Here is a 71,397-nt window from a genome sequence, read left to right on the forward strand (position 1 = left end):
GGAACTTTGGAGGCTTTAAAACAAGTTGTTGGGTCATGGCTAAAGAGCTTTCTATTGAATGAATGACTGAATCTTGAGCATCTGGATGTGAGTGACCACAACCTAGCAGATCTGAACCCAGATGCCTTGAGGAACCTGGACCACCTGGACATTCTGAACCTCGCCGGGAACAAACGGAGCACCCTCACGCCAACGGCCTCCCCCCACAACCAGAAGCTCTCACATCTGTTTCTACAGGAAAATCATTTCCGGGAGCTTCCGCCGTCCCTCCTGTCGGGTCTACAGAACCTTTAGATGCTTCTTATCAACTAGAAACAACTACAGAACTCAAGAACTGCAGAGCTGGATCCAATACTTACTGGCAGTCACATTTCTCTTAGAAAACACTTTTTAGCATCACTACCTAATTGTCTTAAATGTCAGGAAGGAGAAGGGACTGATATGCGACATTAATATTTCAAGATACAAAACAAAACAAACACATGCTACTATTATCTTACCATGTTCCTGCAGCATTGTATGCCACCGTTTCCACTGTGTTTCATTTTTTTTCTGTTTTCCTGCTGGACTTAGTCTTATATTGATTAAAATGTATTTCCATATTGTCACCCATTTAACGTAAATACAGGAGACCATAGTTCTCCACTATTGTTGCCGTTTGTTAGCTTAGCTTCTAAAGTGTTCCTTTTGATTTGGTACATCCAATGTTGTAGCTTTGCCTGTTAACCCATCAGATCCAACAAATGCATCAGATTCACGTACATGTAATTTATGAATAATCCAGTTTTTGTTCTCATTTACAAGCAGGAAGCGATGAACAATACATGCTTTAGCTTTTTAGCCGAGCAACTCAGACGACTTTTGCGCCATTTCCACTACATTGTACTTACTCACCTTTACTACTTTAATTAATATTGACATATTTACCAAGTAGCTGGTAAGCAATTATTCACATATTCTGAGGAATGTGCGTCATGTAAAAAAAACTAGTGCCGTAAATGATGTGATGTAAGAAAGAACAAACATGAACACCTGGTCTGCAATCTATATTGAATACAGAGCAGTGTATCAACCGCTAAAGTGTGTATGAAGAAACTTGTTTCATAATCCTTACAAGAATAATTTTGAGGAAATTTAACAAGTGTGTTTATCTGTCATTGCTAACTATCAATTCTTTCCATGCTGCGAGAGGGAGGGAGCGGTTTCGTATGCCATGCTAGCATTAGCCATATCGTTCAGTCGGTATGTCAATTGTGACTTGATCAGAAAAGACTCGTTTTTTTTTTTTTAAATCTTTTACTCAAATCTTTAAGTCAGTATCTGTGAGTGACATCACCGAGCGACTCTTCAGAGACTGAGGACCAGAACAAGTGATGGTCTCGGGGAGGAAGGCCTTTTTCTGGTTGTTCTTGAGCCACCCCAAGAGGTACTCTATTTTTCCATTGCACACCCACGGGTTGGCGGTCAGGTCCAGCCCTTCGTCCTCCAGAGCATTCAGATGGTCGAGCAGTCCTGAGGGGATGCTGTTAAGCTGGTTGTCGTCCAGACTGAGATGTTTGAGCTGAGTGAGCTCCTGAAAAATGTTCTGGGGAACGTGGTTGAGTCTGTTCTTAGAGAGGAACAAGTAAGTGAGGTTCCTGGTGCTACTGAGTAAAGAAGCATCCAGACTGTCCAGCTTGTTGTTGCGCAGATTCAGGCGATCGAGTTTGGTGAGCGGATCCAGAGACTTTGCCGAGATCTTCTCCAGATGGTTGTGGGAGAGGTCGAGGTTCTCCAGGTGTGGCATCTTGTGGAGAAAATCCGCAGGGACGTTTGTCAAACGATTCCCAGAGACGTCCAACCAGGTCAGGTTCGAGTTATCGGGAAGCCACGCGGCATCGGGTTTTTCAATCAGGTTGTTCTTGAGCACCAGGATTTGAAGCGTGGCGTGGCTGAAGACATCCACAGGCAAGTGGCTCAGCTGGTTGCCCGTGAGGTCCAAAGTGGTGAGGAGAGGCACGCCCCTGAGGAGGTGCGAGGAGAGGTTCTTTAAATGGTTGCTGAACAGGTGGAGCTCCTTCAGTTGGGGAACTGCGTTGAGATCCTGCTCAGAGATTGACGTGATGTTGGTGAACTGGATGGTGAGGGTGCTGGTGTTCTTGGGAAGACCTTCGGCGGGGAACGCCACCAAAGGAACCTCATTGCAGACCACCTCCGCTCTATTCGGGTAGCATTTGCAACGCGCCGGGCAGGCTGAAGTAACACGGCCAAAATAGGCCAAGAAGAAGACAGCTGCACCACACACCTTCATTACTACAAGAAGAAATACAAGGAACTAGTTCAATAACTTTTACACCGCCTAAAGGAGTATATCAAAAACTTTAGACTGTGTTTTACATTGGAGGACTCTCACAGGACACCACCGAAGAAAAATGCTACACAGCGTATACAGCGAAACAATAAAGATCTTGTCTCAATTTATTTGAAATATGGGCCCGCAAAGATGCACACAAAACTGGAACGTGTTACTGTAAAAATTACCCTTCAAGCAAAATGGGAATACTGTGCATATTTTATATTTCAACACTAAAATCTTCAACCAAAACACGTAAATCCGTCAGACGAAAGTCCGCTTGGTTAATGCTAACATGCTAAGCTAAGTTATTTATTGTAAAAACGACGCATCAAGCAAAAGAGGACTACTGTGCGAATTTTATATTTCAACACTAAAATGTTCAACCAAATCACGGAAATCCGTCAGACGAAAGTCCGGTAGGTTAATGCTAAAATGCTAAGTGAAATGTCAAACATTTGCTGGTGGAAATTAGCGTGGATGTTTTAAACTTTCAAACAACGGCCGGCATGTTACGCCACAACATAAAATTACACTGATGAAGCGCAACGCTAAATTCGTAATTTCCCACATAGTGCAAAGACACTAAAACAACGATTGCATAAAAAAAAAAAAATCTGTTAATTGCAAAATAGCGGTTTTGGCAACAGGTGCACAGGTTAATTGTACCGTCTGCCATCTAGTGGATGGTTTCTTTCGGCTTATCCCTATCGGGGTCGCCACAGGGTGTCATCTCAGATGAACGCACATATGTTTGGCACAATTTTTACGCCGGATGCCCTTGCTGACGCAACCCTTCTCAGGGAGTGGAAGCCCCAATGGGATATGAACCCACAACCCCTGGTTTACCAAACCCGTGCTCTAACCACTGAGCTACGGGGCCTCCGCATCTGCCATCTAGTGGAGGGGCATTTAATTGTTCTCCTTTTTCACTCCACCTCAAATACATAAGACACTGAAGATGGATAAATATATCTACTTTATGTCTAGTAATAAAATAATTTCAGATCAATTACATGAAAATTGGATCATTTCCCATGGGGCTTATCCTAATCTTCACAGCACAGTCATTAGCAATCACTGTCCTAATGTGCTGATTAAAAAAAAAAAAAAAAAGTCGAGTACAACTTACTGTTGTGCTGATGCTTGTGGATGAGCGTCGTCCGGGCTGCGGCATGTGCGGAACCACTGAGTCATTCTGGGAGCTCATTCCCAATATAATCATTACTTATTATGCAAACAAGACACTCGCTCCGCAGTCAAGGACGGACAGTTGCGGCTGACCACGTGACTTGGACACACGAAAAAAAAAAAAAAAAGAAAAAAAGAGGACAGGAACATCGCTAATTACATTTGATAATTTGGTTCGTGGAGATTTATGCAATGCAGTAGGGGTTCGTAAGTCTGCCTTACAGTTGATGGGTTCTGGGTTTGAACCTTTGAAGCATTTTCTTTGGGGAAATTAGTTTTGAAATCGTGAGAAGTTCCACTTTAACTCTATTACTGAGAAAGTGTCTGCGAGCTCAGATTAGACGTTTGGTAGTCATTTAACCAGAACTTGGAGTCATTCCCACACCGATCGCGAACGTACTCGACGTGCGGCACGAAGTACACATTTTTTAGCAGATGGGCAACATGATGAGCTATTACATTATGTATGATGAGTGCCAGTTGGCTTTAGGCGCTTCTGAAAGATTAATGTAAGCCCAGTCATTGCACCAGAACCTCAGAGGGAGATGAAACTATTCTGGTCCGGCGGTGGCCGGAAAAATGCCAGGTGTGAGGGATGGAACTTGTGAAAGATCGGACTTTGTACAGATTCTTTATCTTGTTTTTTTGTTTCCTTACAAAGTCTCCAGTGATATTTTTGTTGAATTTTTTTTTTGTATGATTATCAAACAGTCATCTCCACTTTTATTCTGGTACTCCAGCTTTGTCCCACGTCCCCAAAACATGCACATTATTTGAAGACATAATTAGCTGTGAGTGTGAATGTTTTATTTTATTGTCTTATTTTAATTTTATTTATTTATTTATTTATTTAAATATGCCATGCAATTGACGGGAACCAGTCTTGGGTGTCTCTCTCGCCCAAAGTCTGCCGGGATAGACTCCGACCCACCCGCCGCCCAAATGAGGAAAAGTATTATAGAAAATGGATGGATGGGTAATTTTATTTGAACGTTGGATAAAATATTGTTTGCGTTTCCATTTGATAAGACAACAGTCTAACGTGACAAAACTTGTGACCCAAAGACAACGTGCAATTTTGTTCTGTAAACTATTTCTGGACAGGCCTGTGCTAATGTGTAATACTATACGCTTATTAAAAAACAAAACAAAATACAACCCACGTGCTAAACCCTCTAAGATGACACACAAAAAGTCCTCTTAACTTTATATATATATATATATACACAATGCTCAGACAACTTGCACATCAAACACAAAAGTGAAAGTCCATTTTTTTTTGGGGGGGGGGTTCCTAGTTTTCGATCTGACAACTTGGAATCATTAAAAAGATTGCACTATTGTTCCTGTTGTTAAAAAAAAGTTCAGAATAAAAGTTTTCTGCTCTCCTGAAAAGTAACGCGTCGGCGGGCCGCTGTCAATCAGCTGCGGGGAAGATTCCCGTTGCTGAGCCGGGGTTAACTGGAGATGGAAACAGAGAAAATAATAATTAAAAACGCACAGACACAAATAGACAGACACATGCTGCAACTGTTAAAAATAGCACACCCACACAATATCCACACACACAAAAAACCCTAAAATACATATGAAATGCTGTTTACGTAAACTACAGTGAAGAAAGTAAGTATTTGAACACCCTGCTATATTGCAAATTCTCCCACTTAGAAATCACGGAGGGGTCTGAAATTTTCATTGTAGGTGCATGTCCAGAAAAATCCAGAAATCACAATGTATGAAGGTTCCTCTGCTTAAACCAGCACATGTCAAGGCCCGTCTTAAGTTTGCCGAAGACTATTTGGATGATACAGAGGAGTCATGGGGGAAAGTTTTGTGGTCAGATAAGACCAAAATGGAACTTTTATGTCATAATTCCACTAACCGTGTTAGGGGGAAAACAAATGACGAGTTCCATCCCAAGAACACCATCCCTACTGTGAAGTATGGGGGTGGTAGCATCACGCTTTGGGGGTGTTTTTCTGCACATGGGACAGGACGACTGGAGCCATGTATTGTGAGATTTTGGGGCACAACCTCTTTCCCTCTGTCAGAGCAGTGAAGATGGGTCGTGGCTGGGTCTTTCAACATAACAATGACCCCAAGCACACAGCCAGGAAAACCAAGGAGTGGCTACGTAAGAAGCATATCAAGGTTCTGGCGTGGCCTAGCCAGTCTCCAGACTTAAACCCAATAGAAAGTCTTCGGAGGAAACTGAAACTCTGTGTTTCTCAGCAACAGCCCAGAAACCTGTCTGATCTAGAGAAGATCTGCGTGGAGGAGTGGGCCTAAATCACTCCTGCAGTGTGTGGAACCCTGGTGAACAACTACAGGAAACGTCTGACCTCTGTAATTGCAAACAAAGGCAACTGTACCGGTGTTCAAATACTTATTTGCAGCTGTATCACACAAAAAAAAAAAAATCATACATTGTGATTTCTGGATATTTCTTTTTAGATTATCTCTCTCACAGTGGATATGCACATATGATGAAAATTTCAGGTCCCTCCATGATTTCTAAGTGGGAGAACTTGCAATATAGCAGGGTGTTCAAATACTTATTTTCTTCACTGCAAATGATCAGGAAAGACTGTGAGTTTTCAAAATGCTGCTAGTAATTCCTCCACTGCAATACATGACTTTCCATAAATAATGAGTCCGTCACATAGACAAATATGACGCCTCTGTAGTTCCCTTGTAGTTCCCCTTCCCTCGTCTAAAAAGACGCCACTATGTAGCACTGATTGATTTGAATGTTATTCATCACAATACACAGCAGAAGATGCTCAAATTAAAAAAGGCCCATAGATGAGAGAAGGGATTCTCAAAGAAAGGATTATAAAAAAAAATACTGAGTTAAATGCTATGAACATTTAAAACTAAACTACAAACATATCAAAATGGAACCCGTTGCTATGCACACAGGGTCCTTAAACATTATAAAATCCGGAACTGTGCTTTTTGTTTTTCAGGACACCAAGCTGTGGAACTTTTCTCACTCCACTGCAACTGTTAGAAAACATGAGAGCGGGCTTCCGGTCGAGGCGCAACCACGCATGCAAGAGACCGAGTTACCCTCTTGCCCCCCTTTGTCACTTCTTTCAGAAGAACATATCATCATCATCACTGTCGGTGTCGTCCAACGACCACCTCCAGTCTTTCAGGTCAAAATCAAGCAGTCTGAAAAGTAAGTAGGACGGTTCAACTGAAGGCCATTAGCCAATAAGAAGTCAGCGGGCAGTACAGGGCTTGTGAGTGGAACCGGTAGGGTCACTGGTGTCAAACTCAAGGCCCGGGGGCCAGATCCGGCCCGCCACATTATTTTATGTGGCCCGCGAAGGCAAATCATGTGATTCCATGATTCTTCTTGAAATCTGTACTGCGATTTTGAAATTTTCATATTCATTCAAGATAGTCCAAGAATTTTTGTGTTACCAAACAACAATACCACAAAGCCCGGGACAAAAATGAGTTTGACACGCCTGGGTTAGGGGAGTTCATTGGCGAAACTGCGTGCGAGCTGGCGGGGTGCGCATGGTAGTTCTGCTACTTACAGTCTCCCAAGGATGGGAGACGTTAGAATGGCTGGGTGAAGAGGTCAGTGGAGGATGATGCGTAGCATGGGGCCGCTGCTGAGGGGTGAGAGCTAGTTAGCGTGGGGCTAACGGCGGGAATCAACACGGAGACAGCTGACGGACGGTGTGGTTGCCAATCGGCTTTATAAATGACCTAATATTAAAGGTCAAGTGTCATGAAACGGATGATTTTTAGTATGTTATTAATGAAAAAACCGGCAGCCGGTATGGACCCATCCGGTTTTTCCCACCACAAAACATGATTTTGACATATATGGCTTTTTGTAATTCGCGCCATGAAAATCCTCTCAAGGGATTTGTTTTTGACAAGAAGCAGGAAGTCACGTGGAAGGAAGCATGTGCGCTGTCCGCATATCATCTAAATATGGGTCGAAACAATACGGTAAAATTGCCCCGGACACTTCACTCGATTGTGAGATGGTCTCTTCTTCGAAAAGAGCTTCCGTGTCAGAAGGGGCGCGTTCGTCTCCCACAGTAGGGGCCACGTCATGTTTTCAATGGCGAATGTCCGGGGGTGACGTCACGGACAGGAAGATGCAGCCAATATGGCGACCACTTGGATGTGTCGAATGAGACTTCCGCAACTTTGCACATGGATGACGCGCTCTCCGCTCACATTTATTTTCTCGCATGGACACTGAAGTGAATAATGTTACATGTATTTTTCCATTTCAATATCTATTTTAGAATGTTTATAGGGATGACACTGACCTTTAAATACCAGCGTAACGGAGTAGAGTAACATAAATAAAGATAGATATAAACGAATGTCCTCAGCTTACGACCGGGTTCTGTTCCTATGGTGGCGACATAAGCGGAACTTGTACGCAAATTTACACCAGCGCAGTTGCAAGACAGAAGTTACATCAGAGTGACTGTAAATATTTGTATGAAAAAGTATGGAATGTAAAAAGGCACAAATTGTTAACAAAAACATTACGTTAAATTTCCCATTGAGGGATTCTCACGCCACTGCAGAAACTAGTTCATTGGTCACCATTAGTAACCTCAAAAAGTAGGTCGCAAACCGAGGAGCCCCTGTCGGGTGATAACAGTCGATAATAATAAATGAATGAAGACAATATGGATCATAATATTGTTGGTATCCTCACCTGCCCTTCCCGGAGTGCTGCTGATGTCTGCCGGACACTCTTATGGCCCCGCGGTGCGGAGAAATCTGCGGCGAGCCCTTAGGAGACAAGCGCGGCGAACCACGTGGGGAGGACCGCGCCGGTGCATCGGGTAGGTGGGCCGGGTTTGCGGGCTTCCTGGGGATGCGCTTGAGGAGGTGGCTGACCCATCGCTGCTGCTCCTCTCGGCTGCCGGTCAGCAGAAGCAGCTCTTTGGCGGTGGACGCGTCAAAGTTCACTGTTCGGGAACAAGAAATAGAATATTATATAGCCATAAAAATGAACAAAATGAAGCGGTTTAAAGTTGCATACTGACCCCTGCAGGGCACGATGACGTCCTCCTTCCTGTCCAGGTGGTCCTTGTGGCACTTGGTGTGGCAGCGGCGGCACTCCAGGGCCGGCGGCGGCTTGAACACGTGCCACAGCGGCCGGGTGCACGCCTCGCAACTGGAGGGGAAGTGATAGAGGGTGAGGATGAATTCGTGGCCCTTGTGGCTGATGTGGGAGGGGCGCTCGCCGAAGGGGGTGGTCTCCATGACGACCTCCTGATCACGTTTGCTCTCGCCCTCGTTGGCGTACAGGATCTGAAAGGACAAAGAGATTCTTTTTGTGTGTTTGAAACATTTCTGCGAAAATTATGCTGTCGAATGACAAGGTCGTACAAATAGTTTCCATCTTATATTGCCAGCAAATTATATTACATGACAATAATATTTAGGTAAAAAAAGAACAATGGCATTTTCATTTATTGCAGCAAGGAATAATCATTTGAAATAGTTTTAAGATGCAGTTGTGCTCACAGAACAAAAAAAAACAAAAAAAAAAAAAATCAAAAGATGCATATCTTTGAACATGGCTGTATTTTAGCGTGGTTATATTTTACTGTCCGCCATGCTGCTCCACCATTGTTGTTTTGGTTATGACGTTTTCAAAAACTTCCACTTTGGGATTCACTATTATTCCACATTATGATTTTGCATTTGAGTTAAAAAAAAAAAAAAAACCTTTGAATGACTCCACGCAAACAGCTTTCAGCCATACTGAATCAGAGAGGTGAGGCATATATATATATATATATATATATATATATATATATAAAAAGAAAAAGGAGGGAAAGCAAAAAAAAATGTTTTATTCATATTGTATTGTTACCTTACCTGAAATATCCGGGGAATTTCTACTGCTTCTGCGCGGTACACATCAGTCTGAGTGACAGGTCGGACATGAAAGAGCTTGCTGTGGCGGACAATAAGAGAAAAATGTTGAAATAACGGCAAAAAAAATTAATAAAATAACTGTAGTTGGAAATTCTACACTGAATCTGACCTCATTCTTGCAGCTGATGTTCAAACTTTACTTAAAGTTTATTTATCAGCATCCAAAGCAAAAAAAAAAAAAAAATGTTGTGCTTTTGAATGTTCTTTGTTGTTTTGTCAGGCAGCTGAGGGCAAATGTTGCAACCAGGATGTACGCACATGTTCTGGTCATTTTCAAACAATGCCTTTCAAGGATTCTATTCTCCATCTCTGAGCAAGAACTTTATTATGTTGCATGCCGTCATATATCATCTTCCCAATATTGGATTCATAGTCTAAATGGGATGCTTGAGGTACTGTACATGTTGTCATTGGTGATGTCCTGTTTTTCTATCTGCTCTATTTCGTAATCTAGGGGCAGTAAAATTATCTATGTAAGCAGACAGACTCACTCTATGTCCAGGATCATGAAAGGGTTGGCCTGTTCTCGGTCCTGCTCGCTGTTGTAGAACAGAATCTTTTTGCTGCTAACCACTACAAACTGATGAAGGGAAAGAGAAACAAGGGTAAATGTTTTTTTGTTCGAAAGAAAATAATCACACAAAAAGAAATTGCAGTACTTGAATTAGCCCAAGTTACCTTTTTGTCCCAGCCAAACCGTTTTGTGTGCTTGGTAGGAAGTGAAAGCCAGCCCTCTAGTCTAGAATCTAAAACAACAACAAAGAGCCTCGTTCAACATTTTATTGGGTATTTATCTTGCACATAAACTCATTATTGTGCTCAAAACCTATTACAAAGTGTGTGCCAAGACCTTTGTACATATACTGTACTTAACAAAACGTGCTCTGTTTTTGAAGGGGAAAACATTTGAACAAAACAGGTCCAGAGTCAAGCTGTGAGTTTGCATCAGTGGACATCAAGCGGATTAAGACGCAGTAGAATCAGAGTAAACAGAGGAGGGGGATTAGCTGGCATCATGCTGAGCTGAATCATGAAGAAGAAAAGATTTTTTGGGAAAATGTATAGAGCTCGCGCACGTGACGTCACCATTTTCACGGCACCATACTGCCGGTCAAAAAGAACTGCTCGACAGTGTGGGGGACATTGAACTGGAGCAGAATATTCACAATGCCCGAGACTTGTTGTGATGTTGGTTGTTGCAACAGACGAGACATATTCAAAGACGTCATTCAATTGAATACCAGCTGAAAAGACGCTAAAATATCGATGGATTTCGGCAATTAAATGTAATGGATGGTGCCCAACCAAATACACACGACTGTGTAGTGATCACTTCACTTTAGGTAGGAATTATTATTCTCAATTCCCAAATTCCCAAGAAGTATTTATAATGCCAATTTGGCTCAATTGAGAACAGTGCGTTTAAAAAAAAAAAGACAGGGAGTCATCTCCAACGTACACGGAAGCATGTTGCGGCCACACGTTAAACTTTGATAAACCTCTCCCCAACAGACTTTTTTTTTTTTTTAAATATGCATTATTCTCAAATGAGTCCATTGCGTATTTAAAAAAAAAAACAAAAAACAGTGATGCTTACGTAGGTTAACGTGTGGCTGTAACACGCCATCGTTGTACGGGGGCTGAAGCCTATCCCAGCGGTTTATCTTCTTTTTTTAAATACGCATTGGACTCATTTGAGAACAATGTATATTTAAAAAAAAACGTTTGTCACGGAGAAGTTTACCAAAGTTTTTACGTACGGAGGAGCCGACTCGCTCTTTTTTTTCCCCAAATCAAAGTTAATTTATCTCTGAAATCATTTATTTAAGGATTGGTATTTGTATTGAAAAAAATCTGAGTGGCTCCATCGCTATGTAGGATTTATTCCTTATTGAGAACAGATCCAGCAACGAAGTATTTGCATGCGTCCTGACTTTTCTACGCCTTCAAACTCTTCCGTGTAAATCTCGACGTCTTACTCACCAGATCCTTGTGTAGATCCAGTTGTCCAAGACAAGCGGAAGCGAATTATTAGTCCAATTTTTCATCGACGAAAACATCAACTTCAGCATTAAATACGGGCCCTCTATGCCGAGTTTATCTAATTTTTCCACGTACCTTCGTTTATTATCACCTTCTAAATGTTTAACAGTATCGGACAAGACTATGGTCGTTGTGTTCTAAGACGTATTTTTGTGTTGTCTCCAACTGACCTAGCATTAAAGAATGCTTTGCTAGACTGTCAATATGGCCAGTCACGTGACTTCGGTGACGTAGGTGCACGAGTTCTATGTCAATGACAAGTAACGGCGTTAATGCACAAGCCCTTCTTTAGTTGAACCACCGTGCAGGGTTCACCTCCGAGGTCAGCCTCAGGCTCTTGGCAGGTCAGAGCCGGGCGGGGTCGAGCCCCCTCCTCGCTTTCTTCTTTATCTTCATCCTCAGAGTCCGAATCAAAGAGAGAGCGGGCCGAACAGAGGTCGGGCCGGGTGTCTACGCGCACCGATTTGTGTGTGCGCTGGTAGGTGAAGGACATTGATTCGGAGGTGTGTGAGTGAGTAATGCGCACTGCGCCCGAGGAGTTGAAGGAGCATAAAGAGGGAGGAGAAAGGTCAAACACAAAACAGGTGATGGTGCAGAATATTAAGTGACAAGAGAGGAAAGGGAAAAAAATTTCCAGAAGGGGCGAGCTACTTGCTCGTTGCGGCTAAAAGTGAAATGCTTGTGGAGACCTGGGTAGCCTTCGCCCGCGTCCAGGTCGTTGCCGCTGCTGATGCTGGTGGAGTCCAGAGAGTGAATGCTGAGGGAGGTGAGCTGGCACCGCAGTTGCTCGATATCGCTGTCCTTGCTGGCCAGTGTCATCTGAAGCTCCTGACGCACTTGGTTCTCTTCTGCAATGAGCTGCACAAAAACACACAAACGGGCTCCCATGGTCATTATTATCTCAAGGCAACACTATATCTCGTTCTGAATCGGTTAATAAATTTGTAAATTTGTTCACGCACTTTTCAATCAATGCGGGGGTTGTATGGAAAGAGTAAATAACTATTCAGTCAAAACAGCTAAAGGCCAATTATTAGATGATGATATAAAAATATCCGATTATAATTAGCATTGAGTGGTTTTTCCTTTCCCGACCTGCTTGGAAAATGTACAGGCCAAATATTGTAAATGTTAAACGTCCAATATTCACGTTTGCAAATTGTATTGAATTTGGTCAACACAGACTTCTACGTGACTGTAGCGTGACCCGAAGTATGCTCCCTGCTTATGGTAGCCTCACGATTAGTTGCCGTTTCATGGACAGCTGTTTTTTCCCCGCCCCCGCTAAATCCCGCTTATTAAAAACTAAGTAAGTGTCTTTCGGCATGTCCCGTCATCTCAGATGAATGCTCATATTTGTTTTGGCAGAGTTTTTATGCCGGATGCCCTTCCTGACGCAACCCCTCTTGGGGAGTGGAGGCCCCAGTGAGATACGAACTCACAACCCCTGGCTTACCAAACCAATCTAACCAGTGAGCTATGGGGCCTCCTAAATCTTGCCTGTCAACTAACTCCAATTCAACTACTGTTTCTTCAAACAGGAGCATCTTTGCACTAAGGAAATTGAACAGCTCCCTCACAGCTAAAAATACAACACCTGAGAAACATTTGGACTGAACGGCGGCAAAAACTCTGGATATTTGAGTCATGATCTACTGGTATCTGAATCCTGATTTTTCTCCACCTATGAGGTTGCATATTCTGATGGTGGCGTGGGCGTACTCACCGCCTGCATTTCCGACAGCTCTCGCTGGTATTTGATGATGGTGCTGTTGAGTTTGTCCTTCTCGGACCTCAGCTCCAGCTGCAGCTTCCTGTTCTCCTTCTCCTTTCTGTGCACATCCGTGTCGATGCCGCGGTGGCCTCCTCTCGTGGGTTCCCTCCGGTTCATCACCTCAGCGAGCTTGTTTATGGCCTGCGTGATAAATATGGCATATATATTTTGTTGTCACGTTGGTGTGCGCAATGCGCCGGAAGCTCTACGTCTCTACGTCGGAATGTACCAGCAGGTTGTACAATTCGTAAAGAGATAGACTAGGTTTTACACTTGAATGGAAGGTTAGGGGAATTAAAATTCAGTGGGGAGTGTCAGGAGACACGGTGGCTCAGCTGGAAAGTGTTGGCACACTCACAGTTCTGAGGACCCGGGTTCAAACCCAGCCCGCCATGTGTGGAGTTTGCATGTTCTCCCCGTGCCTGCGTGAGTTTTCTCCGGGCACTCCGGTTTCCTCCCACATCCCAAAAACATGCGACATTAAGTGTGAATGTGAGCGCTGCTGGGCTTCAGCACTCCCCCCGACCCTTGTGATAATAAGCGGCTAAGAAAATGGAAGGATGGATGGATGGATGGATGGGTAGTGTCAGGAAGAAGTTTTGGAGTAATACCCGCACCTTCCCAAATTGGACAAACCAAAAAACACATGTGGCAAACATTTGGGCCTGGAAAGGATTATTTACAATGTACAATATTTATTTTTTTTTCCTTGTAGGAAATCACCCATTCATTAATTTTCTATACTGCTTATCCTCAATAGGGTCATGGGTGAGTACTTTGGTCAAGTAGCAGAGTACATCCTATATTAGCTTTTAGACGGTCCAAGGGCATACATTCGCTCACAAATAAGTCACACAGTTAACTCAACATGCATGTTTTTGGAACGTGGAAGAAACCCGGAGCACACGGACAAAACCCACACAAGCACAGGGCGAATCTGCAAACTCAGAGTCCGGATTTGAACGGCCAACCTCAAAACTGCCAGGCGAGTATACCAACTACTCATCACTATTTCACTCTTGTAAGAAATAAACTTTAAAAAGCCACACAAATACTGTAGACGTGGCACAGTGATACCTTGTTCACCAGCACTTGAACCCAAATATTTATAAAATGGGTTTTCGGTGTGTTTCTCATTTGTGAAAAGGCAATTACAAGCACTCACATTAAGTGAAGCTATATTGCTTCAGCCCTGAACTTTCACAGGATTTTAATAGCGCAAAATTTATTCGAGCTATGAACAGTGAATGGGGCCTGCTTTTGCTTTGAATAACAGTGAAGGGACTCACAAGCCTGCAGCCAAATATCTTTTTTTGGGGGGGCGACAAATGATAATGTCAGAGAAAGAAATTATTTGTGGAAAACATCCTTGAAAGTAAAAGTGAGAGTGTTAAAGCCTCGTGTCGGCGCCTTGATACACAGACACACGTACCTGTATTTTTAATGTCCTTTCAGTCTGCAACTGCTTTTCAAAGGCCACGATGAGAGAGCTCATGTTCTGTTCCTCATCCTTGGCTTCCTGGAGCTCTGCAAAAATAGCAGACGACGGCTGCGTGACGATTTATTCTAAGAATCCGTAGAAAAGCCCCGCTTTTCCCCGGAGGACTCACGTTGCTGCAGTTCTTTCATCTGGTTGTTGAGTTCCTCCTTCTCGCTGGCTAGGTTGGCCACATCCACGGTCAGAGTGCGATTGGACTCCTCCAGCTGTGAAGAAGACAACTTCACTAAAGTACTTATAACAAGTAAACTTTCATGCTTCTTGTCAGGAGAAATGTTTACTCGTGCCTTCTCAATTTAAAACGGAGGACAGCAAGCTGATGTGTGAAGGACTTTGGTCGACACTTGTCTTTTTAAACATGTTCCTTGAACACATTTGAATTTAATTAAGTATCAGTGGATTGTTTACATTCAGCAATGCTCGAATTGAACATTTAGCATAGCATGAGAAGGAATTTTTATGATTAAAGCACAATTATATTATCTGATTATAACCCAAAGAAAACACAAAGAATATTTTTGGTGGGAACTGACTGCCACCTCACCGAGCTGATGGTGGCCTCCTTCTCGTTGAGCTCCTGCTTGTGTTTCGCCATCATGTCTTTGATCTCCAGCTCCTTCATGATCTTCTCCTTCTCCAAATTAGAGAACTGCTCCTCGACTATGGAGCGGGCCAACTGCTCGGAGTCTGCCTTGGTCAGGCTGACTTCCAGCTGGGACGCCAGCGATTCCCTGTGGTCGGGAAAGGGGGCGGAAAGCCTTATTAAGTATAGTGTTGAAAATAAAATAAATAGATCAATGTCTAACATCAGTTCTTTCGGAAATAAGTACAGGAAAATGAATTATATATATTTTTTTAAAAAAAAGGTTTTGAAGATGCATTTCTGCTAATTCCCTTTTTCATATAGTAAAGTTGAAAAAAGAATGTACCGTAATTTCCGGCCCATAAGCCGCGACTTTTTTCCCCCACAGGTTTTGAACCCTGCAGTTTATACGGTGATGCGGCTAATTTGTGCGGTTTTTTTTCCTAACGGCCGCAAGGGGGCACTCGAGCAGAAAAGGCAAGAGTGAGACCGGTGGAATATATGTGCCGAGGAAGTGAGTTTTACCGGTCTGGCTCTATTAGCGCTGCACTAGTGTGTTACTGCACTGTCGCGATGATTTTTACCGGTATGTTTTTTTTTTTTTTAACCAGCCCTGCTCGCACGGCACGAGCGGTAAACTCTGTTTACAGTCTTTGTAAATATTTCGTTTTTCAATGTGGGTTTTAATGTGGCCACTTGCTGCTTTTACACAGCTGCGGCGTATGCATGTACCAAATGGTATTTCCTTTACAAATGTACTGGGTGAGGCTTATAACCAGGTGCGCTCTCTAGGCTGGGAATTATGGTATTTATGCATATTTGCAATTTTCTTCTTGCATATTCACAGACTTCCATTTTTCCCTGCAAAACTCACTATTCACTGCTTCTGAACTCTGGCCAAAGTGCTGTCTCATATAAAAGTAGTGGTATCAAGAAGCTCTCTTGAAGTGAGTTGAGGAGCTTCATGTTGTGCCTTGTTCCCATATTGTGGCATTTTTGTGCCAAGGAATTGTAATAAAGTGAGTTGAGGAGCTTCATGCAATTTAACACTTTTTAGGCGGTGCATGAATTTGTGGATTTTTTTGCTATTCGCGCCAACCCTACGTGAATATGCGAGTTTCTCAGCAGACAGAAAAAGATGCCCGACTCCAAATCTGCAACTACATGAATACGCGAGCAGCGAACACAATCTACATTTGGCCAGCAAAACTCTGACATTTTGTTTGTCATTACTTTAAAGCACCTAACTGTGATCATTTAATTTTTGATACCAAAAAGAGTAGTTGTCGCTATCGTTGCCATGGTGGGCCCACATCACCTATTTCGGCGCTCTGTAACTTTGATGGCCCACGCTGTGAGCACAAGATCCGTTTATCAAACCAGAGCGCTTAAGATTTGGATAGGACATTTATTGCACAAATCTATAGTGTAGAATGTGTGCTATAATTTAGACATGTTCTATTAACGGTGAGCACAAACATTTATTGGATTTACAAGTTCCCCTTGATGTACTGCAAGTTTACTGCAGTCCCTTTGTGTCCCCCCAGTGGCATAAAAGTCAATTACACAACAAGGGGAGCCCTGTAGCAAAAAACCTTGGTACTCCTTTAGTGCTGCTTGAATATTCATGCGGTGTGTTACTGTTCTGCCATTTAGCCCGCAGTTACCTGTCCTCCTGGTACTCTCCCAGACGTTGCTGAGCCTCTTTATACATGGTGTTTTTCTCATCGCACTCCTCCTTCAGCTCGCGGATCTGCGTCTTGTAAAGGGTCTAACACAGAGGCAGGATTTTCCCGTCATTTCATACCACAACATTCACACAGTTCGGGGGTCAATTAACAAAAGGAACGCTGACTTTCCGACATGCCGGACACTGCTGTGTGCAAAAAAAAAAAAAAAAAAAAAAAAAAAAAAAAAGCGCACTAAAAAAGGAAGGGAAGAATTTCTACCGTGAAATATTGCTCCGCCTCCAGCTGGTCCTTTAAATCTTTCAGCAGGCTTTCCGACTCCTGCTTCTCCCTGTAACAGCACCATGAATCTGTCATGCCCCCATGTATTCCTTTACATCAACAAGTGTGCTTTACATCAGCACTGGTGTGTGTTGAGCGGACCTGCGCAGCTCCTGGTTCTGTTTATCAAGGACCTGCTTAATCTCCAGCAGTTGGTTGAGCTCCTGTTTGAGCTGCTTTTCCGAGGTGTGCAGGACAGTCACCTGCTGTTTCTCCATCTTCAGGTCACTCTGGACAAGACTGCGCTTGTGGACCTCCTGCTCCACACGTAGGCTCAGGTTCTTTACCTGGACAAGCACAGTAAAGCTCATGTATGATAAATGAATTGATCTTGAGAATCGTGGGGTTCGTGCAGAATGGAATATTCGCATTAATAAGGCATTGCATTAAAACTAGTGATAGAGTGCTAATCCTACTCTCAAATAAATAATATAAAGCATGATCCCAAAACAATGCATAAATTCATTATTTTTACAGCATTACCCTTGAAAATAAGACTCATCTCCTCCACGACATACTAAGCTTGTTTCTCGGATGAGATGCATCATACATACATCCATACTTTGACACCAATTACTGTACTAATTTTTATTTAGACATGGCTTTGGCTGCATTTTAGAGCTATAAACAAAGAGCACAAAAAGTGCAAGGGATTTCTCTACTGGAAAGAAACCAGCAGCGCATCAAACCCGCTCCAACTTGTTTTTGCGTCGGTGTGGTACTGTTAATCATGACACAAAGTAAACTTGCCGTATTTTCCGCACCGCATTATAAGGTGCACCTTCAAAGAATGGCCTATTTCAAAACTTTTTTTCATATGTATGGCGCACCGAATTATAAGGTGCATACAATAGATGCGACAGTCGAGGCTGGGGTTACGTTATGCATCCATTGGATGGAGCTGCACTAAAGGCTCAATATTGATCCATATATAAGGCGCAACGTTAGCTTTTGAGAAAATTAAAGGCTTTTAGGTGCGCCTTATAGTGTAGAAAATACGGGAGTATAGTGGGGGGTAGTTTTGAACAACAACAATAATAACAAAACTTATTGTATGTTCGATACAATACAGTATATAAAGCTTGCCCTTAAGGTCCTTTTCGAAGCCAAATTTTTTTGTGGCTATGCCATCAAGAACATGAAATGAGGCAGGACAAAGTCAACCTGGCAATTTTCCACTTTAAGAGGTAGCATGAAAGCAAAAAGAAGGAGTAACAGGAGGGACAGAACCTGTGGGAAATTACCAAATTTGAAAAAAAAAATGTTGAGAATTTGTTGTGTATTTATTTGCTTGGTTTGTGTATTAAAGTAGCATTTTTGAGAAGGATTATGATTATCCAAATAATTATGCAAATTTATCCCAGCTATGGTGGTACACAATGGACTGTATGTTAGCACACTTGGCTATCTAGCTAGCAGACTATCATTAGTCAAAATTATAAGGTTTATTTGAACAATTTGGTTTGGCCAATTCTTTTTTTATTTTGTTTAAAGGCACTTTTTTATTTTTGAAAAGTATCTCTGTATTGCAGACTTTCCTCTGTCACGGACAGGTCGGGATAGGTTGCTTGATACGACGTGACGAGCTGGAAGTCACCAAACGCACCTCTTCAGAAACTTTCTCTTTTTGCGCGTACAGCTCATCCAATTTGTGCTGAGCCTGTTTGTAATCACAGTCCAGCATGGAATGATCTTTCTTCAGCTGCAGCAGCTTGGCCTCCACCTCCTGCTTGAGAACGCGCTCTTCCTGAAGGGTGTGCTCCATCTCTGCAACGCAAGGACAGAATGACAATTTGCGCAAAAAACACTGAAAGCAGGGAAAAGATTTTTGCTTCCTCTATTGTTCATCCCTTTTTTTTTTTTTGAGTTGTAACCATCCTTTCACTTACCCTTTAGGGCCGCAGATTTTGCCACCTCAATGGACTGGTAAATTTGGTTTTCATCTGCCAGCTTGGCCTTGGTAGCTTTGTGTTCGGCCTCCTCCTGCTCCAGACTCTGCTGGAGCGACTTCAACTTGAACGTCAGCTCGATCTCTTGGTTGCTCTTTTCCTAGTTGGTCAAAGAAGACTTTAATTGGCTAGAACTTCTTCGTATTCACATCATTTCTCGCACAGCCTCAAAATGAACTTAAAAAAACACTGGGAAACAACCTTCTCCAGGTTATTGATCCTCTCTTGAAGTTGGCTCTTTTCGGTCTGGATGATGGAGAGACATGACTTCACTTCCTTCACCTCCTCTTCCAGGCTAGTTGTATGTCCTGAGGTAGGTGAATAAAAGAGAATAGGTATACATAGTAAGCGCATAAATAGCCTTGTCCAAATCTCTCAGGCTGGGTATTACATTATTTACTACATGGAAAGCTACCTGACATCTGAAGCAGAGGCATGACATCATGTTCCAGAATACATCATATATTTTTCTCTTTTACCTATCTCCATCCATATGTGTACTTTTTTTTTTTTTTTAAACCAGGAGTGGAAAAAAATGAGGAATCATGCAAACAGGCCACACTTTGTTATTCAACGTCTCCAATGAACGTTAAAATCAAGTTTCCAAACGGCATCACGCATGAGGTCCTGGCGCCGCTTTGGCATCTGTGGCCCCTTTTGCTTTGGGCTTTTTGAAAAGATGTTTCCATGTATGACTTAAAAATTTCCAAAGACTTGCTCCAAATAATTAAGATCTTATTGCCTGTCATAGCTCGTGTTGGATGTAATTTTTATTACTGCAGCAGATGTGACCATAAAAAAAAAACCAACATTAAGTGATCCATTAAGTGGTTTGGTAATTTGATTAAGTTTGGCTTTATTAAAAATGGCATTCTATATCATTCATAATGGTAGTTTACTATGACTTGTGTGCACAAAGCCCAGACATGAACTCAAGGGCTCACTCACCCTGTAAGTCTGCGATTACATCCGTCTTGATGCAACGCTCCCTCCTCTCCGCCTCCAGCTCAGTCCGCAGTGTCGTCAGCTGCCTCTCCAGCTCCATCTTGGCCTCCTCCAGCTGCTTGCACTTCTCCTGCACCTCCCTGAGGCTCAACTCCAGGCTCTGGGCCTGTTTCTGCATCTCCGCCTGGCTCTTCTTTAACCTCGCGGCGGCCTCCAGTTCCGCCTGAAGCGTCTCGGCCGCCTCCTCAAGCTGCCGACGAGAAGGACACGACAAGAACAATTAACATAAATGATCGTAAATAATTCAAAATTAATTAGTAGAACTGACATAACCCCCTTTTAGTGATTTGTGATGTTTTTTTTTCTGTCTCCTTAAATATTCATTTTATTTTTTTTATACCAGTCTCAATAGAAAATGCTTATTCAGACATCACTTTTTCCTTACTTGTTTCTGCAACTGGATATTCTTCTCGTTGGATATTTGTGAATTGTGGTTCCTCTTCTTCAGATCTTCTAACTGGTCCCTCAGGTTGTTCACTGGGGTTTAACGAAAGAATTAGAAGATCGATCTCAGAGGGATAATCAAACAAAGTAGCTAGAAATGAGCAGCAGGAGACAGAGAATCAAGCTCGGTCACACTGAAATACAGCTGCGTACGTTCATTCTCCAAGCCTCGCTTCCTGTCCGTCTCAATATCGACTTTGCGCTGGTTCTCGGTACTCTGGTGCTGCAGCAGCGCTCGCTCGCGCTCGAGCTGCCTCAGCGAGGCCTCCACGCGCTGTCTGCTATTCATCTGACCAGATGGACGACGACGACAGACTCAGCACAAGACAGAACACCAGAAAACTGTTGCAGCAATGGCATCAATCCTCACCTCATTGTCTAATTCCTTGACCAACTTGTCTAAACGGTTGGAGGCATTTCTGCAGACAAAGAGCAATTTTAATTCCATAATTTGGAGTCCTCCATTATAATCTATGAAGTTCCACTACTACCTGAACTTGTGCTCCAGCTCGTCTTTTGCCTGCATTTCATGGTCCAGTTGCTCTTCCAGTTCATTCAATTTTTTCTGCAGTTGCTAACAAAACAGAGCAGAATATGATGCAATAAAACCACTTTGCCTCGATTAATTCAACTTCACAGCGCCCACATGTGAGGAAATGCTTACTTCTTTCTTGTTGTCAGAGCGCTGTTGCCTTTCTTCCAATTTTTCCTTTTCGTTCTCAGAATCTTCCTCCAGGCTGTTTTTCTTGGGCTTCAGCAGACTGAGAGAGAACAGAGGCAAACCTTTGCAACAGTTTGTCGATTTTGTATCAAAATAAAATAACCGGTATGTTTATGTCTTGGGACTTTGAGACTTTCACACTTCCGGATTGGTGTTGATGATCACGATTCCTGGAGATGTTTAATGGTTAGCGACAATATCTGGAGATCATTACGTGGCTTTTCAGGATGGTTTTTATGACAAACAAGGAATTTGAAGCCATTTTAACAAGGTGGAAACATGGTTTCCAGATACAAAAAGTAATGTTAGTTTGTATCTTCACTTCAATCTGCACATCCTTTTGACAAGGCATGCGACACTTATTTAAAAAAAAAAAAAGAAAAAAAAAGAAAGCAACCCCAAGTGTGACTGTAATACACACATTTATGCAGACTAACAACAACAACTGTGAGTAATAACACTCAAATGGCCTCAAACCAAAAATGGAGCTTGTGTTTCTTTTTTCTGTTTTTTTTTTTTTTTTTTTTTTTTTTTGCATGCTCTCTGAGAGTATGCAAGCTTTGGGAGCTCATGGTGAGAGGCAAGGGCAATTTTAGGCCGGCTGTCAGAACAAGGCAGCACAGTGTGAAGAGTGAACAGGCGTACAGTGTGTGAATTCTGGATGGCTCCATTTAAATGCAAAAAAAAAAAAAAAAAAGAAAAAAGGAGCAGCCATCGCTTATGTTTCCTGTGTTGGAGGCCGGCGCTGCTTTTTCTACACATGAGACTCATTTGAGTGGCGGAAACTATATTGAAAATGATATTACAAAAAAGGGCATAAGAAGCAGGTGCCACAATAAAAGAAAGAAATAAAACTTACTGGTCTTCCTTAAAGTAGGTGAAGCCGACAAATGGAAGCTGGTTGCCCACAAAGGCTTTGGGTGGTGGGAAGGTCTCAGCGGCCCCTTTATCATCCTCGATGTCGTCAAAGTTGCTGGTGTCTATGTCGCTGTTCAGTTCTGGGACGACGGGAGCCACAGCTGGAGGAAGACATTTAAACGCCTTGTAAGCTTTCAAAAGCCCCCTTCACAAGTGAGAAGGCTCTGGCACTGCCGCTCGTAGCAAAAAAAAAAAAAAAAAAAACAGCGAGACTTGGGTCAGGCTGGCGTGACCGCTGCTTCTTTTCACGCACAGTGCTCACTTTGTGCAGACTTTCACAAATAGACTAAACGGTGCAATTTTCTCAGGGACACGCACACACTTAAAAAAATAAAATTTGTCACAGGGTGACACAGAATGGTAAATTGGGGAAATAAAACAGCTACACTAAAGCTTTAAAGCTAATTATCGCCTGCATGTGGCGCACCTTATAAACTGAGACAAATGTCCAGAACTCAAGCAAAGCAATTAAGTGATACAAATAAAGTACTTGATCTGTACTTTTATATGGCACCACATCAAAGTTAAGGGATCTTCCTTGGGTCATGCCAAAAGAGCTTTTATTAATCGCTAAAGTGAATAGCTTGTCCCTGGGGCGATCACCCAGCAGTGAGCAAAATGTCATCCAAATTGTTTAATTTTTTATGAACAGTCCATTTTACGCATACAGTACAAAAACATCAGCTTCTTGGCAGAATCCAATGAAGTTTAATAACTATCATTAAATCAAGAATACGCGACATGTATTCACCCTGGCAAACGTAATTCATTTTCATGGTAACAAATGTGAAAGTAGAGAGCGGAGAAATGAAGCAAATCAAGATAAAAAAAAAAAAAAAAAGAAAAAGCCAAAAACTGGTGAGCTGGAAAGAGAAACGGGCCCTTGTGGCTCCGTTTCCCGGAATGCACCCTGATAGAGAGCGGCTAATGACAGACAGCACCGGCCGCGGTGACAGCGAGAGAGCGGGACCAAACCCCGCAACTGGGGCATCCATCCCTTCTCATTAGGCCCCGCCGCACGGCTGGCCCCACCCGCCCCTACCAAGAGGCATGTCCATCCGTTCGTCTGTGGTGACGACGTCGTAAGCTTGAACGTCCAAGGCGCACGACGCATATTTCTAAACTGGAGACTGCACCGTAACCTGCAGGTGTTGTTTGGTCCGTCTGTGTATGTCGTACACATGCGCAACAGTTGTGTTTTCACCTTCCAGACTTGCCAGATTCCGATCAGAACTCGTGCATTGCCCTAATGGAAGCCATGTGAACCTGCACTGTATTGAGACAAGGCTCCCAAAATACTGCCACAATGCTTCCTTCCATCTGTAGTGCAATTATCAACACTTCAAAACTGATGTTGGAGCGCTCTTAAATGTACTGTAATTGCTAATATAGATGTTAAAATTAGTATTTTTAAGGATGAATAGCATCGGGGCAAGAATCCATACACGCCCATTAAAATATAACATTTAATGTGTATGAAAATTGTCACTAGCTAAGCTAAGGTGATTCTCTTGAATAACAGAAAACCAAAGCTATAAAGTCCCCAAATGTTTATTTATTTTAATGGAGCGAATATATATACTGGACGCTTCTAAAAATGTGTGGGTTTCTAGGATTGTTATCTTTCTCTTGCTGTGATAAAATGCTAAAAGAAAACCATGCAATGTGTCATGTATTTATTTACCCAAAAGCTCTCACCCAAAGCTTGATAAAAGCCAGATAAAATGACATAATAATTGGCTCACACTTATCAGGCTGCTTTACAGGGTTTGGGGCCAAATAACAACAGCCTTTTGCTTTAATTTAGTTGAAATATCTCTCTGCTTTTAGTATTCCAATATAAAGTATATTTATAGGATATATTTGCTCTGTGTGGTTCCCGCTTGCAAGTCTTCTAGGTCGCCTGATGCAGGATGAACACATGGTGAGCATATGTGCCCAACATACAGGGCACGGAAATCCACAAGCAACTAATAACACCGAACTTTGAGTAGTCCACTGCCACCAAAATGATCAAAACAAGAAGCAAAGTAGAAACTAATAACCAGAAGGAAGCGTGGAGAAATCCAAAAAGACACTTACTCTCTCGGATGTTGTCAAAGGTCCACTGGTCGCTTTTGAAGAAAGGATGGCTTTTGATCTCCTCCACTCCGGTGCGGCCTAGACGAACCTCCCTGCGCACAGCGGGGGCGTGAAACAATCAGACTGAAAACACCTGCCACCATCAACCTCACCACCACAGTCCCTGTCGAGAGGACTGACCGCGAGGTGCGGACCGCAGAGACCGGCACCGACAACCACTTGACCGCTGGTGGACAAGAACAAAAACCTTCTGCGACCTCCCTAGATAATAACGGTCGACTAACTATAACGGACTAAAGTGTCCCCTTCCTTGCACCTCTTTGGAACTCCACCTTCACTTTCCTTCCACCCCCTTCCACACTGCTGGGTGCACAGGAAGAGGGGCGCGGCAGCTTGGCCTTGCCACGTGTGGGACATTCCAAACTCAGCCAAGAGGAAGAAACCCGAGGGGCGGGGAGCGCGAAAGGGAAAAGAACGGTTTAAAACCCACGCGAACATTAAAAGAAGCGTTATGGAAAAGGTTCTGTCAAAATGGAAGAAAGCGTGCTATCAAATCACAGCAGAGTGGTGATAACGGGGGAGTGGGGGAGGATTTTTTTTTTTTTTCACCTGAGAGAATAGCGAGTGAGAGAGTCAATAAACAGAGTGAAGTGAAGAAAAGTGAAAGGCTCCTCTGTACTGAGGTAGAAAGGGTCTTGTCTGAGCCCTCTCAGGTGGGGGGCAGGGCTACTAATGTAAATAGGAAGTTGTCTCTCCAACAGGGGAAAAGGCCCTTGTCGCATTTTCACTTTTACACTTTAACAGGTAGCTTTCTTCAGCATTTGAACAATTCAATTATTCACAGGGTCCGTACGGTTCAGGTGGTAAAACTGCCTTCCAGCAATTTCAGGATATATGTTCAAGCTTAGAGAGTTGAGAGTGCATTCAAATTATCAAATAAAACAAATTATACATTAATTAAATACACTAGGCTGCTCCAAATGGTTGGTTTTCAAACTGAGGGCGCGGCGTCATTGGGGGCACAGATTGTTTCAAAATCCACCCCCCCCAAATGGTTTCCAATTTTCAGCGCCATTATGTTACCCGCGAACACTTTTACAAGAAAAAGTAAAAATAAGTAAGTAATTTTCCTTCGACTTGTCCTGTTAGGGGGTCGCCACAGCGAAACGCTCATATCTGTTTGGCACAGGTTTTACGCCGGATGCCCTCCCTGACGTGGAGGCCCCGGTGGGATACGAACTCACGACCCCTGGTTTACCAAACCAATGCTCTAACCACTAACCTATGGGGCCTCTTTTTCCAAGAAAATCTCCAAAACGCTTGAAAAACACAGCTCTCCTCCACTATAGCACAAACCCTCTATATTGTTTTGTGCTTGATACAACAGCAACATGAAAACATTAAATACATTCAGCGAGATCACCCCATCCAATTTATTCCAAATTAGTTAGATGCTCATCACTAATATGGGGATAATACCATACTCAAAAAAAAAAATTCAGTGCTAAAATGATGCTGTACAAGCAATATTGTTAATCCTGCAGTGCTATAGCCTTTTTACATGTGACATTGCAGTATTTTATAGAAGGTACTATATTTCAGGGTTTTCTATAGCTTGCAAGAGATATTTCCTGCAGCACCTCAGTTTGACAGCAAGAACTATGGTATGTCAACAAGGCATTGGAGCGCAAACCTGTCAGTTAGAAAGGCACAGATGAGCTCTTTGGCCTCCTGGGACATCTCGACGTCATCCGGGAATTTGAGGGAATTCTTGTGGTTCATGATCTTTCCGTAGGTTCCCACAAGGGATTCAGCGTAGAAAGGTGTTTCACCTGCGTTGCAAAACATTTAAGATAAGAAAACCTTCATTTGTCCCACAGTGGGGGGAAATTGAAAAAAAAAAAAAAATCAATTGGACAGAACAAAAAATGATCTTTGTCAATCTAGACTCTCTTATGGAAGCGTACAAGATGAGTCTGAGTGTATTAGCATATTACATCCACAAGAGGTCACTCACCCACTAACAGCTCGTACATGACCACCCCGACAGACCACCAGTCGCACTCCTTCCCATAATGACCCATCCCTCCCTGAGACTGAAGCACCTCAGGGGAAATGTAGTCAGGTGTTCCTACAGCAGTGTCACAGCGCACCATGCCTGTCTTTGGACACACACACAAAAAAAAAAAAAAACCCAAGATCATACACAGTATGTATAAAAATCAACAATTTAGGAGTAAGGAGTTGCCATGGCAATGAGGGCATTAAAACATAATATTGTAATACTCACATTCACACATACGGACAATGTAGAATCCGTTCATCCATTTTTATACACTGCTTGCTCTCATTTTGGCAACTTAACAGGTGTTGGCTGCCTTTTACTGTTACAAACTAAACACTAGGTGGCGCAGTTTAGCTGTGGAAAAAAGGCTAAATCCTGAATCGCCTCATCATATTTACACACAAAACTTATTCACTAGTTTTGGAATCATAAATCAAGCGTAATGGGTTTCTCAACCATTGTTCACATCTGGTAATGCAAAAATGCTTATATCATCTCAACATTATCATTTATGATATGTGACAATTTGAAATGCTGCGACATATTTTCACAAGAATCACGGATTTTGACACCGGTGATTTGCCTCCGAGGGCCACATAACATTGTGTAGCGGGCCAGATCTGACCCCCCGGGCTTCGAGTTTGACACATGTGGCACAGATGCTAACTTACCGAGTCCATCTTCATGCACGTGCCAAAGTCGGCCAGTTTAAGGTGGCCGTGGCGGTCGAGCAGCAGGTTGTCGGGCTTGACGTCGCGGTGGATGAAGCCCATGGAGTGGATGGCGTCCAAGGCCAGCACCACCTCGGCCGTGTAGAAGCGAGCCCACTTCTCGGGGATGTCGTAGTTATAGAGGAGCGTGACCACGTCGCCGCCCGGCATGAACTCCATCACCATGTAGAGGTGGCGGTCATCTTGGAAGGCACAGCACAACTACAAAACACACACCAGTCACACACGAATGCACATTTATTTTTTTCAGTGAGCATAAATATTTCTTTCGTTACTGATCACTAGTAATAAAACAACCGTGTATTATTAAACTGTAAAAAAAATAAATAAGAATAAAGCAGCGCATGGTCACACCTGGATGACCCAGGGGCTGTTGGAGAAGGCCATGATGTGCCTCTCCTCCCAGAAGAATGCCGAGTCGGACCGCTTGATCATCTCGAACTTGTTCAGCTTCTTCATGGCATAAACCTTGCGAGAGGCCTTGTGTCGCACCTGCGGCACAGAAGTTGGCACAAGTACGACGTCAGCTCCGTGCGAGCGGGAAGATTGTCACAGTGTCACAATGTTTGGGATTATTGAAGAGACATAAGGCTGTAATTAAAGGCGCCCGCCTGGAGAAAGGCATGCCGGCACATGTTTTTAAACTCCAGCGAACCACGCCCCCTCCATCACTATGTTGTCCCACACACTGCTCCTGTCCAGACAGGTTTGTTCGACAGAACACCAAAGCGGAGCTTCTAGTGTCAAACATGATGCCTTGTGAGCTGGTGTGCTGCTAAAATAGTGTGGAATTGTGGTCGACAGTCAGCTGGATGTTCATTTAATCAATAGGGCTGAGCAATTAATAGTTATTAATAGATATTACAGGGATGAGAATGAGCAATTTGGAAAAAAACTGAAAATGTCTGCCTTGGGGGGATTTCAAATGTGGGTGGTTTATAAACATTTTTTATAAAGCAGTGTTAAATGGTGACCTCTGGTTACTTCTAAGAGTGTAAATACAGGGCAATCATAATATTTAGAAAACTTAAAATATGAGTCCAAACAATCAAAATAATTTTGCTAAACTTCCAGACATAAAAATGTAGACTGAGTGAAATTTACATCAAATGAGCTACTGCACTTACAAGTTATACTTCAGAATAGTACAGTCACAAGTAATTTGTTTATAGAGAGAGAGAGAGAGAGAGAGAGAGAGAGAGAGAGAGAGAGAGAGAGAGAGAGAGAGAGAGAGAGAGATAGAGAGAGAGAGAGCGAGAGAGAGAGAGAGAGAGAGAAGAGAGAGAGAGAGAGAGAGATGAGCGAGCTATCTATAGATCTCTCTATCTCTGATCTCGACTCTCTCTCGATCTCTCTCTCTCTCTCTCTCTCTCGCTGCTCTTCTATCTCTCTCCTCTCTCTCTCTCTCGTCTCTCTCAAAGAGATAGAGATCCTATGAAGAGGAGAGATAGAGAGCAGATCGATTTTTGTTTCTTTTTGCCGGAAACGTCCACTTTTTATATGTGTTCCGTTAGACATGTTGATACAGTTTTTGTTCCTACCTGCACGGTTGCACTTTTTTCAACCCCTGCCCATCTGAAATAGTTTTTTACCCCGTGGTTTTGATCAATTTCCCTGGCACGATCTTCATCTTTTCGCTCCAAGACTTTCGCCATACTGGCAAATGTGCAGACCGCATATGCGCATATACTGTATGTCCATAAGTTATAACTATGCCGTAGTAAACACAATGCTTAACCATGAAATGTTAACATCAGAGTGAAAATACTGACGAAATACCGCCAAAATGCTACCGGAAATCGGAATGTTGTCGTTATTATAAACACCAATTTCAATGCATACAGATAGCGATGCCGTTTTCCGCTATCACAGCCGACGAATTTCACGACGAGTGTTGCCGATAGATGCTGGCGACCGGTCTTGATCAGAGCCTCTCGACGGTTTTACACGTTTCACAAAAATGACAATTTTCAGCTGAAAAAACTCGAAATTCCGCGAATCCACAGAAAATTCTCATCCCTGATTTTATCACCGAACTGAGTTTCTTTTTACAGCTTCCGTTGTTGTTTTTTCCCCCCACATTATTTCTGTGCAAATTGATGCATATTATCATAATGACTGTAAATATCAAGTTGATTTGAATAATGTCATTGTTATGTGCTTTCCAAATCAGAATATTGTCATGTCGATTATTGTGGTTGTGGATTGTGGTGCAGTGCAGAGCTGTTTGTCATATTTTTTACTTTTCTCATGTGGCCGAATTCTGTGACCCAAATTTCTTTTTTAAGCCAAACCTGGTAAAAATCTGACCTCATGATGCACCTAAGTGCATCCCTACCTCACAAAAGCGGCAGGTGGCCATCCAAGCGGTAAAACGATTTCAAGAGCGGAATCTCACCAGCTGCACTTCTCCGTAAGCGCCTCTGCCGATCAACTTCACCTTCTCGAAGTCTTCGTGCTTGACCTGGAGCTCGCGCAGCTGGCTCACCGCCTTCTCATCTGCGCAGAGAAAGAGATATGATGTGTTGCCGCAGCAACACGCAGGTCAAACTTCAATCGAATAGAGTGAGGTGTTAACATCTAGATCAGGGACACGTGAGTCGGGTCGTCGTCGTATTTTATAGCAAAGTTCGTGTGCAACTCTCGCTGCTAATACAAAATTTTTGAAGAAAACCTCCGCGAGATTGTGTATTATTTGTATGTATTATTTTAACCATGTCTACCGATAGTTTAAATCAGGGGTGTCAAACTCATTTTTGTCGCGGGCCACATTTCACTTAGGGTTTCCCTCAGAGGGCCGTTATGACTGTGAAACCATAAAAATATTTAACTGCCTCATAATATTTTCACATGAAATTTATGAACTGATTTTGGAATCAGAAATTGAGAGTAATGGGTTTTTCAACTACTGCTGTTTGGTCACACAAGAATGTTTGGCATGTCTTAACGTTATCATTCATGATATGACAATTTGAAATTTTGGTATAGATTTGAACAAAAATCATGAAAGTTGATCCATATGATTTGCCTTTGTGGGCCACATGGGACCGATCTGGCCCCCCGGGCCTTGAGTTTGACACCGGTGGTTTAAGTCATCTTTGCTCTAAGGAAGTCAAAATACAAAGTTGTTTTGTGCCGCGAGAGATCATCAGTTGCGCTGCGGGAAAATATTCAGTTTCATTTAATTGCATGGAAAATTATTCACCGTACTACAAATGACATCAAATGTATTTTTGTTCATTAATCTGCTCCAATGTCATCTAGTCTTGGGAATTAAATGCTGTACTTTAGATAGCAGAAGGTAAATGATTAACCCGTCTGGTGCGTTTTTACCTTTTGGGGATTTTCTGTTTGGCTGTGTGCCAAGGAGTTTTGTTTTTTTTTTCCCCGATGTGTGATATGTACATTCTCTCCGTAAATATTGGGAAATACAGGTATATGCCATATACACATACTGTACATACAAGCTCATACAGAAGCACTTACATCGGTTGAGAAATGTTTCGATGTTCTTGTTCTTTCGCAGAGCAGGATAGTTCAAATCATGTGCCAAGGCATTTATGGAATCCTGGATGAAAAAGACAATGAAAATCAGCCAAGAGATCCCATAAATATGCAAAGTCAGGTGATGTAATTGGGCAAAATAACAAAACCACTACTTTTCCAACATATATATAGACATTCAAACATTTGCAAGTTGTTCATCCTGCCATCTGCCCATTTTTTTTAACATCACTTCATCTGTATCGAGTCAAAGCGTGACACCACGGCTAACTTTGGACAAAAGGCGGACTGGACGCTGGACTGGTTGCAAGTCAATTCCAAGACGATTATCACTGGCATCTGGTGGAAAAGGCATATCTCCAAAACTCTAACTTCCCAGAAAGCCCCAAAAATGGGATGTTCGTTGTGCCATTAAGACTGCATCATCACACAATTTGTAAAAATGACAATCACATGGAGACTGACTAATGAGATTGATTTGTTGGGATGAAGAAAAAAAGGAACTGACATATTATACCTGGGTTTTGGTCCGATGCCAGCGATATAAAGAAAGATGGACGAGCACCAACACTTCACATTGACAGTAAGCGAACCCACAAATGAACAACTACAGATGAGGTCCGGCAGTGACTAGGAAGCTATTTGATTCATAATTTTAGGTCCTGCTTGGACTTCTCAAAAACTTGGGGATCGGGACCCAAAGCAAATCCCAAGCCATTTTTGAATGGGTGAGTCAGAGACCATTTATTGAAGATTACACGCATGGTCTTAATTTTCTGCATCTGTAACGGCCAATAGAGACTTAGCATGGGTGACGAGGTGCGACAAGCCATTTCCTCCTTAAAACTCAGTCGTGGGTAGCGTCCCATTTTTGGGACATCATGATTTTCACGCATTATATCCTTCAGTATGTCAAAATGTTTAAGTGTTTTAATCTGAAACCATAATTTGTTATCAGGAGAGGATAACTCATTGGTCAAAATTAGCACGAAGTTATTTTTCCTTTCCTTCCTGACCCAACATGGCTGCCTCAAGTACACATGGAACGTTTTCCAAGAGAAGAAAGGGGGAAAGGTCAGTATGCAACCAAATTTGTCTTCAAAATGCTAATCCATCAGTATTATTAATGCGTAAGTGACATCTTTTTTGCCCTTTGTTTCATGCGTTAAACGAAAAAGAAGTGTTATTTCCTTAATTGTGGCCTGTTAGGAGACTTTTATCTCATTAAGGCAAAAAATTGCCACCCTGCCTATGAATGGGTTTTAGCAGTCCCTGGGTTTCTCGCACCGGTCATCAAGTTGATCCTTTTTGACCCTTTGGGGCCATCGTACTTTGGCATTCCTAACAACCCATCATGTTTGTTTGTGGCATCGACCACGTAAATCAAACATGAAACCTTAAAAGGAAGTTCAGACCTTGATGACCTGATAGCAGACTATGGCCACGACGGACAAATGCTCTTAAACCACGACTAAAATTCATCTAAGTTTGCACACACTCCAAAATACTGGACCGAATCCTGCAACCCTTGCCACAATATCTCACCAAACCGTTACAACTCGAGTCTCTCGAATAGTTTGGATGAAATGGTGTAAATCACAAAACGGCTGGTTTCATCTCAACACAGCAAGACAAACGAGTGGACAGGGGCCGCACGGGCTGAACGCCGCGGCCCCACTTGTGTCATCCGGGGAATCGGATTTCAGCATGGAATCAAAACGTCCCAACTCCGAGGTGTGTCTTGCCGGCCCGCACATGTGCCTGGGCGGGCAGGGGGAGATCCGGAACAATTCTGAAACTTTAAATAGCAGCGGTGAGGAGCAATCTCCCCCCCCCCACTGCAGATGGGGTGGAAATAGACCACCGGCTCACATTCTATTTATTGTGGGACAAACAGCTTATGGTTTCGGACTGACGTCGCCGTTACGCACGCATACGCGCACGCAGATACTGTACGCTGCAATAATGTTACCGAAATAGAAGGAACACACAAAGAAGATGTTTATCATACACAACAAGTACAGCGTGTCTTCAGTTAAGTCCTTTCTGATATTGTGGCATGCCTGCATAACTTTTTAAAACTTTCTTGGCCTTTTCGAATTATTCTAAAAGAAGGACCAGACCCAAAAGGCGGTCTTAAGAGCAACGATAACATGAGAACATGCGGCCGTGGCCCAAGTTTCATTCAGAGCGGTAGCCTCTGGCATCAACAAATCCGGTCTAACTTATGGACTAAAGTACATTTTTGGGGTTGTTTTTACATTTAAACACTCAACACTGGTTAGTTTTCTCCACATTTGGATGATGGGTTAAAAAAAATGTCCACGTCAAAGCATGAATCCTACAGGTTTCAAGACATGTCCAACACAAGATGGCAAAGGTAGTGGAGGTCAACGTTGAAGTTTAGGTCTTTGTCTAGTCATTGAGGCCTGCCACAGCTTTAAAAAAAAAAAAAAAAAAAAAAAAAATGCCCCCCCCATTGTTCTTACGGGGTGATAATACACTTATTATTTTTAATTTCTTTATTGAACCAGAGACAACACAGCGTCACGCAAGAAACAACATTATATGTACACTGTCAAATATTTTACTTGTAAGGCTCGACAATGACGACAGACATTTGAATCTGATAAATAGGAGGAATATTGTGGTTGTAACCGGTCACGTGACATAACATGGCATTTTTGATTGGCCGTTACACCCGCGACATTGCCTCACACTCGCAACGTTTCAGTCAGTTTGGGCCGCATTGCTATGTGGGCCTAATGCAAAAAAACCCATACAAACAAATTAATTAATTAATAAACAACCAAATAAATAAATAACCCCAAAAATAAATAAATGATGGGGGTAGGGGGATTTTTGCTCTGGGCCAAAACATCATTTTTTGAAAACATGTAGTTCTAAAGGACTTTATTTATTTATTTATTTTATCTTATGTATTTATTTCTAAATCCTAGGTGAGTAATTATTGGGCTGCTATTCCGTTCATATTGCTATCAGCGGACATAAAAGCAAACCCAATCAGGAAAAAAAAATAGATACAGTATTAGAAATAGTATAATACAATATTCAAATACAGGAGAACATCCAAAATTCAGACAAAATATTTGGGAAAAATACTCTTTAAAAGTGCAACAAAACTTAAAAGTTTAAACTGTTATCATGCATGAAGACACACAAAAATATTCAGCGACTTCAGCTCAGTGAGCAAAGAGAGGTGGTAGCGGTGTTTATTTTTGCTTTTGTTTTTTTAATCCCACGACGGGAGACTACCAGAAATGGCAAACAAGAGGTGTCGATGGTTACCGGAGAACTTGAAACGGAACTCATTGTAACACAAAAAGGTGTCTTGCTGTTAAGGTATCAGTTTCACAAAGGGTTTATACCGACGTAGCAACACCAACGATGCGCTGTCATGCTGCCCTCCGATGACAGAAATGCCGCAAATAAATCCCAGCAATAAAAAAAGTTTTGATTTAAAGAGCCTTTCAAGGGACCCGACGACGCTTAACAATAACTCAGTGGGTGTAAAAAAATGTTAAGTATGTCAGGAGTGCTATGACATCAGAGGAGTTGACAGCCGATAGCTGACGTGATAGAAGTTTCCGGTCGTGGTCAAACGGGGCTCCTTGTGAGGTTAAGTTTGGAGAAAGCATGGTAGGTTAACGTCTTAAGATGTTGCAGAGAAAGCTCCAGCTCACTTTTGGGAGTTGTGGAAGTTAAGTGGCAACGCAAAGTACACAAAGCGTCCAATGGAAGTCATTTGCGATCTACTGTATGCATTGGAAAAAAAAACAGGAGAGTATATATTTATTACCGAGTCGTAAATGTAATAAAGGGGGTAGGAGGTTAGTGTATATCTCTGCAAAAGGAGAATAGTTGTCACTTTTATTCTGTGTTGGATAACAAAAATGTATTAACACCAACAGTACTTAAAACACTGCCGGCAAAGTTATTTAATACATGTTTGAATGATGGTGACAGAGCTGGGAAATAACTTTTTGCTATTTTTGAAATTAAAACTCACTTTTTTATTTCCTTTTAATTCAATTATATTATGTTTCATTTTAGACATGTCGATAGTGAGCATTTGATGGGGATTCCTATTATTGTGAAAGAGCAAAGAACCTCCATCCATGCCCCTATGGGTAAAAAAATGATTTATGAACAATAAGTCTGCAACATAGACTGAAGTCATGTCTTCATTTTGAACCTTGACCATTCATTGTTCAACGATAAGCATTAAGCACACGAAAACTGCAAACACCGCAGTTGCGACACCTGCCGAACTTCACGAGAAATCAGTTTCCTTGCTTCCATTGGTGTTTGTTCTACAACAACATCAAAAGCATTCGCGTTTGTGAACAAACGGGAAGGGGGACGACGTGAGGTCACGGAGGGTTATCGCCATCTCAATTCCAGGACGTGACCTCACTCTTCCTGTGTGGGACGGCCCCCGGGGCAGTTTAGACGGCGTAGCGGACGTTACTGGGTCCATCTCGGTGGACGCTTAAAAGGAGCTCGGGTGGTAGTTATTCCAAGGAAAAACACGCATTACTTTCTCAAATTAGTGGTTTGGAAAAAACAATTCAGCACACGGGGAAACATTCCTCTGTTTTATTGGGGGGGGGGGGGGGACGGTCGACAAAAATTGTTTTAGATGCTCAAGTTGTCCATTTTGTGCCGGCTGATTCTGAACGAAACAATGTAACTCCTGGCAAGTGAACTTTGTATTGGCACATCACAGCAGCAGAGTCAAAGGTAGCCTTACACAAACCGATCATAACTAGGGATGTTCCTCTCATGCTTGAGTACTCCCCGATACCGACACTACTTTTTAATATATAAACTGTAAATACAGTGACAGATAATTGTAAACAAGGACCTTTGTTTCTCATGCGCATGATGACGTGACAATGTGTCAAATAGTCGCAAAGGACAGTACAACCTCGGTTCTTGAACACAATCCGTTCCAGAAGCGATTTGTTCGAAAACGGAATCGATATTTCCCACGTCTGCGTACAGATGCTGTGTTATACACAATAGCGCGTGTCGTGGATCAGCTAGTTGGGCCACGCGCATTAAGTTATTTCCGGGTTTTTTCGCAGTGCGTTCAAATTTACAATAACGCGCATCGTGGATCAGCTGATTGGGTCGCGCGCGTTATGTTATTTCCGGATTTTTTCACGGTGCATTCGAATTTACAATAACAACACACGTTGTGGTTTAGCTGGTTGGGCCACGCGTGTTGTGTTATTTACGGGCTTTTTCGCAGTGCGTTCGAATTCACAATAACAACGCACGTCATGGATCAGCTGGTCGACCCACGCGCGTTATGTTATTTCCGGGTTTTTCGTGGTGCGTCGGAATTTACAATAACCACGCACGTCGTGGGTCAGCTGGACGAGCCAGGCGCGTTATGTTATTTCCGGGTTTTGTCGTAGGCGGTGAGTTTGAAAAAAGAAGCAAAAAAATCTCGAAATTTTCATTCGAAAACCGATTTGTTTGAGAACGGAGACTTTCGAGAACCGAGTATTCACTTTCGTGCCAACTACTGGCGAGGGTGACTCAAATGACAACTTTTTCAAAATATTTGTGGCTGGTATCAGCAGTGTTGATGAGTACCCGATGACTTGAAATAAGTCCAGAATCAGCCCGAAAGTGACACCTGGTAATCGCAACATTCGGTCCTTTCATTTACTTTAGTGTCCTCACACCGTGGTGGGTAAAATGAAGTCCCCCCAGTTGACGTTTGGTGAGGCAGGGTTACACCCTGGACTGGTCACCAATCAACCCTTTAACCACATTTGTGCAAACAAACAAAAAAATCGCACCTATGGACAATTTAGGCGTCTCCCCGGATGCTAACATGCCTGTTTTGGGAATGTGGAAGGCCCACCGAAGATGGAGAAAACGTCACACAGGAAAGGATGCTGGGATTCAAACCCAGAACCTCAGAAATATTAGGAAAGAGTGCTATTAGTTCATCATGGTGTGTGGATAACGAATAATAAATATACTGTCAGCACTGATTAAAAATAGGCCTCCTCTGGGATCTCATTTGACTGCGAAAGTGTACCTAATAACCTGTCCAGCGAGTGTTTGTATGTTTACAGGTGTCAAATGAGCTAGCAGAACCCGCGGCCATTATGACGCTACAATAAGGGCATTCCCCACTTCTTACCTGAGTCGTTCTTCGATTTTAATTATAATTATTATTATTTTGACTCACCAGCAGTGTTTCCAAGTTCAACATGGACTCCGGGTTCCTCACGAGGACTTCCAGCGTATTGAGCCGGCTTTCCAGTCTGCTCTCAGCCCCGAGCATGATTAATTATCCTCTTCAGATATCATAAATAAAGTAGTTAAAAAAAATTTTAAAAAATGGGAAAAAAACATACACCGGAAGTGTGATGTTTTGTATCTCTCTTGGAATTACTTGACTACTCACGACTGACCAGCTGCTCCTCGCGTCAGTACTCCGGTAAATCGAAGTTAAAAAGTTAGGCAGGTTAATAAATTATCCGCGGACAAAAAAAAAAAAAAAAAAAACGTTCCCGGGTAGGGGAACCAGCAAAGCAGAGTCTCCGGAGTTGCGAGCCGACGCCACGCGGCTTTGCTCAGGTGAGCCCCGCTTCGATCTGGTCCCAGGTGAAATCCGAGCAAATCTGATCCGAGGACAGCCCGACGCACACGCCGCGGCAGATCAGATGTCACTTCCGGTAAGGACCGTCAAATTAAAAGCTCGGGGTTTGAATTCTCTTCCAAACTTATGTTGACGTCGCAGCCCGGGGAAGATAAGGAGGGTGCACAGCTGGGAGACAAAACTGCACCATTGTTTTTGCTTGGTCTGTCTGATGGGTGTGGCTGTCTGTCTTTTTATCTGTGCCGGCCCGGAGTGCTGTAAGTGACGTCAGAATGAATAGAATTATGTTAAAAACAAACAAACACATTATGTGACTCTTCAATATGAAAGCATTCCCAGGTGTTTCAATAACATGTTTCTCTGTCAAAACACAAAAATATCAAGGTCAGGAATGGATTAACAATACATATTTTCAGTCGTGAGGCCTTCAAGGTCAGTCAATCCTCCTCTGCTGGTTAAACACTGCCTGAAGCACTCACCCGCATTTACGCCCTAAATTGAAATATTTGTTTCAGCGATGTCGTCATTTAAGCACGCTGACGTGTGCTTTGAAGCGGCGCGGCCAGTTTAGCCACATCAGAAGCCGCAAACCCTTGGCTTGCCGTTCATAATGCGGACCGACAAATTGTTGAGCGTCTGCTCCATGCGCATTGGGAGTGTTTTCATTTGTTTGACTGTCCTCCCGTCGGCTAAATGGCTGAAAGTGCTTTAATTGTTGTAGCTCCATTTTTTTTCCCTTCCCCCACTTTCTCTGAAGCTTGCTTGTAAACTCAAAATGTGACTTGCAGAACACAACAAAAGATCTGATTCAAACAAACTTCACAACGAAAACATGTCCATAATAATCTGTTCAATTTAACATATTCAAAAACACGAATCTCTGGTGGGGATTATGGATTTTATCTAATACCTTGGCCATGTTATTTAATAAATATTGATGTTGAGCTGATGATGTACATGGGAATCCTGTGTGCTGTTATATTGTGTTTTGTACTGTATTGCTAACCCAGCAGGCACAAGATGTGGATTCAACGTTGAATTAACGTTGTTTTAGGTCGCGACGTCGAACAACCTAAATTCAACGTAAATTCCACAGTTTAATTTTCACGTTGTCAAATAGCGTTGTTTCATCGTTGATTCCTCGTGGATGTCGCAACCAACTGTCGATCTGTCGGTTACTGTCTGAAAATATTCCCATGATGCACTGCACGCGATGCTGCCATTCCCGGTTATCAAATCGTCAGCAATCGTTCATTGTGATTTGTAATTTTTATCGCAATGAATCTGTCTAAACTATCAGTCCGTCCATCCAGGCTGTGAGCTCCAACAGTGACCGCTAGTTTCAGTTTCCACCTGAGGCGTCTGTCGTGAGTGGTGAAACATCTGCTGCAGAGAGGCTATCTAGCCACCATTTCCACTCTCTCAATTACACTATATTATATTTTGTTTGTAACATACTTTAAAAACTGTTGTTTGTAAAAAGTATGCATGTATTACTGTGGGCTAATTGTTTGTAGTTTGACACTGCATAATAAAGGTTTCAATCTATAATGTTTTAATGGCTCAATTTCCATTTAGCATGGCTACGTTGATTTTATGTTGGATTGTCACGTCGATGCAATTTACGAATACAATGTAAAAGCAAAATTGTTTCAGTGTTGTAAAACAACGTTGATTCTGGGTTAGATTGCGACGTCGTCACAATTTACAAATATAATGTTAAAACAACGAATTTTCAACGCTGGACCTGGATGTTGTCAGACAACATCGATTCTAGGTTAGATTGTGACGTCGTCGCAATTTACAAACACAATGTTAAAACAACGAATTTTCCACGTTGGACCTGGACGTTGATTCATCGTATAATCCACGTCTTGTGCCTGCTGAGAAGGTAATTTCCAAGTGATATGATGATATTAAGAGCTGTATTTTGTCAGATAAGCCCCCACCGAAGGCTCAGTTACCAAACACATGGTTTAATATATACAGTATATTTTTTAATGCACATTCTCATTTTACGTTGTACAGTCAACGCCCGGCTTAAAAAAATAAATGTATTAGTCTCCCCAACCTGCCTAAAACTAGCATTTCACAAACAAGAAATTGCCCTTTTCAATTAGTCTACCAATGTATCACATAACATAGCCAAGCACAAATATCCTCACCCTGAGGAACATTAATGGTCGAACATTTATGTAACATTAGTATCCCAAGCTAATGTCGGGAACACTCTTAGTTAACACGTGAGCTCTGCTCATTGTATAATCGTATAATGTCACACATTATGTGTGTCCAGACACTCCAAAGACACAACTACAGTGTTTGTAGTCATTTAACATTTAAAAGAAACTTTTCCAAAAAAAAAAAAAAAGAGCATTACTTTTATTTGCAGGTCGACCCTCTTTGCTTTTATTTTGAAAGATCTAGTTCCAGTATGGTTGTGTTTTATGTTAACTTAATTGTCATCCACCTTCCCCATCTTTCAAATACATTATTATTATTTAGTTTTATTTTTTGGGGAGGACATCAGCCAACCAGTTTTCCTCACCCATCCTGCAAGTCCATGTTGTTGCCCCATGTCGGGATACACTTGCACCCTCCAATCCCCCCCCCCCCCCCCAAGCACTAGGCCGGAATTCCTGCCCTCTTATCTCATCAATCTCTTTCAAAGCCTCGACTCACTGACTTTCAGTATTTATGGAATGCTGATGCACAGCCTCGCGGACAAGCTGCTGCAGCTAAAAATAGACTTTAGCAACTCAGATTATGGCTGTCACTGGGCTGAATTACTTAATTATGTAAACATACACTCAAGATTCAGACATTGGCACTCAGGGGAGGGAGGGGGGGGATTGTTGTTCATAGAATAACTTTTATTTCACTTTACAAAAGGTTCAAATACAAACAACCTGTGATATCTATTCTGTGGGCTAAATGTGTGATAGCAACAAAACTGTGGCACGAAATTCCTTTAATTTCAATAAACACATATAAAGCATGGGGGGGCGCGGGGAGGGGGGGCAGCCAATAGTTAAAATGTGCAACAGAATCAGTAACAGCACTCATTTATTTGACTTGTTTTGGCCTACGGTGCGACAAAAGGGTGATTTTATTTCGATTTTGCAGTGACTCACACAGGCTGTTGTCCGAGTCCCTTGGCCAGCCAAGGATGACTTCCAGTAATGGCATGACCTGCGGCGGTGAGAGCGGAGGCTGGAATGAGTGGGGTGATGTGACGTGACGTGGGTCGCCACAGCAGGCACGCTTACGCTTGGACGAGCACACATAAGTGGATGTAGTTCTGGAATGGTGGCACAGGTGGGGGTTGCATTCGGATGTGGTTATAATCTAAAATGTTCAGTTGGCTACTTAGCCTATCAAATAGGACTACAGACTTGTGGTTTTTTTTTGCGTGTGTGTTATGATAGGAAAAGTAAAATAATGGCAGATCACGTATTTGGCATTTAAAATCCAATCTGGTGGCGCTGGTCAGGTTTTCTGCTGCTCTCACCACAAACAGGCAGATGTAACATTTCCAAAGCATACAGTGCTCTCTAGTGGGGATGCAGTACAGTTAGGTCGCAGGAGAATAGACTGTTTTTTTTACCACGTGACTACAAAGTGACACATGATGGCTAAAAAGACTTCGGAAAGTTATCGGCGTGCACGAGGTGTTGTTTCAAGAAACCGTTACGACAAGAATTGCGCTTTCATCGACAATATCGACCCATGTGCCTCGGAGAAACACAAATGGAGCACAAAAAATGTGGGCGTCGGTAACCTATCCAGACATCGTCCATTATCTCATCTTCTCGACAAGCGCTTATACCGTGGACCAACTAAGGAATTACAAAGGTCTGGAGTCCTACAACTAATTCAACAATAGCTGGGCTCGTCATGCTGCGGTATCCATTGTTAGCAACCTGTGTCTCCACATTGCTAAGGTTGGTGTACCGCGTGATTATAGTCAGCGTTGTGTTAAATTATGTTGATTATACCAACGAAAGAGGTGTTGATTATTATTTTCGTTTTCGTTACCGAGAGGCAGAGAGAGAGAGGGGTTCGACCGGGACGAGTCCCAAGTGGAGCCCGCAACTTTTTCTTCACTTCCACGGCTACATTTTTAACTCAACTCAGGAAACAGCTAGCGGTGCGGTAACTCGTTTTTGCAAACTCATTATAATGAAACAGAAAATACAAATTTTGGAGACATGCATTGCATTCATACGCGAGTATTGCGCTTGGCTGCTAGATTGGCTCTGCTAATACGAAACAGCCACAGTTGTCGCCGTTTGGTTGCTAACTGCTCCGTTTTTTCGCACTGGTTCTTGATCACAGCTGGCGGTCGAAAGAAAGATGCTTTCCAACGCCCGTTTGAGAAACCGAAAACATAGCGCTGCGACCCCATTCGTACGCCGTTCTAAAATGATTCATGCTTAGTTACGGTGTTTTTCCAAGAATTCACCAAACCAAGATGGCGCACGCTTTCTAAATCGGAAGGTGTCAGTCGAAAACAGTCTATAGTATTTGGACAGTGACGAAATTTTAATGATTTATCCTTTATAAAACACCGCAATTGATTTGAAAGAATGATGATTTAAGCGCGGGCTTCCACTTTGATTTTATTTCGCGGTAGGGCGTAAAGGCGAGATCACGAAAACCCCGTCACTGTTGGAGTAGGGTTCGATGTGACTGTAGCAAAAGATATGGGATTTAAGAGCTTCAAAACGCACACATACGTGACTTAGTGAAAAAAGAACTGACTAGTAAAATCACTTTTGTGTAAATCTGAGGCTCATAACACAAAATTTGTATGTGATCAAAGAAGAGGGTAAAAATGAAAACGTGTTGGACTAGCTAGCCATATAAAATCTCAGGATGTGTTCCCAAAAGAGGGAAATGTAATACTGATTGCTGTGTACGACAGCATTTGAGGTTTTAATATAACACCTCAGGTGGTAAAAATGACAAGCCTGCTATTTTCTGGAATCATTTCATCAGTGCCACTTTTTAAAAGGCAGAATCTAGACCGGTTGTACACTATGCGCCACTATGGCATTCTTTGCAAGTAGAAAAATGTTGTAGTGTTTTTTTTTTTTTTGACATAATTATTAAATAATTGAACAAGAATTTGGTTGTTTGGATTTGATTGTAGAGGAATCACGTTTTGAGGCGACTGCGCTACTCAGCTTCAACCAGCAGAGGCGCTGTTGATATGGTCACAAGTAGTGAGCTGTCAACAGTCAGCTGTGGGAAGTTGAGTAACATCCGCACACCTCCGACAGGCAGCTTTGTGGTGCTTCATATAAGAATTTCCCTTGTTCCATTAACAAAAAAAAAAAAAAGGTAATTATTTTTATCTGTAAAGGAAACGTGGTCAAATACCCACCTGAACAAATCAGGTGAATTTTGATAACCGGGGTCTTTAAACATTTATTGACCCGCATCATCAGGACCACTAGAGTGATCACATTACATCCTAGCTACTGTCTATCAGTAGGTAATCCATTTTATAATCTATGTTTTTATTTGTACACTATTTTACAGGTATCTAATTCAGACATCTGTCATACTGCTCAGTCAGTCTTAACTGCAAAATTCCTCTGTGATGTTTAAAAAAAAAAATCTCCCCCGCCCTCCCTGAAAGGTGGAAAAACTAGTTTGTGAATATTTCATAATTCAAGGGTTACTGTACTTAGATTTGGCAGGGAGATGGAAGAGAGGTGATCCTAAATTTTGAGCTGTCGGTCAAAAAAAAAAAAAAAATCCTTCTCCTGAAGTCTGAGCCTCCGTTGGCCAGGTAACCCAAAACCTGGATCAGGGAGTTTGTGTGGTATATGGAGACACGAACAATGTGGCTCTTTGTGCAAGCTGGGCAGGGAAAACAAGCCGTTTCCCCTGGAAAGAGCTCATGTTCGGGCTCCATCTGAGAAGACCACACAAGGCTGATCAGTGCCTTGTCTGCTGTGTGGAGGAGAAGGGAGGGGGGGTGAGGAAGACGAGTGCACAAACATCAACACACTTTGGGGGATTGCCTGACAAGATGTGAAAAGATGGTCTGTATCAAACAGTCCTTGGACACAACAGAACACACTAAGCTGTGACATTTTTTTTTTTGGTCCAAAATGTGTGATTATGTTGCGTCCTTCCCTCCCCCTTATAGACGTCTCGTGGCCATCTGGGCTTCCTGCTTTTGGCACCCTGCTGGTCCACAGGCCGGGCTACACTGGTGGGCTGTGGAGAGCAGGCGGCAAGGTGTTAGCACTGGCGCCGTCCACACGAGGGCGGGGTACCGAATCTGGCACTGCCATGCCGCGTCGAACAGGGGTCCTGTTCATCCGCTGGGAAGGGGGGGGGGGATACAGGGGAGATGAGGATACGATGGAAGAGATCCTTTAAACATATCACTTTTATTTATCCGCCAATGTCATATAAACACTTTTGAGTCGAGTCGACACTACTGATAAGTTACACAATCAAACCGGGAACATCTGGCCTCTCTCTCACACACACGTGCAAATTAAATGCCAACAGGCACGCACTCATGTGAAGGCGGCGTTCTAAACTCCCTCTCCCACATCGCGTTTTAGTTTCAAAAGCTCAGCGAATCCTCAAGTGGTGGGTTCGGATTACACAAGCCTATAAAATATCCCAAATAAACGCAAGGAAATTTAGACAGAAAAAGTGACTGATTCCCGAGCCCACATCCCCCGGTCGGCCGCCGTTTCTTTCGGAGTGGGAAATATTTTAAGAGACGTTTAACCGTAAAGACAGTGAGGTAGGACGGCAATGCGGCGCTCAGAGCGCAGAGGTGGCGGGCTCCAGCCAATCGCGGAGGGCGGCAGCCAGCTCTCGTTACACACAACGCCGGGCCATAAATCCGTCTGCACGACACAAGCAGCACGCTGTGATTTCACATGTATCGGTTACTAAGGGAACACTTGAAACCACAACAGATGACAACACTCACTTTTCGTGAAAGGGAATCTTGCGATACTTGTGCCAAAACCGTTAATTCAAAAGACAACGGTTTGCGTACCGTCCGTCAATAGCGTTTCAAAACACTTTTTGAGAGGTGACTGTTGACCTTTTTGAGGGACAACGCAGCGGAAAAGCAGCGCGCTTGAAATTCAAACCCATGTCTGAAATATCAGCGGCTTAATCTCAGGACATACAGCGAAACAGTAACATGATCTCATTATGGCAAAATACCAGTGGGCGCGGACGGACGGGTGGTGTTACAGACATTTGGACTACCAACTCGGCGAGTGAAATAAAGAGGGCCCTTTGATAGGTCCAAAGTGAGGAGGCTGTTCTGCTATACTTAACATCTGTTTGGCAACGAACAACAGTTGTGAGTGCAGACAGGGAAGAGGATGATAGGAGAGCGCTTAAGTCGGCCAAGCTAGGGTGTCACTATGACGCGCATAATCGAATCACTCTGCTTTTGTCCATATGTTTTCGAAAGAAGCCCCAGACCTGTTTTGCGGCTGGGTCTTACAGTAGTACCTTGTAAGTCATTCTGACAATCATCTGCTTCCAAAGTGAACGTTTGGCACATCTTAATTTGACTTTACGGGTCACCGTTTACAAAGCTTGCGTGATCTTCCCTTGGCCACCAGTTATCTATTTTTGTCTGAAACAAAAAGCCCATGAACAATCTGCGCACTGCAAACCGCTCAGGATAAAACTATATGGTATACACACACACGATGTGGTGCAGCTAAAGGGATCCTGGAAGGCAACCAAAGCATTGTGACTCTCAGGTTGTCTAAAGTGATCGGCTTTCAAAGTGACTCTCACTACCCGTGCCCTTCACCTCCTTCCCCTGTTGTAACCTTAGAACCCCAAAGAGTGCCAGGTAACCAGAATTCTTTCTCTTCGGCGCCGTGCTGTTTAGTGACCATGCTCATGTGAAACCTGTGATTCAGTTTCTCCAATGGGAGTTTGTGCACAAACTTTTCCGGTCCTTGGTCAAATAGAGTTTAGTGTAATTGGTGGTTTTTAATTCACAACGTGGCACGTCACTTGGGAAAGGTTTGCTAAGGATAATAACGCTACGGGATTTCTAAAAGCATACAGTACTTAATCCACTTTTCCTTTCATTCCCTCACCAAATTCAGCATATTAAGTATTCTTGCCCGGAACTATCATTTCTTACCTTTTTTTATTTGTTTTGATCACGGATTCGTAGGCATCTCCTTTTCAGAGCTGGCTCGGTGTCTCCAGCACTGGGCGTGTTAGCACAGCTCCTTAAGTTACCCTTGTCCCTGAGTTTGGGCAAGAGCAGTGGGGTAGTGATCCCACCGGTCTTTGGTGCAGTGGGTAGGGCATAGGCGTGGTCCTCATCTGGCAAGTGTGGGTCCTCTCCTGCATCCCTAACTACTGCTGAAGGCTCTTCTGTCTGATTGACTGGGCCCTCAACTCGTACAGAGCAGACAACTGAGCACTTGTTTTCTTTTATAGATTCAAGCTCAGTTAGTGCAGGATCTGTGGGTGGTATGGGCACTCTCTGGTGTAAAGGTGAGCCTGGACTGGCTATGGATGCCACTGAGGAAATCCCATTAGGCCCATGGTTCTGAGATTTCAGGGCCAAAGCCATGGCATCATATGGGTGGTTGTTCACTGTAGGGCTTGGCGGAGTGTGTGAAGGTGAGGTGTGGCAGTCTTGATGTTGGCATACCGTGTCATGTAAAGGGGGGTGTGGTGGTGGAGGTGGACTGGGTCTATTGATCTCACGGAGCCCTGATTTCGTACCCTGAACAGAACCTGACTCTTCCGGCCCTGAGAAGTCCACGCCTGCCTTGACATTGGGTTCAAGCTTCACTTGGGTTCGCTGCAAAACCCTTTGTATAACTTGTCGTTCTGAGTGCTGTTGTTGTTTATAGTCTGTCATTCCTTCAGAGCTGCGTGTTGAGGAGGGTGATGTGCTGTACAGCGCTCTGGGGGACAATGTCCCACTGTAGCACGTTGATGATGGAGATGAGAATGGTCTCTCTGACTTAACCCAGCCGATGTCCTTGGAATTGGGCTCACTGAGTGAATGGAGACCATGAGGCATGTTTCCACTTAGTCTGTAATGTAGCAATTGGTTGTTCCCTTCAGGAATCCCAGGAGATGGAAACCTTGCAGGTATGGATCTACATCTGTCTGTTCCCTCTGGGACAGGTTGTATAACACCAGTGTGATTTGGGGTTTCTAGATTTGGCTTGGGAGGAACTGGAATTGGTATTGGAATGGGGATTGGGACAGGTAGAGGAACAATAATTGGGTATGGTACCAGGACCGTGGGAGGGGGCAGGAGAGGACTAAAAGAAGGAATGCCAAAGTTCATTAAGGGAGGCATTGGCACAGGGCCCCTGGGTAACATAAGTGGAGGCGAGTGCAAGCCAGGGTAGTATGGCCGAGGGAGAGGATGCATTAATCCTGGGGGGTTAATGGATGAGGAGGTGGGGGGCTGCAGGTGTGGAGAGTGCGGAGGTCTGTGAATAGGGCTGGAAGGTTGACCAGGGGGTCTTGGATGGTGAGAAGTGGTAAGAGGGCTTCTAAGGCCCTGGGCATGAAGAGGAGGTCTAATGAAGGGCATTCGCATTTGAGGAATCGGTGGATGTTCTAGCTGATGGCGTGGAAGAGGAGGAGGAATAAGTGTAGGGTGAGGTGACACCTCTACCGCAGGAGGATGTGGTGGAGGTTGCATGGGCCTGTCCAGAGTTCTCTGCCTAGTGACAGGAAGCTTCGAAGAAGATGACTCAGACGGGGACGTGGATGATGATTCTGATGAGCCAAGGATTGGTGTCGCGCCCTTAGGAGATATGTTTCTTTGAAGTGCTTCTCCTGTAGCACTACTGCTGTTCCAAGACTCTGGAGTGAGAAGCTTTTGTCCAACAACATTGTGTTCCGACCTGCCCTCCTGACCAGCTCTAGCTGGACTGGAACAGGTCAGGGCTGCGCGAGCTTCTCTGTAGAACACATCCATTTTATACTGATTTAGACATTTGGTGCTGCAGAACTGAAGTCGCTCTTCACCAGATCCAAAATCCAGGTATTCTTTGGTGTGGCGGACATGCTTACACCAATCACACACCTGCAACCCAGGAGAGAGAGACTGTGGAGGGTCACTCAGGTGATCCATAATGAAATTACATGTGTAGAACTGTTTATTAAGTATCCTCTTACTCTAACATTGCTGTTTATCTTCATCACCAGCCTTGGTGAGTCCTCTGTTTGGGGGCGCTGGGGGGATCTCTCCCCATGGAGGTCCTCATCTCTGGCCTAGTTGGTAGAAAACACAGTATGCCACATCCACATTGCCCCAATGTCAAGCAGTTAGGAAAATGTGAGTTTAACACATGTGATGGATTCAGATGAAACTGTAGCCTTGTAGGTGCTATAAATAAATATATGTCGGAGAAATCAATCTTTGGCCAATAAATTAGATTTGAAAAATTCTGGCAAGAAGTGTAAAAATAAGCTTGAACTGATTTCCCTTGTCATGAACGGCATCAAACCCTAAAGGTCCCTTCAGCAGAGGGAAATCACTGTGCGGTGAAATAGATACGCTTGTACAACCAAGCAGGAAGGTAATGCAACTGATGTATTGTCATATTAATGTTGCCAGTGTTAATATGGGAATTTGTCTTGATTTGTGTAAGGCGATCCCTTGTGGATCCGAGTGCTTCCCCGGCCCACCGGGCCGTGTTGAGTTACAACACACGAGGCAGCTGAAGGTAAGGTATGCGCTGAAAGTGGACACCTTGCCCCAGGCCTTCTGGCCTTCCACTCAGACAAGCAGCAACAAGCGAAAACCGCGCTGCTTCCCTTCCTGCCTCTGAAAAAGTAGAGGGCCTGCTGCAGACAGTCTCCGCAGCCCATCATTTTGTCCTGACACTCTTGCGAATCAACCTCTCACAGTATAGACAACAGAAATGGCGAAAGGCGATATCGCCGCATGTCACCCCGCACCTCTAACGAGGGGGATATCCATGTCTTAATGGAAGGTGACAAATCATGTTGTGTTCATCTGAGCAGCCCCTCACGGTGATTGTTGTGATTTATCCCTACCAACAAAGCCGCCCTAATGGTCTGTCCCAAACCCTCCATTAACGAGAAACTGATACTAAGTGTCCAGGACGAACTTTGACCTCCATCACACCATACTTTTTCCAACAAATATTCCTCAGAGGTGGATTCATAGCAACCCATTTTATAATGGAAAAATCTCGGGGCACACAACCCAAGTGTCTAAACTATCAAAGCTGGAAAAATATTACTGCTTTTGTCTCAATTTACTTACTGATTGACAAATTGACTTACAAAATGCGAAATTTGGGCATCTCTAATCGGACACAAAGGTGATATTATCACAGGAAGCCATCCTCTTGGATGAATGCTCGATACACAGATCTATTGCAGCTTTTGGATGCCAATGGAAAACCATTTCATTGTTCAGCCTCTCTCCTCTCTTTCTAACGTCCATCCATTTTCTTTGCCGCTTATCCTCACGAGGATCGCGGGGAGTGCTGGAGCCTATCCCAGCTGTCATCGAGCCTGAACTGGTTGCCAGCCAATCGCAGGGCGCATGGTGACAAACAGCCACACTCACAATCACACCTAGGGGCAATTTAGTGTCCAATTAATGTTGCATGTTTTTGGAATGCGTGAGGAAACCCACACAGGCATGGGGAGAACATGCAAACTCCACACAGGTGGGCCCGGGATCGAACCCGGGACCTCAGAACTGTGAGGCCCACGCTTTACCAGCTGATCCTCTGTGCCGCCTCTTGCTAACATCATACAAAAAAATAATAACAAAATAACGAATGCATTTTTTGACAATGATGATTCCAATGACATGATGAATTATCATCAAAACAGCAACTTGCCGCTGCTCACCTTATTGCGCTTGAAGTAGGCCCGTCTGCAGGCGGCGAAACACTTCTCGCTGCAGAAGCTCTTGAGCTCGGAACCCATGCATAGAGAGTAGCGCTTGACACCTTCCTTCTGACACCAGACGCAGACGATCTGCACATTTTGTACGTCGTCCACTGCACGGTGAAGAGAAAAATCAATTGAGGTCAAACTGATGACATTTGTAAAACGCAAACATACAGTGTATCTGTTTTTTTTTTTAAATCAAATGCTGTTATTAATAACAACTAAAGTGGTTCTTTAGAGAAGCTGTAATATAAGGATAATACAGAATCTCACAGATCATGATAGTGTAGTCCTGTCCACGCTAGCTCGAGCGGTTAACTGATACTATTGGAAACTAGATGTACTTGTATTACGAACTATCCTACCTGGGATCCTCCAAATATTTAGGATTTTTATTATTTATACGTGCTGTAAAAGAATCTGCAACACAGCAGGTAAAATTAGATGAAATTTTCATTTTAATGGGTGGCACGCTCTATGAGTAATTAGAATATCTGGCTCATAGCTCAGTGGTTGTGGGTTCAAATCCAGTCTCTGGTATTGCTTTATGAAGTTTGCATGTTCACGCAGTAATTGCGTGGGTTTTTTCTCAGGTTTGCTCTCACATTCCATGTGATTTTCCTTGGGCGTGATAGTGAATGTTGGTTTGTCTTATGTGCTCTGCGATTGGCTAGTGACCAGTCTTGGGTGTACACCACCTCTTACCCAAAGTTAGTTAGGATAGGCTCCAGCACACACTAGTGACGACAATAAGTATTGAAGATGGATGGATGGTGATTTTAATGTTAACTGCTAGCTACCTGCCGATGGCTTTATGAGCGGTACAATGACGGGTGCACTCTTGTGCTCCTTGTGGGTGCTCGAGGAGATGCTTGTTGACAAGGAGGAAGAAGATGATGAGGGAACGCTGAACGAGTCCCTCTCGACGCTCTTCATAGCGAGGACCGAGTGACTGACTTTCCCGTCCAGGGTTTTCGGTTTTGGCAAAGAGTTTTCTGAAAGACCAAGAATACCCGAAATACAGTAACTACAGCGTCCAGTAATTGCGATGAAAGTTTACAAATTTGAGTGACTAAATGTCAGTACAACACGCACAACCTGTTGGTAGACTCTTCTCTCGATGTATTGTAACGGTGACGCAACTGCCCTCACCTTTCAACACAGATACATGCTGGCGCCGCTCTCTGTAGTTCCGGATCTCGTTGGCCTCGGCGTCTCGGAGATCTACTTTGTCGTAGCCGTACCATCCCAGGAGCTCGTTCATAGTGCTTTCTGCAAAGCTCTAAACGGGACGAATGGGAAACAACAATTAACAGATTAACATTGTTTTTATACGTATAACGTAACAGATGCAATTAGGATGCCAGGTCTACGGTTTTTGCGGTGGAACTTTTTATCCTATGCTAAACATAATCAGACTTTACTACCCCGAATGAATGTGAGGGATTCTTTCTCAGCTGCAGCCCTGTTAGAGAACTCAATTTGTGCACAGTGGAGTTCAGTATGACGCTTTTTCCATGATGTATTCAGGTTGTTTACTCTTGCTAAATCTGAGACGGAAAGGTTTAAAACCCGACACCAGTGTGAGATCTATGAATCATCCTTTGTTTATCTCATCTAATTGGGAAAAAAGCAGGAGAAATGAAAACTGTTCCCTGCAGATGTGGTCCCCCCCCCCTCTTTTTCTCATTATGACCAGATGAAAAAAAAATCAAAACACAAAGGTCTTTCTCTCTCTGTCCACCCACCTCACTCTGTGGTTTTGGAAGAACCGGATTGGTACAGAAATCCGATCCAGAATGGGCAGAAATCAGAGCGGGACACCCAACACCAGAGCCGGGTCCCACGCTTCTCGGAAATGCCCCACTTCGCTCCCTTCTCACAGCTTCCACCCCCCCCCCCCCCCATTCTAACCCCTCCACATCCATCCTCTACATGTTCGCCATCCTCCCCTCCACCCCGACACCTTCCAGTCCTGACACCCGACCCGGCCCTGCCTCTCGGGTTTCACCCTTTTCCAGCACAGCCAGTCGGCTGCGTCGGCGTCGAAGCCCCGTAGTACCGACTACGCATTCTTTCCCTTCGCTTTCCTCACTCCGACCTCTGCTCTGCACCGGGGCCCTCAAAGAAATGGATCCCTCCCTTGACTTGCTCACTTTCTGCTGTGTGAGTGTGTGTGTGTGTGTGTGTGTGTGAGTTTGAGCAGAGTATCATATCCAGCTAAATATGCCTAACGATGATTAAAGTCAAGTATCCAGTGTCTTGTGCTGCGCTCTGGGCTGGACGTGGAGGGAGTAAGTCCGAATGTGGTGTTGAAACAGATGTATTACAGAGACAACACCGGGCCGGACCTCAGCGGAGTGAGAAATCTGTTCGACTGACTTTCAGTGTGTGACTCCTGCTTGTTCACAAAATCTTCACATATACTCGAGTCCGGTTTGGCAGATTCTAAAAGCGTGAACAGATTTGATTGATTACAGCCTACTGGGACATTTAGGAATAGGGGTATAGTTGGAGTCCATTTCAGCCCCTTAAGGTACTGTCAACCTTCACGTCACCCTCATGCTCCCGCTCAACGTGGTACTCTGTGGCGGTACCATCAAAGTAAAGATTTTGTAACCAAGTCATTTGAATTTGTATTGCCTACGTAGTAATGGACCTTTCCGACCTGTCAATCACTCGTACAATAATAGCCAATCAGATAGCCGCTTTGTCTTAACCCCTGGCTTGACACGCCCCTCTCGCCAAATTGTCCCACAAGCAATACTGGTTGACAGTAGCATGCGCTTGGAACAGTTAATGTTGGGAAGAAAATGGTCCTCAGATGCGCTTCAGGAAAGTGCAATTCTGATGAAAGATATCCGGCTAGGTTACAAGAGGCCCGGTTGATTCATTTTCCAAAGCCTAAAACACAGTTGACGAAGTGTCTACGATGGATTAAGGCTTGCGGAGAGCGCACGTATAACTAAATGTGGACAATTTCTACAAACACAAGGCTGTATCTTCTCTGAGTTTGATTTAATTATCATCAATGCTTTATACATTGCAGGAGAACAACTTTCACCCTGTTAGTGTATCACTGACCTGTGAAATGAAGTGTGTCATGTTTTATGTCGAAAACTCGGGTTAGCGATACGTAAATGCGCGATGTCATGCAAGAGAAATGTCTTTTTGCCTATTTGGATCAGATCGGACTTTTAAGACAGAGCACTGGGTTCGATTACGAGCCAAGACTACAATTATAAAGACTACAATGATATTCCTCGTCATCTTTCCAAGTAAAAAGTACTCACCTTGGTTTACATGCGCAGTACGATTCCACAATTTTATCCTGTTGGATTTCAATATGAAGTTTGTGAGGCGTCAAACTTTTTTGCATCGATCGCCAACGTTTTGCTGTAACTCCGACATTGCGTCCTGCTCCGTCCAAAATCTTAATTCCGTGTACATATCCTTGCGTGAAATAGTTGAGACTTCTCTGTAACACTCTCTTGGACAAGTCTGACGCATTCGGCAAAAAAACATACCCCAATATTATCTGGAATACGCGATAGAGAATCGACTTCAAACATGTTCTGTTCAATCGCCATTTTGGAAGCTTGTGGGACATGGTTAAGGGGGCGGAGCTTAGGATCGCCATCGGGAAGGTCCATTATGTACCAACTCTATCCATCTCGAGGGACTGAATTTGACACTTTAAGCCATGTTATTGGATTATAATGTTGCTGTTTGCCGCCTTTCTATGACCCCGATATTAGTGATTTTTTTTCTAAGCCCAAGGTGGTGCATTACAACAGACAGGAATCGATATTCACTGTACCCCTATTTCTGACAGTTTCTGGTTTTATAATCACACGCCAAGGAGAGTGTTTCCAGTGGCAGACAAGTGTTTCCCCAAAGGTAAAAACGATGTCCTCGCAGTGCCAATGTGTATACAACTCCGTGTCGTTCATTCAACAGTTTTGTCTGCCCGGCCTCCCCACTTCCCACAATGTTGTTTGTGTTTCTTTTTGGCAGTTCAGACAAACATCTGCTTTGTGAGAGTGACAGGCCGGATCCGAAACCACAAGCGAGGGTTGCGTCCAAAGCCAACAAACCGGGGCCGACCCTGAGATCCAACCGGGGCGAGCTTTACATCAGGCCGGGATAGCGTTTCGCATGTTTTGATTAAAATTAGGGGAACTTGTAACGCGACACCTCCCTTGGATATCAAAACTCCACAGTCCAAACCACTTACAGAAAAAAAAGAGAGCACATTTCCTCCCCGCGCTAAATGCCAGAATCATTCTCTCCTTCATGAAAAAAAAAAAAAATATTCTATTTCCCAGGGCAGGCTTGAAGGAGCCTGGGATATCCCTTACCAACATTCTCAAATAACCAGTGTCCGAACCCAAACAAAGCACACAACCCTTGGATAAGTTTCTTTGCAGTAATGCGCGCATAATGGTGGGAGGGAATTGCACCTTTGACGGTGATTTGACTCGTCACTAGAAGAACAACGGCAGCCTTTGAAGGCCGAACATCTCCGATTTTAAGTCATGTTTTGCCCCCCCAGCGTGGGGCTGATGCTGGTTATTAGGGGATGTACATCGTAACCTTAATGTCCACCCCCACCCTTAAACTCCAGCGGGGGCAGGGGAAGAAGTGACGCACATCTGGAGCTCCTGCTGGACACAACTCTGTGCACGGCAGGGCCACAGCTGGCCTGACACCGCGTCACAGAAGGGACAACCTACTTTTTTTTTCTTTTCTATCGGCTAACATCTGCAGCCTAATTAAAACTTCCTGTCCGGATTAGATCGCTAATAACAAGATTTTGTATTAAAAACACTTTATGATCGGGAATATCTTCATCAGTGATGATCTGTCACATCATATAAACAAGAAATGCACTCAAGAGTGTTGGTCCTGCACTGGTTTGTGAGAAGTTGACAATGAATCGGGGTCTTTCTCATCCTAGTGAGCCGACTTCCTCTCACCTTCATCTCCTGGTTTATTTCCCTCTTGACGGGGTGCGCGGGTTTCCTGCTGCGTTTACTTTCTGGCGGTCTCCCTTTCTCCATCTCTGGCATAGTCCCGGTCTGTGGCGGATCCGCTTCGGATCGGAGTCGAACCTGTCAAGCCGTCAAGAAGAAGTTGGGCGGGTCGGGGTGAAAGCTGTCACTCGGGGTGACAGCGGCTGTCATTCCCGGACGTGCGAGCTCCTTTTTCTGGGGCTCCTCGCAAAAAAAAAAAAAAAAAAAAAAAAAGTGTCCGCGGGACATGCGTGCGCGCTCCGTGCTGGAGGCTCCACTGGCGAACCAGAGCCGCTCGTTTAACTTCACCATCGTCGAGCTAGTGTCCGCGAGGGAATGAACACTTCCGGTTATCACTGAAAATAAAACTGCTTTGGAAAATGATCTGTAAAATAAGCCATGCCCTTTCAACTAGTTATGCAGTACTGCACTGGATTGTCCGTGTACAAGTACGCTCTTTGTTCTCACCACTAAGTCAATTCAATGCATTAGTAAAACGACTTTCTCTACTTGACTTCTACATCTAGTATAATTGCACTATAGACCTCGTGCACGTGACGTCACAATTTTCACGGCTCCATATTGCTGGTCAAAAAGAGCTGCTCGACACTGTGGTGGGACATTGAACCGGAGCAGAATATACACAATGCTTGAGACTTGTTGTGCTGTCGGTTGTCACTACAGATGAGACAGATATTCAAAGAGATCATTCTATCCAATACCAGGTGAAAAGACCAGAAAATATCGATGGATTTAGCCAATTAAACATGATGGATGGTGCTCAACCGAAATACACACAAGCCTGTGTAACGTTCGCTTCATTCCAGGTAGGAATTAATCTTCTCTATCTTCAATTACCAATAAATATTTATAATGCCAAGTTGGCTCATTTGAGAACAATGCGTATAAAAAAAAAACTGTCGCAGAGGTTAAGTGTATCCACAATCGCTTAAGTAGAGACGACTCTGTCCTCTTTTTTTTTTTTCAATCATAGTTAATGAATGAGAGTTTGTGTAAAACCAGGGGTCACTTATTTAAATATTGGTATCTGTATTGAATAGTATCTGAAAAGATCGATGGATTGCGGCAAAGGTTAACGTGTGGCCGAACACATTTCCGCGCTCACGAGCCGTCAAAATGTGGGATTTATTCCTGATGAGAGCAGATCGAGCAATGGAGTATTTGTATGTGCCCAGACTTTCATAGGTTTACAAACTTTTCCGTGTAAATTGCGACGACTTACTCACTAGATCCATGTGTAGATCCAGTTGTCCAAGACAAGCGCAAGCGAATTAACAGTCCAATTTCTTATCGGCGAAAATATCGACTTTGACATTAAATACAGGCCCTCTATGCCGAGTTGATCTAATATTTCCACGTACCTTCATTTATTTTCACCTTCTAAATGTCTCACGGTATCGGACAAGACTCTGGGCGCCGTGCTATAAGACATATTTCCGTGTCATCTCCAACCGACTTAGCATTGAACAATCCTTTGTTAGACCGGCAATATGGCCACGTAAACAATGACGTAGGTGCACGAGCTCTATACATATAGCTTGACGACTATATCACACTAGTAGAACAATTAGGGAGCACTAGTAAAAATACTTATGAGGAAGAACTGTCCACGAGTTGACATCTGCACTGGACTAGTCAGCCTACAAAGAGTTTATGTTATGTTTTTTTATGTTTATGTTATTTTTATGTTAAAAGCAGGATTTTACCATCTCTTCAGCAGTGCACTTAGCGAGACACAGTTGTGCACCAAGCGAAAGCAATCTCCATTACCCGTTTAAAATGCTTTTATTTTGAAAGCTTGTCGGCCATCTCCTGGTCTAATTGTGCCTTTTGACGCTGCTGCCCCCTCTCAGGATGGAGGAGGGAGGTCTTCTGAGCTGATGTAACCCAACACCTGGCGCCCGCCCCTCCTGCTTCCCAAATCTCACCAGATACATTTCATAAGGAATGCAAAGACTGTGTTTTATCCGAGGACACAGTGCAAACACTGTCTCTTGTCCTAAAATAAGGAAGGAGATGAGAAAGCCGCTGCGGGTTAAACGATACCATGGGGTCCCCCACGCCCCCCAACCCCACTTGGCATCCTTTTGAACAGAGCATGTCCAGAGTGAAACACATGAAACGTCCACAAGGTCACGATGCGTAAAAGGTGAGAGTCAGGTTAAGCCTTGTTCTGTGCGCATCAGAAGCGTTTTGAAGACAAACATTTCGTGCTGTGGTTATTCTGGAAGTTAAAGGCCAGGGCTGGGAACTCGCGCGTATCGGGTTTCCCCGGTCGGCGGGGCAAAAAGATGCGGAGGATCGAGTTGCATTCGGTAACATAAACATGAGTGCGAAGAGTGTTGTGTTGCGTTAACGGAATTATTTTTACCTGGTTATTTTTGCATGCGTGCTCAGAAACGGGGCTTGTACTGGAGGGCTCCATTTCGGTTCCTTAATGTACTCGAGTTACTGGACACCGTCTGTAATTCTTGTAGAATTAAAGTCTAGAGTATGCGTTAGATTTGAGGGTATCGCCACATGATCCCTACAAGTGCGCTTGGCTTATACTGACAGAAAAGTCTGGGTACATTTTACAGACTGTTTTGCATACTTTTGAGAGAGTACCCTGTAACAATGGAACTTCTCATTTAATATACAATTAGTTATTGGGGGCTGGCAATTTTGTTCTCACTTTTAAAGTTTCCCCCATTGGAAATACTGCCATAAAAATTTGAAAAGAAAATCACATGGTGCCATCATAAAACTGTTGACTGTGCGGGGAATGTAACATTTTGACATTGTCATGCAAGTGGAAAAAGAAGTAAAACTTTGTAAGGCTTGAAAAATAAAAACACTGTTTTGATTGTGAGTCAATTTCTTAAAAAACAAACAAAAAGACATCCATCCATTTTCTTAGCCACTTATCCCCACAAGGGTCGAGGGGAGTGCTGGAGCCTATCCCAGCTGTCAAAGTGCAGGAAGCAGGGTAGACCCTAAAGTGGTTGCCAGCCAATCGCATGGAGACAAACAGCCGCACTTTAATTTTGCGTGTTTTCGGGATGTGGGAGGAAACCGGGGGAGAACATGCAAAGTCCACACGGGCGGGGATCGAACCCGGGTCCTCGGAACTGTGAGGCCGGGCTTTACCAGCTGCTCCACCGTGCCTCCACCAACAAAAATCATTCCACCAAAGAGTTTTAAATTGTTACAACAACTTCTGTTTTTGTTACTTATTTATATAATTAATAAAGGATCTTGACATTCATTCACTTTCAACAGCAGTGCCATAAAGGTGTGGTTAAAGTTTTCAAAGTAAACTGTTTAAATTGTTTCAATATTTTTTTGAGGTGGTACTTGGTGTAAAAAGTTGGAGGAGACATTTTATTGAAGGAAAAACAGGTTTTTAACTTTGTAAGTTTCACTGTATGGTTCCACGACTGTGCTGTGTATGAGCAAAGAAGGCAAACATGGGATTTATATTACAAATGTTCTCAAAGCGTACTTAGATGTGGATTTTAGGTTTGACGTTTTAGTAAGGGGAGACCGACAAGAAGACAAGAGCGTTCTCCTCTGTCTCCACTCCTGCCCAGTCTGCGCTTGTTGGAGGAATCCGGGCAGCGCGCTCGTGTAAACAGAAATCCGAGCCGGTGCGCACGGTTTGGGTTTCGCCCTCCTCGTAGACCCGCCGGTGACACTCGATCCGGCCCTGCTTTGGGAACAGGGGCTTATCTGATGCCTCACAAAAGGGCCCCTCTTTCTCCACATCTCCATAACAGTGCACATCTGGTGCCTCTGCAGGGAATGATGGTCTTTTTTTAAGCGGGGTGGGGGTGGGGGTGGGGGTGGGGGGTGGCTGAAAGCAGTCGAGCGCTGTTTCCTCAACCATCCACTTACACAAATGACACGGGACATGAGGCTGTCCAAAGGGGCTAAAGTTTCAGTCCCCTAACATCTGGATCGAGTTAGAGAATGTCCGCGGATACGTGATAGCAGTGAGTTTACTTTCTCAATTTGGAGGATCTGGAACATCTTGTGGAGCCTGTCCTCAGCATGAACAGTTAGTAAAACGCTGTAGGAGGGAGTGGGGGGAGGGGGCGTTCAGGAACACATTGTGGTCAATAGGGAGCAATATCGGGATAATAGTGCGTTGCAAAAAAATGTTTCAATAATGGGAGTATTGCTTTTAATCAGTAGTTCATAGGTGTCAATCATGCCGGATTCGGGCAGCCACATCATTTCAGGTGGCCCACCAAAGCAGAAATAAAGTGTGTTTGCTTCACATTTATCGCTAAATGGATTTGGGCAGAAAATCTGTAACAATATTTTAAATTTTAGCAGTATACAAGCACTTTTTTCCCGTCAAAACCCCTTGTTAACATTAATCGAAGAATACATGGAAAAACTGGGTGGCACGGTGGCGCACCTGTAGAGCATTGGCCTCACAGTTCTGAAGACTGGAGTTCAAATCTCGGCCCTCTCCTGTGCGGAGTTTGCATGTTCTCGCCGCGCCTGCGTCAGAAAATAATTTTTTATCTGGAGTATTTCTGTATTCTTGTATTCAATTAATCAGGTTTTCTATTTTAAAAATCCCAACTGATGGTGTAGTGGTACACCTGACTTTGGTGCGGGCAACATGGGCTCAGTGGCCAGCGACTGACTGGCGACCAGTTCAGGTTGTAGTCGGCCTTCTGCCTGAAGTTAGCTGGGATAGGTTCCAGCACTCCCTCAACCAACCCCTCATGAGGATAAGCAGCTTGGTAAATGGATGGATGAAATGCAGGATAACTTCATTCAGATTGGACAGCACAACATGTAAAATGTATTTTTTTTCCAGTTATCATCAACTACTGTAGCATGTTTTTTTTGTTAGCAAAACTATAGGAACGTGTCTTGAGTGTCCCCAGTAATTTTTATTTCTTCCCAGTGCAAGCATTATGAAAGTTGATAAAAGAGGCACATTTTTTTATGCCAAGTAATGAGATTGTCAATTTCATTCGCTTTTATTCATATTTTAATTTAAATAGTTAAATCAGGACTTCTACTTCTTGCCAGTCCTTTTTTTACACTAGTATACTTCTACTGACGTGGAAATTGTAAATACATTTGCCACTTTTTTTTTTTAAATCCAGAAATAAGTACATATGAGAAAAAAAACTCTAGGCCATGCAAATATAAAATTTAATAAAATGAAAAATTAACGGAGGTAACTCAGCCTTTATGTGCCTTCTTGTGACCACTGACGACGTTTTCAGATGCTTTCGCAACTCGAAATTTTATATGTCGTTAACGTGGGGACGCCATTGTATGTATTTTCAATGTAGATATTTTAGCTTTGGTCACTAGATGTCGCTGTTACCATGCTTTTAACTCTCAGTGGACGCTCAACAAGTTGACTTTTGTGCACGACAAACAAAACATTTTTTTCCAACCTTCGTCAATCTTGGAAGTCTATAAATGCGTTTTAACTGCTGCAATTTATTAACAATCAATAAAATAGCAATAACTAACTCATCACTCATTTAATCGAACAGCTTGCTAATTATGATCACCATGGCAACGGAGTGACGACAGGTGTGAACGTTCGACCTGTTGGCGCCTACTGAACCGAAGTTATGAAAAAATAGAACAATAATTATTTAAAAAAGTAAATACCAGTTTGTATGCTCAGCCGACTTCCTAATTGTGTCCAAAAGCATTTAATTAACAGGTTACGTCATCATGGTCCACAATACTCTCCTCCTTCCCGTCCTCGTTGGTGACGTCACTGAGGCTGAGCCCCAGTATAAAAAGGTGGCCGGGAGTCACCCGCTACCATTGGAAGCGCGAGCACCGACCGTAGGAGGGTCACAGAAAGTCTTCGGCCGCCGCCTCCTCCCGCGCTGTAATTCCGCTTTGCGACAAAGTTCAACATGTGCAAAATGACCTTCGTCCATCTGGGAGTGATTCTCTACGCCATTTGTTTATCAACGCAGGTAAGTCCGCACTTGCGTCGAATAATTGTTGGCGTGTGTGAGTTGTTAAGTGAATTGGTGCCATTTTATGTAGTTTGGCCAAATGATAACTTGATGACCTGGAATTAGAACGGGAATTGCATGGATTTCATAATGGTGAGTTTATCCAAATTAGACACTTATCTGTAAATATATTTTATTTTTTTATTTGCGGTTGACGTGGTTGCCTTTCCACCTGAAACTTGATTATTCAGGTGCACCGTGACACCCACACGGTGCAAATGTGGCGAGAGTGTCTAAAGTTACTTTCGGCGTCCAAAGAAACCTGACACACTTGTGCAGATATTTATTTCGTTTGTTTCCTTCCACCCCACACAAATCTGTCAATATACTTTTTTTTTTTTTTTTTTTTAAATTGAATGGTAGACTCGAAATGCTTTTCGAGCATGGGCGTGGCACCTTCCTCAAACGTGCGTTTGTAGCTTAACTAACTTGGGTTGTATTTTTAGAAAATTGCAGGTTACACATTTTCAGCTACTTGTCTATATAAAACAAACCAAAAAAAAAAAAGACTTCAATCTGTCTCCATCCTGATACAGGTGCTCTCCCAGAACAGCACAGACTCCAACACAGGGATGAACGACACCACCACCAGCAGCGCCCCCACCATGGCCACAGACTCCTACAGCGGCTCGACCAACTCCACTTCCTCCCCCACCGGAGCGGGTCTCTCGCTGCACGCTGCTTCCTCTTTTTGTGCCCTGCTCCCCATCTTCGGCGCCGTGGCCTCTTTCCTGCAGAACCTCTCTTGAAAGTGAACCCACCCGGTCCAGGCGACGTCTCCCTCTCCACTCACCATCACAAGACCACCGGATGAACAGAAATGGACATTTTATCAAGTAATATTCATAACTATAAATGTCTGCGGGGGTTGGGGTGCAAGCTGATCCCACTAAGTTCACCCCTTTTTTTTTTTTTTTCCATGTAATGAAAAATGCACCTGGCTATTCTGTCCTCTCCATTGCTGCAATGGAGATGATCTGGGCTGCACTTAACATGTCACACGTTTAAAATTGTGGACCACTTGGTTTATTTTGCGGCTTCAACTCTGCCAGGCTATCAATGCTCCGATGGCTTTTTTTTTTTTTTTTTTTTTTTTAATAGCTCTAAAGTCCTAGAGTATAGTATTTAATAACTGCATGAGCCAAATGAGTTGTCTCTCCCCTTTTTAAGTCTGTTCTGCCACCTTTATATTAAATGTCAGTTGTAGCTTTTCACCCGAAGGTGACAAAAGCCCCCCAGAGCACTCTCCTCACAGGCTGGCCCAGGAAATGACTTGACCACGTGGGATGGGTTAATGTTAGTTCCCCATTTATAGCTTCTATTTTGTACAGAAGAGAAATTTGTCTTGTATTTGTTTGACCTATGTACAATAAAGTGTTAAAAGTTTCACTTTTCTGGATCTGTCAAATCATTGATTAATCAGCATCTTGATCATATAGACCCTCCTTTAGACTTGATAGTCCTCCATGCCAGTTATTTGAACAGAATGATGGTGCTACAGCTGCTTTAATAGCGGTCTGGACTTGTCATTAAAGGGGCTGCCAGGCAGTCTAGACTGGCAGCTGGTGGGCTGTAAGGCCAGAGATGCCCTCTGCATTCTCTGATGCCGCCGCTGATCTCCTGGATCAGAGCCGGCGTGCATCCTGCACTCACTCTAGCATTCTTTGGATGTGCACAAAGACTAAACAAAATGGTGTATGTGTGCTTTGTTCGTTCACATTATGGTGTCTCAAACCTGTTTAGTATAAATTTTTGTGACTGGTTTATGTAAAGAACCTCTTTGGAAAGCCATGTTTGAGCACGTTTTAGGATGAAAGGGGGGAAAAATGCATTAATCCATCACAGGATGCCATAACAATGCTCAGATGGGCCGCGTGGGTTGACATGTGAATATCTGCTTGCTTTAGCGAGGAATTTCCAGAAACAGAAGTTGACACTGTGATCGGTATGAAAATGGACGGCGTGACAAAGTAGCGGTTCCCTTAACCCGCAATTGACAGTAGTTCCGTTCATTTTCTTTGAACTAATAGCCTGACAAACATTGTGATCCAACATTTTTCCACTATTATTGGAGGAATTTCTTTCCCTCTAAGATTAGAACAATTCGCCACACCAAGATAAAATTGGTAGTGTCCCATCAAATTATTCCCATCCGTCTTTTGTCATTTTCTATCAAAATCAAAGCAGGTTGTTAGCTAGCGTAAGGAAGGACCAAACTCATGCAAGGCTTCACGATTCGTTCCCTTCAGTAGGAGGGACTTCTTACTTTTGTTCGCGATTGAACCGGTCTTCCTGCCCTTAAAATAAATAGTATGTCTCTATAACCCTCCGCGAACAAGGAAATGCCCTGCTAACAAATATAACTGAAATCTCCATGATTTAGTTGCAAGGGAGTTACTTTTGTCTATGATGTTGCTGTAGAGTTCTTGCAAAAAAAGCAAAAAAAATGCTGCATTATTCAAAAATGTGTTGGAACTAAGAAAAACAGCTTTTTTTTTTTTTAAACATACAAAAAATGTGTATAGTGGATGCTGCGATGGCAGATCGGGGATGCATGCTGCTCGGAAATGCCTCACCGCCAGTAAAGCCAAGCTCATGACTCATTATCCTGACCTATTGTCTGTCAATCCTCTGTGCACTATTCACCTCTGCTCTACGCCCCCCCAGTCTATTAAACATCCTTTTTCTGGACTCATCCTATTACAACCGTTAGCCCTCCGGGATTTAAAAAAAAAAAAAAAGTGTTTCTTTTCTCCATTTGTTTGTTACATAACGCCAAAGTATCCTCCAATTTTCCTGCTTGTGTGAAATATTTCCCCACTTCCTGATTTGAGACTTTTCTTTGTATCTTTATTACACTTGAATCTTTTGATCATCAATTTTAATATCTCACAAAGACAACAGACATATTGGTGGGTAGACCTTGTTGAGCATGGACTTTGTTTCTTAAGCTCCGCCCCCTTAGCCATGTCTCACAAGCTTCCAAAATGGTGATTGAACAGAACGTGTTTGAAGTCGATTCTCTATCGCGTATTCCAGATAATATTGGGGTATGTTTTTTGCCAAATGCGTCAGACTTGTCCAAGAGAGATCTACGGAGAGGTCTCAACTATTTCACGCAATAATATGTCCACAGAATTAAGATTATGGACGGAGCAGGACGCAATGTCAGAGTTACAGCAAAACGTTGGCGATCGATGCAAAAAAGTTTGACGCCTCACAAACTTCATATTGAAATCCAACAGGATAAAATTGTGGAATCGTACTGCGCATGTAAAGCAGGGTGAGTACTTTTTACGTGGAAAGATCACGAGTAATATTGTAGTCTTTAGAAGTAAGTGAAAGCATTCATTTGACTTGGCTCATAATCGAACCCAGTGCTCTGTCTTAAAAGTCTGATGTGATACAAATAGGAAAATCGACATTTCGCATGTGTGACATCGAACATACAGCCTTGTGTTTGGTGATATTGTCCACATTTAGTTGTACGTGCACTCTCCCGCGAGCCTTAATCCATCGTAGACACCTCGTCAACTGTGTTTTAAGATTTGGAAAATGAATCAAGCGGGTTCCTTGTAACCTAGCAGGATATCTTTCATCAGAATTGCACGTTCCCCAAGTGCATCTGAGGACCATTTCTCTTCGTAACATTAACTTTTCCGAGCGCACGCTACTGACAACCGGCATTGCTTGTGGGGCAATATGGCGAGAGGGGCGTGTCAAGCCACGGGTTAAGACAATGCGGCTATCTGATTGGCTATTATTGTACGAGTGATTGACAGGTCGGGAAAGGTCCATTGGATTTAACTACGGAATTGGGGTTGCTGTCCTGCTGTATAACCCGATAACATTTCAATTTGAAACTAAAGTGTTAACTTGACCTCTGGCTGCAGTCTCTTCTTGTCGCAAGTCATCCAGGCCTTGAAGGAGGAAAGAAGCCATCACCCTGCTACCGTAGGCATGATGTTCTTTCGCTAAAAGTCTTGGGGATCATCAAGATGCTTTGGTTCAAATGTGAAATGTACTTTTGTCTTATTTTTGTCCCAGTGGTGTTTTTTTTTTTTTTTGTCTTGACACTCCCCGATGAATATTTTTTTCATTTTTTTACTGTCTTACTTATGGTTGAGTGGCCTCCGATATGAGCTGTCATTGCTCTGGAGTGATTTTGATTGGGCAAAATCTCCTGCTTTCCAGCTTTCTCCATTTGTGGATCATAGCTCCGATCATGGTCCACAGTGGTCCCGAAGCCTCAGAAACTGATTCTCATTTGTTCTTGATTTTCTTTGGTGTGTGGAATGTGGCGCTTCTTTTTAAGCTCTGATGGCTGACAGCTACTATTTAAGTGATTTTAGGTGAGTTCCTGATTCTGGCAGTAATCAAGGTTTGCTCATGTCATTATCTAAGACGCTTATCCCCACAAGGGTTGCAGGAAAGCTGAAGTCTATCCCAGGTAGCTTCGGGTGAAACGGCGGATTACGCCCTGAACTGCTCGCCAGTCAGTCGCAGGGCAGATATTGACACCGTCACTGAGCGGGAATCGATCCCATGCTGCCCGCACTAAAGCCAGGCGTGAGTACCACTACAACATCAGTGACTCCTCAAGGATTGGTGTGGCCAGAAAAAAATTAAGTAAGGTGTCCTAAAACATGTGAATTACAGTTTACTCGTGATTTAACAACAAGGGGCAATTAGTTTTTCACATAGAGATGGAAATCCATAGAGTTGGATTTATTTTGCTTTTCTAATAATGTTTTTTTTTTTCTATTAACAAACTGAATGTGGTATTTACTTCGTTTTTTTTGTGTGAGATTTTAAAATTGGCTGGATAATCTAAAATGTTTAGGTTTTGATAAATATGGGGGGGGGGAATCTGAAATCAGGCAGGGGGGAAATGCTTTTCTACACAACTCTAAACTCTAAAACATGGCGCAAGAGCCAGTTTTGAACGTTTAAAACATTTAAATAACCTGACTAGCACTTCTGTGGAATTTGTAATATGAGGATATCATTTGGTGTAGTTCACCGTTTTAAGGACGAAAGTCCAAAAATTAAATTACATTACCAAAATATATATTTGTAACGTTTTATTTATTTATTTATTTTTAAATATGTACCACAAAATCAAGCAGCATTCCTTTAAAAACATTGATGTCTGAACTCGAGTTGAAAATTGACTTCAAGTAGGGGTCTGGGAAATGCTTGGTCAATTAGTCGTGACTACGAAAGCACCAATTGCTATAACAATGTAATAAAACACGTCGTTTCACTTTTTTGGGTTTTTCACTAAATAGCCAGACCGTTCCCTTGCGAGTTCAGTTTTTTTTTTTTTTTTTTTTTTTTTTTTGGCCACAATGACTAACATTTCTCATTACTTAATATATCCTCATTGAACAGTGTGACTAACATACAGTCATCTCTTGTGATGTGAGGTGTGACACCCAACAAACCTTTAAACATTGAGTGCCGCTATGAATTATTCAAGACAGTTGCCACGGTAACAAAGACATTGTCCCGGGCATGTCCACGTGTAAACTTTAGTCCTCTTATACCTGAAAAGGTGGGAAAAAGGAGCCAGGAGACCAAGTAAGTGCACAACAGCATAAACTGTGTGCAATAATAATATATAAATATATAAGATCTTTTGAAGATCTTATATTTCTCAACCCTGGTCAGCAGTCATCAACAAAAACAACCGCAAATATTAATATATTTCTAATGAAAGCAAAGTTCATTTATTTATTGAATTTGTAGTATTTTGGCTGTAGATTTCAGGTAGAAGTTTCCTCGTGAGGCTTTTGAATAATTCACGACTCGGTGTCACATGTCTGAGCTGACTCATAATGGCCAAATGTGGAGATACTGGAAGTATCTAATTTCTGATAGTTCGTGTTGTGAACTGAGCCCACTTGCGGGGCTTTAATGATTGCGTTTTAGATTTGAAAGTATTTTTTATGCGGACTGGTTTCTTCAGATTATTTTGAATTTCTAAAACTATTCCAATTTGTATGGATATGTAAACGTGATTAAAAACTCTGCAATGGGCATGCCAGCTTGTATAAAGTTGGAAAGAAATATTACATGCTTGTCCTCATGGTTCTTCTCCAAAAATGTATTTTGAACACACATCTACAGTGCAGAAAATAAGTATTTGAACACCCTGCTATATTGCAAGTTCTCCCACTTAGAAATCATGGAGGGGTCTGATATTTTCATCGTAGGTGCATGTCCACTGTGAGAGCGATCATCTAAAAAGAAAAATCCAGATATTACAAAGTATGCTTTTTTCATGATTTATTTGTGTGATACAGCTGCAAATAAGTATTTGAACACCTGAGAAAACCAACGTTAATATTCGGTACAGTAGCCTTTGTTTGCAATTACAGAGGTCAAACGTTTCCTGTAGTTGTTCACCAGGTTTGCACACACTGCAGGAGGGATTTTGGCCCACTCATCTGCACAGATCTTCTCTAGATCAGACAGGTTTCTGGGCTGTCACTGAGAAACACAGAGTTTCCCCTAAGTGGGAGAACTTGCAATATAGCAGGGTGTTCAAATACTTATTTTCTTCACTGTATATGTCTGGGTTTAAAAATCGATGTTTGACCATAATGGGACTCTGCTGGATCGTGGTTTAGTAAATGTACACACTGATGGAGAAGCCAACCGCGTTGCTGCGGTCCACCACCCTTGTTTGGGTTATGGCGTACTTTCATATGGCAACACTGAACTCTTTGCACTCATCGTGCTTGCCCTCCGTTTCCAGTATTGCGATTGGCATATCAATTGAGTCATCAAGTCATTTAGTGTAATCAGTAGAGACAATGCTGAGTCAGTCTAATTATTAAAAAGAACAATGCGACACCAGCTACGGCCTACATCCAAACACATGCAACAGAGGTATGACAACAGGAGTTTAAACGGTTCAGAGGAAGAGCCTCTACTCCTTTTAATAATCAATACCAACTGTGAAACAATTAAGTTTACTTAAGGGACTTTAATAAATCCTTATCATGCAGGGGTTAAAACTACAATTAATGGATGCTCATTTTAAATTGATGGTTTTATATCAGCGGCACAGTGAATCAGCTTGAAAAGCGGTGGCCTCACAGTTCTGAGGACCCGGGTTCCATCCCAGCCCTCCCTGTGTGGAGTTCAGCACTCCCTGCGACCCTTGTGAGGATAAGTGACTAAGAAAATGGATGAATGGATGGTTTTATACCAAATCACATAGCAACACAGGCCTTTCACGTTCTACAATCCTAACAAGTGATATTTGACTAATTTGTTAACAAATCTTACCTTTATGGTTATTTTGAAATTTCTATGGGCAAAATTAATTTACAGCAAAACGCTAATTGTGTCCGGCACGGTGGAGCAGCAGGTAAAGCGTTGGCCTCACAGTTCTGAGGACCCAGGTTCGATGCCGGCCCTCCCTGTGTGGAATTTGCATGTTCTTCCTGTGCCTGTGTGGGTTTTCTCCGGGGACTCCGGTTTCCTCCCACATCCCAAAAAACATGCAACATCAATTGGACACTCTAAATTGCCCAAAGGTGTGATTGTGAGTGCGGCTGTTTGTCTCGGTGTGCCCTGCGATTGGCTGGCAACCAGTTCAGGGTGTACCCCTCCTCCTGCCTGCTGACAGCTGGGATAGGCTCCAGCACTCCCTGTGACCCTTGTGAGGCTAAGCGGCAAAGGAAACGGATGGGTGGATACTTATTGTGTAGCCTACACACCAGGCGGGTACACTATGTTATATTATGGCTTTTGGAGAGGGCCATAAAATCAAGGAACTCATTTAAATGTCCCTCCACGCCGGACCCAAATTCTTTCAAATTCTTCCATGGCAGGTTTGTGCCGTGGTCATTTACACACATTTAAATCCTTGCAAACCAAATAATTCACACATTTGCAAGGCCACCATTCCAAAGGAAACACGACAACCGCCACAGCGTTCTGTAAATCCGAGACTCACAAGCGTTAAAACTAAAAAAGAAACAAACATACTGTTTATATAAAACAGATTTCGCTTGCTGATGGAATAACGCACTTGAACTGTTTTACTGTGACTTATTTAAAGGGTTACTTTTTTAGTCGTGGGTCATCCACTTGTTAAGGCACTAAAAATGGAAATGAGCCAATGCCTACGAGCTTGTATGCGATATTTAGATTTTGTCTTAAAATAAAATCAACTGCAACTAATGCAAATTGAGCTTGTTTGTCACGAGTGGAACAAGTTCTACTTGCTGCTGTTTGAGGGGATGTAAAGTATATAAGATTTAAAGACATTTATTTTATCTGTTATTGGACGCAATATTTTCTCACCAAGGCTTCAATTATTTGCCTTTACAATGGACAGACATAAAGGTTATAATACAGGTCCTTAAAGTGCCACTGTCATGAAATGCATGATTTTTAGTATGTTATTAATGAAAAAAAGACAGCCGGAATGGACCCATCCGTTTTTTCACAACACATGATTTTGACGTATATGGCTTTTTGTCACTCCCGCCATGAAAATCCACTCGAGGGATTTGTTTTCGAGAAGAACCAGGAAGTGATGTTAGTAGCAGACGCCCACCCAAGCGGCCTCGTATGTTTCGACTAGTTTTACCTGCTGGAAGGTAGGTCTTTGTTCCTTCATGTTAGCCAAAATGCCGGCTCGTTGTATTGCTGTATATTGCTCGAACACTCGGGTGGATGGATTCTCTCTTCATACTTGTCCAAAAGACCTGGTTCGTCATGAAAAATGGATTGCACGGGTGCAAAGGATGAGAGCTTCGTGGGTTCCAAATGACAGGTAGTTGTGTATACAGCTACTAAAAAAAAAATAATAATAGTTGGGAGGGGGGGGACGTAATCCTCTCAGAATGTAACAAAAGATCCATGCAGGTAAGTCAGGGGTGCTAAATGTGTCGATGTACCCCTCGTTGTTAGTTAGAAGTGATCCGCATATCATCTAAATATGGCTCGAAACGATTGGGTAACATTGCCCGGTCACTTTATTCGATTGTGAGGTGTTCTCTTCTTTGAGAAGAGCTTCCGTGTCCCATAGTAGGTGGGCGGACGAGGCGCCGCCGAAGCGCGGACGATGCACGGCTTTGGCCGGGCTAGCGCATACATACTGTCTGGGAGTCTTTTGTTAGTTACAAGTGATCCGCATATCATCTAAATATGACTCAAAACGATAGGTACTTCACTCGATTGTGAGATGTTCTCTTCTTTGAAAAGAGCTTCCTTGTTCCGTAGTATGGGCCACACCGTGTTTTCAACGGCGAATGTCGCAGTGTGACGTAATGAACAGACGATGTGAGCAAAATGGCTACCACTTGACTTCCGCAACTTTGTGCACGGATGACGCGCTGTCCGCTCGTATTTATTTTTTTGTATGGACATTGAAGTGAATAATGTTGTATTTTTCATTACAATATCTCTTTCAGAATGTTTATAGGCATGACACTTGAGCTTTAAGCAGATGCTCATTCATCCCACCGTCATGTAAATGTCGCAATAAGTCACAAAATGTTCGTGGAATGAAAATAACAAAATGTCACATGTGTATTGGATGCTCATGGTAAGCAGAAATAAGTTACAGGGACTTCCTCCTGGCCATCCGGCTTCTAAAAAAAAAAAAAAAAAAAAAAAAACATTGATCACATCCTTGTTTACTGCATGAGCGTTTACTTTGTGGGTTATAGATTACGAAACTGGTTCTAACTTCAACACACTTGTGAGTTTTTTCTTATTGACGATTGGTGGCAGATGGAGGATGTTTTGATAGGAAATAATAAGTCAGATTTTTGGTGGGGAAGGGAGCTTCGGTATCATTATGATAACAAAGCGGAGGTGAGGATAGGGGAAACGGCAAGATAGCCACTTGTTCTGGACTTCTTTTTTTGTCCGGGCGAGGCCGCGGGCTGCTGTATCAACAGAGAGCTTAAGTGGATCAGCTCCAATAAGTTGTTTAGTTAGTTTCACTAATCACAAGTGGCCCGACAATCAGACTGCAATTAGTTTGCTCATTTGCCGGCTTCGGTTTCAGAGATTCCAATCCGGAGTTGCCACAGAAACCAAACAAAGGAAAGACGCCAGTCATGCAAAGCTACTGCATAAATGCCCCTTGTTAATTCGCGCTGCGAATTCGTGTTTTATATTTTTTTGTGGGCCGAGAACACAGACTGGTTTGCCTCTTGGTCTGTCAATAGGTAACACAAAGCCCACAGGAAGGTTCTATTACACATTTTTAATGAATATTGACTCTGCTGCCATAGACGCTCTCCCTTTTGTGCGCTTCGTCTGCCCCGTTTAACACGGCAGGATCGAGCCCAAAGAGCTAACCTGATTTCATAAGCAAATCAGGTTGGGTCCCAGATTTAGAGCACCGATGTCCCTCTTGCTGTCCGTGGCAACCAAACTAAGGGTCCGCAGAGAGCGACTGCATATCTAGGACGCCCCCCGCTTGGCCCTCCTTTCCCAGAATCCTTCTATCCCAGTCTAACCTTTAGGAAGGACACCTGATGCTTTGCTGCGGCACCTGTTTGCTGCGTGGCATTGGCCCCCGGCTCGCACGGGGGTGGGGGTGGGGGTTGCTGAAAGATGGCCACATGAGAAGGCAGCACCCTACAATGTACATAAATAATCCTGCGCACAATGACTCTTGAATATTGCGTGAGTTTGCCGCACCATCTGCTCGATGTACAGCCCTTTTTATTTTTGCCTAAGGTGAAGTAATCTATCAGCAATATCAGACACTTTTAAAAGAGCATAATCATGTTTACACACTGAATTCACAACTCAATTAACATGTTTTATATTGTCAATTAAACCAGATATATTATCGCAGCACTATGTCCTTGATCCCCAACACGTTTTGGTTTAAAAGTAAGTACCGTATTTTCCGCACTATAAGGCGCACCTTCAATGACTGGCTCATTTTAAAACTTTTTTCATATTTAAGGCGCACCGCATTATAAAGCGCATAGAATAGACGCTACAG

At 43.2% G+C, this 71,397-nt stretch overlaps 4 protein-coding genes across 8 annotated transcripts in view; 1 reads left to right on the forward strand and 3 right to left on the reverse strand.

Moving 5' to 3' along the window:
* Positions 1-1,300: 1,300 nt before the first annotated feature.
* On the reverse strand, positions 1,301-4,291 carry LOC133496706 (leucine-rich alpha-2-glycoprotein-like). Its single transcript, XM_061812582.1, has 2 exons — positions 3,465-4,291; positions 1,301-2,292 (listed from the first exon to the last, which is right to left on the reverse strand). Exon 2 carries the CDS (start codon positions 2,288-2,290, stop codon positions 1,301-1,303), a length of 990 nt encoding a protein of 329 aa, XP_061668566.1. The 5' UTR covers positions 2,291-2,292; positions 3,465-4,291.
* Positions 4,292-4,488: 197 nt separating this feature from the next.
* On the reverse strand, positions 4,489-37,521 carry LOC133496428 (rho-associated protein kinase 2-like). The gene is made up of 33 exons (XM_061812005.1): positions 37,244-37,521; positions 37,025-37,133; positions 30,772-30,853; positions 29,684-29,784; positions 27,640-27,777; positions 27,226-27,486; positions 26,507-26,651; positions 26,183-26,321; positions 24,490-24,581; positions 22,349-22,508; positions 21,433-21,529; positions 21,260-21,342; positions 21,139-21,187; positions 20,922-21,057; positions 20,710-20,801; positions 20,268-20,514; positions 19,521-19,627; positions 19,260-19,419; positions 18,977-19,137; positions 17,473-17,657; positions 17,311-17,380; positions 17,029-17,132; positions 15,323-15,509; positions 14,891-14,984; positions 14,713-14,807; positions 13,233-13,421; positions 12,196-12,364; positions 10,142-10,209; positions 9,955-10,043; positions 9,404-9,482; positions 8,563-8,830; positions 8,229-8,484; positions 4,489-4,984 (listed from the first exon to the last, which is right to left on the reverse strand). The coding sequence occupies exons 2-33, from the start codon at positions 37,118-37,120 to the stop codon at positions 4,981-4,983; spliced, it is 4,203 nt and encodes a 1,400-aa protein (XP_061667989.1). The 5' UTR covers positions 37,121-37,133; positions 37,244-37,521; the 3' UTR covers positions 4,489-4,980.
* A 2,831-nt stretch (positions 37,522-40,352) lies between these two features.
* LOC133496429 (sine oculis-binding protein homolog) lies at positions 40,353-56,130 on the reverse strand. Of its 2 annotated transcripts, XM_061812006.1 has the most exons (8): positions 56,115-56,130; positions 54,352-54,486; positions 50,525-50,654; positions 50,173-50,367; positions 49,331-49,482; positions 47,615-47,710; positions 45,600-47,522; positions 40,353-43,779 (listed from the first exon to the last, which is right to left on the reverse strand). In XM_061812006.1, exons 1-7 carry the CDS (start codon positions 56,115-56,117, stop codon positions 45,606-45,608), a joined length of 2,628 nt encoding a protein of 875 aa, XP_061667990.1. In that variant the 5' UTR covers positions 56,118-56,130; the 3' UTR covers positions 40,353-43,779; positions 45,600-45,605. The 2 variants fall into 2 exon arrangements, with proteins under 2 accessions (XP_061667990.1, XP_061667992.1); XM_061812008.1 differs by lacking the exon at positions 56,115-56,130 and having other exon boundaries at positions 45,600-47,543; positions 54,352-55,002.
* Positions 56,131-63,320: 7,190 nt separating this feature from the next.
* LOC133496793 (reticulon-4-interacting protein 1 homolog, mitochondrial-like) overlaps positions 63,321-71,397 on the forward strand; it is a 27,147-nt gene continuing 19,070 nt past the window's right edge. For all 4 annotated transcript variants that reach the window (XM_061812787.1, XM_061812788.1, XM_061812785.1 and 1 more), the window contains exons 1-2: positions 63,321-63,454; positions 63,541-63,687. The gene's annotated coding sequence lies outside the window, so the exon portion shown is untranslated. The remainder of the gene's footprint in view (positions 63,455-63,540; positions 63,688-71,397) is intronic.

This window comes from Syngnathoides biaculeatus, chromosome 23 (assembly GCF_019802595.1).
Source record: "Syngnathoides biaculeatus isolate LvHL_M chromosome 23, ASM1980259v1, whole genome shotgun sequence".
NCBI lineage: Eukaryota > Metazoa > Chordata > Actinopteri > Syngnathiformes > Syngnathidae > Syngnathoides > Syngnathoides biaculeatus.

Coding starts and splice junctions, on each gene's coding strand:
- LOC133496706 (XM_061812582.1), bottom strand. CDS start 2,290: ATGAAGGTGTGTGGTGCAGCTGTCTTCTTCTTGGCCTATTTTGGCCGT.
- LOC133496428 (XM_061812005.1), bottom strand. CDS start 37,120: ATGCTCGGGGCTGAGAGCAGACTGGAAAGCCGGCTCAATACGCTGGAA. Junction 21,530..22,348: donor ACCTACTTTAAGGAAGACCA/GTAAGTTTTATT, acceptor GTTCTCTCTCAG/TCTGCTGAAGCCCAAGAAAA. Junction 20,515..20,709: donor ATATCCAGTTGCAGAAACAA/GTAAGGAAAAAG, acceptor TCTCGTCGGCAG/CTTGAGGAGGCGGCCGAGAC.
- LOC133496429 (XM_061812006.1), bottom strand. Junction 50,368..50,524: donor GCATGTATCTGTGTTGAAAG/GTGAGGGCAGTT, acceptor TTGGTCTTTCAG/AAAACTCTTTGCCAAAACCG. Junction 47,711..49,330: donor CCTACTTCAAGCGCAATAAG/GTGAGCAGCGGC, acceptor TCTACCAACTAG/GCCAGAGATGAGGACCTCCA.